The sequence below is a fragment of the Mercenaria mercenaria genome, unplaced genomic scaffold (genome assembly GCF_021730395.1).
Source record: "Mercenaria mercenaria strain notata unplaced genomic scaffold, MADL_Memer_1 contig_2030, whole genome shotgun sequence".
Classification (NCBI taxonomy): Eukaryota; Metazoa; Mollusca; class Bivalvia; order Venerida; family Veneridae; genus Mercenaria; species Mercenaria mercenaria.
In genome coordinates, this window is record NW_026460061.1 from 1 (window position 1) to 72,089 (window position 72,089).

At 32.5% G+C, this 72,089-nt stretch overlaps 1 protein-coding gene across 1 annotated transcript; it reads right to left on the reverse strand.

Moving 5' to 3' along the window:
- Positions 1-3,754: 3,754 nt before the first annotated feature.
- Positions 3,755-52,412, reverse strand: LOC128552094 (epidermal growth factor receptor-like; the record flags this gene model as incomplete). The annotated part of the gene is made up of 8 exons (XM_053533101.1): positions 52,298-52,412; positions 47,810-47,929; positions 45,870-45,998; positions 40,249-40,698; positions 14,311-14,394; positions 10,952-11,079; positions 5,118-5,214; positions 3,755-3,862 (listed from the first exon to the last, which is right to left on the reverse strand). Coding segments are annotated over exons 2-8 (1,084 nt in total), but the record flags the coding sequence as incomplete, so codon positions are not given.
- Positions 52,413-72,089: the final 19,677 nt, after the last annotated feature.

Below are 72,089 nucleotides of genomic sequence, written 5' to 3' on the forward strand. Positions count from 1 at the left end.
AGTTGGTTAAGTTTAGAACAAATCCAATAGTTTATCAAAATCTGATTAACCATGTTTAAGTGTACATTTGATTGTGAAGACATAATAATTGCATTATTTTCTACATTTTGAATATGAAAATTCAATATAGGTTGCATGCACTTCATTTTATTGAGCGTGTTGTCCCATTTTTCTCCAAATGTTTGAGAATTTTTTTATATAAATATTTCTGTTAACATGATAAGATGAGAAAAATATATATGTTTAGTAAATTAATGCACTACAAAGAAATTTTACGGAAAGGTTGACTTTGAAATATTTTGTAACAATGTCTATATTTTCATTAGGATTTGATATATATCAGAAAAATTATGTCCCGAACACATGATAAGGGATAAGGTCAGTAATTCGGTCGAAAATGTGCTTCCGTGGTGTAGTCGAAAGAAGTCCATAATAAATAGATCCTAATTTTCCCATTTTTTGCGCAAATTCGTGTAGAACGAGTGCTTTAATCACCATTTTTCACTACTAGAATACATTCTGCATGAAATGAGACGGTTTTCATGTTCATACACCCCACATGGCAAGTTTTGCATATCGAAACCGGAAGTAGGTGTTTACTGCGCGGACGAGAGCAAATATGTGCCATTTTTAGGGTAGCAGACCACAACTGACTGGCATTTCACTAGGCACTACATAACCCCCTATTTTCTTTTCATTTTTTCGTTAATTTGTGATAGAACTTTCATGAAAAATAGGTGTAGGAAAAAGTGATGTTCTCTAAAGATACGTAAAGACGACCTGAAGTTGTCGCTTTTTATATGAAACAAAGAAGGATTTAAATTACTGACCTTTAACCATAACGAGTGTGACTAAAAAGACCTGGAGCGCCTTTGATAAATTACAGACTACGGTATATACCGGATTCAAGCGGTTTCAATGATAAGTATTTTTAATATATATATATATTGCAACCATGATAATCCTTACCCTAACCTTTAGGCATACAAACACTAAATAGGAAAATGGCGCGAAAACAAATTGTAGTCGCAAAATAGCGGATACAAATAGTCCTCTGTTGTTTTTTTTGCTCTGTAGAGCTGTTTTCCTTATTTTCTTTGCAATTATGTTGCTAAAATCAATGACAGATATATGCTTGACATGTAGGTAGTATTTTCTTAATGAAATAACAACATGGCAGAATTTTTCATGGAAACTTAGATCATACACCACCACTACAATTTTGGGTCTCATTGTTTAGCTTATTTTGCAGTTTGTGTGTTTGACTGAAAATATTTTTCTTGCATCAAACATGACTCCCACTTTTCTTTTGATTTTTATTCAGCACTGACAATATTCTTCAAGAAAATATATGTTACAGACATTTAAAATGGGTTCTGGTGTGTGCTGCGGCCATTGGAAAATGTCAATTTTATATAAAATAAAGAGGAACAGTTATTTAGTGTGTTGTAACCTATACGATCACATTGGTAATAGATGAAATCTGGCCAGATGAGGGTGGAAATGGGCTACTTTGATTAGAATGTGATAGAAAATGACAAATGCATTGCAATTTTGTTGTAAATGAGGATAAAACCAAAAAATATCACATTTGCAATGTTTTTTTGTGTGTATTTTTTCAAAAACTGCATATTTATAGCCTAAAGATTGCTAAATTCTGGAATCAGAGGTAAAAATGAACATATTTAACAGTTTAAATGTGTAATTTGTATGCAGATCAGAGTAAAAAATGACAAAAACAGGGCAAAACAAGGCTAGTTAGGGAAACTGCTTGAAAATTAAGTCGCGACAGCTATTTTTGGCAAAATCTGACGCGTTGTCTTCTATTACTGAAAATGCCATAAAACCCTAGAAACTGTTGATATCAAGCTAAAACCTGTATTTTTTATGCAATTAAGTTGCTTGCAGATTTCAAATGAAACTGACACAATGTCAGAGAAAAAAGTTTGTCTTATAGGCATACAGACACTAAATGGGAAAATGGCGCGAAAAAAATGGCAGTCGCATAATGACGGATACAAATAGTCGTCAGATTTTTTTGCTCTGTAGAGCTATTTTCCTTATTTTCTTTGCATTTTTGTTTGGCTAAAATCACATTACAGATCTATGCTTGACATGTAGGTAGCATTTTCATAATGAAATAACAATATGACAGAATTTTTCATGGAAACTTAGATCATACACCATCACTACAATTTGGAGTCTCATTTTTTAGCTTAGTTTGCAGTTTGTGTGTTTGACTGAATTTTTTTTTCTTGCATCAAACATGACCCCCACTTTTCTTTTTGACTTTTATTCAGCACTGACAAAATTCTTCAAGAAAATATAAGTTACAGACATTTAAAATGGGTCCTGGTGTGTGCTGCGGCCATTGGAAATATGTCAATTTTATATAGAATAAAGAAGAACAGCTATTTAGTGTGTTGTAACATTTAGACATTATTTTAACATATCATACACTAAATGTGCGCGGAAAAATAGCAATATCAACATCATATCTAACATTAAACTAGCTATATTTATCTTTTTTTTTGGTTTCAGTCATACTTTGGCCTTTTCTTCAATCTTTTTTAATACGTGTTATAATTGTTTATTTCGTAAAAGCTGGAACAACTGATACGTATTAGACCTTCCTGGTAAAAGTAATTAATTTTATGTAATAGTTAATTTTTAAGGGAAGGGCCGTTTACTAATGTTGGCAGAACTTGTGGCCCGACCCTACTGCTAAAATTTAATTGATTGTTAATATCTATATGTTGCTGTAATTATATATACACATGTATTATAAACAATAAAATATGTTTAAATTAAATGCGCGCCGACATGCAAAAGTTTGCGTATTTTTGCCGTGCGCTCTGATTGATAATCACTTCTGGACATTCACAGAAGACCGCTCCAGGTCTGCAATGAGCAACATCGAATGATAATAGTGAGAATAAGCGTTAATTTTGAAAGCCATCATTTAATGAATGAAAAATTAAACGAACTTAAATTCTGGGGTATATTTACATTGATTGTATGTGGTGTGCTGATCACCTCGAGGTTATTTGGGCACTAGTACATTGTGTGTTGAAAATTACAGTCAAATAATAATACAAGTTAAAGCATATTAAAAGTTCCTTCTAGGGCACATCTATATAAATATATAATGACCATCTTGTAAAATTTTGGTTGCAATGTCTGTTTTATACTGCCAAAAAATGTCAAGTAGGTATTTACGCTAGTTATTATTTAACATAAATTATTAAATCCAACAACAAATTAAATCTGTTACCACTTTCAGTTGAGTAAATACGGCAATAAGACATTGACCCGGTCAATCAATTACGATTCGATGCATGAATTTGTTGCGCATAATTAGAGGGTCGCAATGGGGTTTGTTTTCACATATTAACCATGCATTTGAAGGTAACGATAATATTTAGTTGTTTACATGTAAATTTGCTGATATATGTCTATCTGTTTGTACATATGTTATGTTCTTCAAGAATGGAGGAAATAAAAGAATCAATCAACCATCCTCGGGTTTAGTAATATGTAATCCACGGACGTGTTCAGTCAGAGAGTCGCCTCAATTAGGAAATAATAGTTTTAACGTCAGAGGTTATTTCTAAGGTCACGGAGTTTGACTGGCCAGCTTGTAATGACAACAGCTTTCGATATCAGTAGCTCAGTCAAGTGTGATTTACCGAATTAAAATGTTCCTTCTCAAGAGAAGGAACAATAATTTCAGAAATGTACTACAAATACATACTTTTAAAACAGGGTCCATTACATTTGCGACACATATTCGTTGTAGTGTTGAAGTATTTGCCCTCCGGACATTGGATCACACAGGCACCATTTTTCTTTTCCATATAATCTGTAGAGTACATTAAATCAACACTATCTATAAATAAGTACAGCTTATTGAGAGGAAAAAAGGAAAACGTTTTATTTCGTTCACCGGCATGTTTCAGTTACACCACTGCAAGCCAGTTTTACAATTTCTTGTTTATGATTTTTTTGTACTGGTATCAATGCGTTTTTGCTGGCTTTTTCAAAACTTTCTACTAAAGAAAACAATAAGCATTAAAACGAAAGGAGAAATCGAATATATTTACTAATCATGACTTCATTCAGCGTGGAACGAAGTACTGACTTTTACACCAAGTGCGCATTAGAGTAGTACTAGGGAACAGTGGACAGGTCTGGGGAACTGGAGTAGATTATTGTTATCGTCATTATTTTGTCGCGAAACTGACTTTAAAGGAGCGGTCATTATTGTTAATTAATACCATTAGAATCATGAGAAATTACCTCCATTCAATTATAAGTATCATAACGCTTTTCGAAAAATCTTATCAAGCAAGATAGATACAATACTAACGTTACACTCTATTGTGAATTTCTTTTAACTGTATATATTTGTGTTTAATAAACAGTTCGGAATCTCTTGACCAGAATTAAAAAAATTCTGGACCACATGACTTAAAATGTACGTTAAGTTAATGTTTGAAAATAATTATACTTCGTTCTATTACCTTATGAAGGACTTATAATGTATTTTTGTTATGAAATATACAGACTGGAGTGAAAACATTTGGTGAAAAAAAAAATTAACTGATCCCATAAAATTACATCGTGCATCTACAAATCGTAAGTATATTTAAGGATTCGATGGATAGTTGACGTTTTTGAAATTTGAACATCAATTAATCATAGAAAGAAAGTGTAATTTTACATGAAAATTAAACAGCTTGTAAAATAGGTATACAATTCTAAAAACCGATTGTTAATTTACTGAATGATGCTTCAATTCCTGGAAAGGGACCACATTAAGGGGCCACAATCCGGGACAGTTCTGCGCCTTTAAATACTAAATATTTTGAAAGAAATGTTACATATTTTCGTTTTGATGCATTTGCAACAATGTCCAAGTGCTGAAGTTTCGAATTACTGAAAATGAAACTGGACGGACTAAGATAGCGTTCGGTATAATAAACCAACAATACGAGGCATAATGTGAATATATAAGTACTGCATAAAAACGCTATTCAACGGGTTTGAGACCCATTTTGCCTGCATTTTTTCGCACTTTGTGAACTTTTAAGCAACAAAATAAGAACATCGCTTACCTGGACAAACCTTAACACACAGAGAGCCAAGTGTATATCTACCATCTGGACAACTTGCACGGCATGTTCCGTCGTCATTGTAGAAATTCCTGCAAGCCTACATAAATAAAATTATAGACACAGCATCTGTAAACACGAAATGAGCAGGCTTGTGTGTACAAATGTTATGAATAGGGTCAAAATAGTAATTATAAAGGGTGTAAAGAAAGTTCGTTCCGGTAATGCAAAAGACCATATTATTTTACTGAGATGTAAAGTAACACAGGAAAGACTCATACCATTATTTGAAAAAGTACCAATGACCATGTTTTAAGTTTACTATTAGATAAGCTGAGATTCATGTATGGTACCAGGTGAAAATGTTTCCCTTACTTACAGTCAAACCAGTGTTAAAGACCAACTCTGAACAGAGACCACATGGCTCTAAAAACCACACGTTTTGTTTCCCATTTTAACATTTACAGTGTATTTTAACTTGTGAATAAAGACCACCTCCCAATAAAGACCACATTCTGGCTCTCCCAAGGGTGGTCTTCATAGACAGGTTTGACTGTATATTTATTTTGTAGACTTTTTTTCACTCAAATTTATGGGAGTAAGTCACTTAATTACTTAATAGTACATATACGTTGCAATATATTTAGAAGTTATTTATTTTGTTTTACAGTATAGTAGTTGAATTTGTATTGTACAAATAATAATACAGATCTGACATAAAATGGTTGTGTTAGAATCAATGAAAGAACAAACGCTGAAGTTTAAAACATAGAACAAAATGTGTTTTTTTTCTCCAATAAGAACATCCATCTGAAATTAACCAGATTTCTATAGCAGCATTATGTTAACATACCAGCATTTAATATGACTGAAAACTTTATGTCTTACTTTTCATGTATGTTTTTTCCATTTGGAACGAACTTTCCTTACATCCTTTATGTACCTATCAATATTGCCAGCAGCAATATCGCCCATGGCGCTACATTAACCAGTGCTGTCACAAATACCACGTGACCATAAAAATACCACGTGACATCATTAAAAAGAAATTCAGACATTATTTTGTTATTTTCGATTTATTTTATTTTTTTAACTTTATCCCTCATATTAGTATTAAAATCTATTAAAATTATATCAACATTTTCAATAGCTGAAATCTAATATCAACGATTTATCAAAATCTTGATAAAATTGTTTAGTTTGTGATGGGAGATGTCTCTGTACTGTAAGAATAGATCACTGCTTAGAAGAATGATTCAGTATAGTTACGTTTTCTCAAACACTTTGCTCAAATTCAAGAGTGTACGTTATCTACACAGGTTTTCCATGAAAAAAACAGTTGGGCCAAGTGTTTGAGAAAAGTACTGAGAACTGATGGCCGCGGCGGTCCGGGTTCGATTCCAGACGCGGTCATCTTTTTTTCTTGATTTGGCATTTTTAAAATAGTTTAGAAACAAAAACTCATATTCTAATGTTCATAATATGACCAAACTTCAATTTGAAAGAAAGATCATATTTTAGCCAAAATCTGGAGGTCAGTGCATTTAAACGCCCCGACCATATTGACTGACACATTTATGGGACCCTTTTATCAAAACGCATCAGGCCTGTCGCTTATTTAATAACGATAACGTAACTGTACCCGAGTACTTTAAGATATTTTATTACAAATTAGTGAAGTCATTTATACTGCGTCACTTTCAAGTAAAAGAACTACATTGTTAGAAAGTCCTTGTTGTTATTTGTATAGCTGCATTATCCGAGTACTAGAGGATACTTACATATAATGTTATTGACTACTAACGCTCGACGTTGAAACTATATTCAAAAAGACTGAAGTTAAAATGACAGTATGATCCGGAAGTTCGGTGCGCATGTCAGTTTTAAGTATGCTTTGAATCACGTGAAAAATAATTGAAATAAAGCTGTTCAAAGCAAGGATTTGAGAAAGGTAGGTCTTTGTCTCTTTTATGTGCAAATAGGTCAAATGACTTTCAATTTCAAATTGCGTGATACAAATAGTTTTCATTAAAACAAATAACAATACGACAAAGTACTAGAATGAGCTGGAGTAAATGGGCATCCATTGATCATCGGGATACTTAAAGTCGAAATTTGCTAATTTCTGTCAATCGAATCTGGAGTAGCAATTGCTTAAGGAAAATGAAATGACTTATTACTCTATAGGGCGGCGTCACATTTCCAAGGAACGTCAAGACGTACAATAAAATGAGTCCTGCTTCTACAGAATGTTTCCTGAGAAAGTAAGTTGAATTCTATCAAGTATTTCATGTAAATAATATAGTGACGGAAAATTCACCTGATGTTTAAAGCTCAACATTGCTTGCTGGATAACTTGAGCTGCAACAGATTTCATTGGAAGTTAGCTAGGACCAAGACTAACAAAAACTCACTCTGTTAACGAAATGTATTGCCCTTATTGCCCACCAGGAATTACAAAAGACAATATCTGTTTCCAATCGTTATCGTTTTTTGTGTGTGCAATAGTGTGCTGCCTCAGGTATGGCAACATTCACATTGTATCACCGCAGGAGAAAACAGTTGATAAATGTAAAATACGTATATTCTCGAAACAACATACAATATTGTACACTACTGTAGAGAAAGTGAGTACTTTGGGTTGCTCAAATCATTCGGGAAAAACTTGGCGATCTATGAAAGGTCATTCATATCTATTAGTGGTTCTTCTTCGAAATGAACCTCTGGTATGCAAAAAGTGTGAAATGTTGGACTCCGGTTACTTCTACCCCTTTCCCACATTCTCAAGTTTTGAAATCGCTCCTACGCGAATATAATGTTATATACATATTGATCAATTAATCAGATTTGCGTGAGAACGTAGTTATGTTTAGAAATTGAATGGCAGTATTATATATATTACAAATGACCTCCTTCATTACGGTTCCGTTATCATAAGTGACATTTAACCCCTTAAAAATATGATTAGTGTTTTACAGTTCCATACTACCCCGTTGGATTGAGACATACCGTAGGTTTGGTGGTAAACCTCTTTACGTTGGACGCTACGTGTTCATTTTGGCAGGGATTAAACTGTTTCTAATAATTATGTCCTGTAGAAATTCACCTGGCGGCCATTACTTTAACAGGTTTAAAATTCCCCAGTCGGGTTTTTGCAGTTGACTGTTGTATGTGACGCCAAACTGTATTCTTTAAATTGCTTATTTTAGTCTAGTTTTCTGTTTATTCATTTTTGTGTATATATTAAAATGTACACATCATTACATAAACTGCTTTGGAGTTTCGATTTGGGAGTACTGCGCTTAAACTTTTCATTTTAATCCTTGTTTCTTTATCTAATAGCATTCTGCTTTTTTAACAAAATAATAAAATCATAATCCTCGCCATGCTTTATTCACTTTAACAGTATATGTTTTGCTAAATAGATAGGTAGTGAGCAAGGTATATAATTCATAAAAGTAAGATAAATACATACAAAAATGTGTCATATTTCCAGCTTCTAATCTAGGACTTCTATAGAACGAGATCTTCCAACCGATATTTTATTGAATTCTTTGCATATCGGTGAGATGTTTATTTCTTCGTATGTATACTTAAATTAACGTAACGGTTTCATATTTTATTGCAAGATATATGTTTGCATATTTAAAGAACCACAGAAAATTAGGATTCAGGTGTTTTAGGCAGCCCTTGTCAGCGTATAGATCGCAAATTCCTGATAATGTCGAGTCGTATTATGTGAGACAATTGAAAGAACAACATCACTCAATCTTATTCGTACCAATGGTAAGGACGAAGAATGATGTTTTCGGAAAATTAACCAGTTTAGGCTTCCCAGTGTGTCCTTTGTGTGATTAGGGTGTTATATTGATCATTTTATTTTACTTTGACGTTGTTTTTGTGTATACGGCTATCGTTTCACATATAATGTACATGCATACACTGCTGTGCACAGAGCTTGGTTTTTAGAGACTGCGTCCTTGGAACGTAGTAACCAGTCTTCGTCCTTATTTTTACAATGACTAATTCAACAGCTGATAAGATCAATATCAGAAACACATACCGTTTTGACTTTGTTCAATAGGACGCTTTATTTTGTGTTTAAAAACCTATGGTGTTTGCATTGCTGTGCAACATATGTAAAATCGTAGATGCAACACGCTTTCACACACACACACACACACACACACATGCACGCACACGTTGAAAGTATAATTATAGCCTCCAAAGGGTAAATTTTTTATAGGTTGAAGTGCTTGAATGACAAACATGTTTTTATTTCGATTCAAATTTTATTGCAGATGACACAGAGAAATAATGTATACATCTTTTTTATACAAGCATAGCTTTATTCGAAAATCATACGTAAGTATTGAGATCATCTGCGCAAGTCGAATACGGTGTTGAAAAGGGAATGGTTTAGCGTTTAGCAAATTGTACACACGGCTATCATAACATATACCTTGCAAATCACATATTATTATTATCGATAACTATATTAATCCCACTTTGTTTACGTGTTAATGTCAGCTTTTTAAAAAATGCATTTTGCCCTTTTATTTAATGCAACAGTTAAAGGGAATTCCTATAGTTTTTTATGCGCATCTTTCTGCGCAGCCGACACTTTCTATGGAAAACTGAACTGAAGTCAACATTTGTTGAAACATGTTACAGACAATCTTAAATATGAGGAATTTTGAATGAAATAACATTTTTCATAAGTTATATCAGTAATCAAATGTTGATACTGGTTTATGTTGTATTGACAAGTATCATGCCTGACAGGTATCTTGCTATTTTTGTGGTTGTGTTTTCACATCGCATTTTAGTACAAAGACAGTGTTGTTCATATAATGTAAGATAATTGACTTAGTACTGATAAGACAATATCACCTTTCAGATTATTTAGTATTCAATTATAGAAAGAATTAAGAATTTTTAAAACTTTTTTTTAACTTTTAGCAGACATACAAGTAATCAATTTGGCCAGGTTCGCGCCATTTCCGTCCGAACAGGTGTTGTATTCTAGCGGTCTTAACATAAAATTTAGCCTGGTGACCCATACATTTTTAGCCATTTTTATGCTCACAATACAATTATCTATACACAAGAAGAAAAAGAAAAAATTCTATGAAAGAGTTTTTTTTAAATTAAAAAAAATATTCTTCACTATGGGTATTTTTCATTGAAAATTTTTCACAAAAGTAAATATGAAACAATATTTTTTTTTCATTTGTACCCATTATTGTAAGGATAGAGTATTACAAATATGACTATGATATCAAATAAGTATATAATAAAATCTGTAAAAAGAAAAAACCGTATTGTGCTGCCTGGATGTATATTTTGGTTGGTATTTATAAAAAAGCAGAAAATTATGAAAATGTTGAAAAATCGCTGGCAGTTTCAGCAACAGTGGGTGTGTTCAAAACAATTTTTCACAAAAACAAGCCTGGTGACCTATTGTTTTTATTTGTTCATTGTTTTCAGCACAAATTTTCCTATCATATATGTGAATTTAAAAAAATTCTATGAAAGGAAAAAAACTATAGGAATTCTCTTTAAATGTAACATTAATACAATATATTTACATTGATTTCTATGAATATATTTAGCCTTTGATAATCCATTGGTGAATAAATATTTTTTGAGAGAAAATGGACCGCTGCAGTATTGGACGCCATCTTGAAAAAAAAATCGATAAAGTGTAATAATCAAAGGTTTCTCGAAATATAGGGTTTGGGCTATCTAAACAGTCCTTTTTTTGTATTATCTTCTGGGAAAAAGAAATTCAAATTTGTATAGATAAGAATACTGACTTAGCGTGATATACAAACCAGACAGTCTGTGTTCAAAGGACCAGTACAACCCGCCGCACATTCAGCATGACAACATATGTTCTTGTCACTTTCAAAACATCGACGTCCCCCACATTCTTCAACACATACTTCCTTAATATAGTTCACTGTAAATTTGTAATATAATATAAAAGTACGAATTGCAATTAACTAAACATTTTGATAATATTCATCTATTTATTTATAGACTGAAACTAATGTAAAATAATGTTTAATTTTCAAGCTAAGACATATTATAATGCGCATTTTATTTATTTTTATTTTTGTTTTTTTTTTAAATATTTTCAAGGCTGTTGTTTCCTTTCGCCATTGTCGCTTTGGTTTCAATGAAACGGTGTCCATGCGAAACTCTTTTTGCAAGTTTATTATTTCCGACCCAAACTTGAAAGGATTCGTAATTACTGAGCAATTTTCATTTCCGAAATATAGTTGAAGAAAATCATTGTCGTTATTAGCTGAAAATATAAGCTAAAACAAATTTCCAGTCGTCTAAACGTACTTACTAACTACTTAAATAGTAAAATAATACCATATCTTTAAACATTCTCTGTCCACAAATCTTATTCCTTCCGAACGTACTTCATTGTAAGCAAATACAGGTAACAAAAACGGTAATGCGTTTTAATATCTATAAATTCATGCGAAAGAAATATTTCAAAACATGCACGCTTTCTCAAAATTTTGTGTTTTCAGCAATATTCAGTGACATGTTTTGAACAAAATAATAATTCTGTTTCAAAAAGATAGTACAGAAGATAAGCACTCTGGTAGCAAACAATGTGTAATTTGCTTCAATTATCAAAAATTTGATTTTTTTTTTCAAAATAGAGTAGGCCATATAAGGCTTAAGTGAACCTTGTCCATTAATGAATCACCGTATATACCTAGCATATTCTAAATGCCTTCTAAACATATTGTATTGGCCGGGAGCGGGTATGATGCCTTCTTAACATGTTGTATGGGCCGGGAGCGGGTATGATGCCTTCTAAACATGTTGTATGGTCCGGGAGCGGGTATGATGTTGTATGGGCTGGGCGCTGGTATGATGCCTTCTAAACATGTTGTTTGGGCTGGGAGCGGGTATGATGCCTTCTAAACATGATGTATGGGCTGGGAGCGGGTATGATGCCTTCTAAATATGTTGTATGGTCCGGGAGCAGGTATGATGCCTTCTAAACATGATGTATGGTCCGGGAGCGTGTATGATGCCTTCTAAACATGTTGTATGGGCTGGGAGCGGGTATGATGCCTTCTAAACATGTTGTATGGTCCGGGAGCGGGTATGATGCCTTCTAAACATGTTGTATGGGCTGGGAGCGGGTATGATGCCTTCTAAACATGTTGTATGGGCTGGGAGCGGGTATGATGCCTTCTAAACATGTTGTATGGTCAGGGAGCGGGTATGATGCCGTCTAAACATGTTGTATGGGCTGGGAGCGGGTATGATGCCTTCTTAACATGTTGTATGGGCTGGGAGCGGGTATGATGCCTTCTAAACATGACGTATGGGCTGGGAGCGTGTATGATGCCTTCTAAACATGTTGTATGGTCCGGAAGCAGGTATGATACCTTCTAAACATGATGTATTGTCTGGGAGCGGGTATGATGCCTACTAAACATCATGTATGGTCCGGGAGCGGGTATGATGCCTTCTAAACATGTTGTATGGTCCGGGAAACTGTATGATGCCTTCTAAACATGTTGTATGGTCTGGGAGCGGGTATGATGCCTTCTAAACATGTTGTATGGTCCGGGAGCGGATATGGTGCCTTCTAAATATGTTGTATGGTCCGGGAGCGTGTATGATGCCTTCTAAACATGTTGTATGGGCTGGGAGCGGGTATGATGCCTTCTAAACATGTTGTATGGTCCGGGAGTGGGTATGATGCCTTCTTAACATGTTGTATGGGCTGGGAGCGGGTATGATGCCTTCTAAACATGTTGTATGGTCCGGGAGCGGGTATGATGCCTTCTAAACATGTTGTATGGGCTGGGAGCGGGTATGATACCTTCTAAACATGATGTATGGGCTGGGAGCGTGTATGATGCCTTCTAAACATGTTGTATGGTCCGGGAGTGGGTATGATACCTTCTAAACATGATGTATTGGCTGGGAGCGGGTATGATGCCTTCTAAACATGTTGTATGGTCCGGGAGCGGGTATGATACCTTCTAAACATGATGTATGGGCTGGGAGCGGGTATGATGCCTTCGTAACATGATGTATGGGCTGGGAGCGAGTATGATGCCTTCTATACATGATGTATTGGCTGGTAGCGGGTATGCTGCTCCTTGTACAACAAAATACTGCTCAAACATTATTTTTGTAGTAGGAAAAAGATCAGTAATTTGGTCGAAAATGTGCTACCGTAGCGTGGTGTATCGATAGAAGTCCAAGTAAATAGATCCTTAATTTCCCATTCGTGTAGAACGAGTGCTTTAATCACACATTTTCACTGCTAGGATATATTCTGCATGAAATGAGACGGTTTCCATGTTAATACTCTAGCGATGGCGTGTTTTGCATGTCGAAACCGAAATAATAGGGCTTTTTTGTGCGGACAAGAGCAAATATGCGCCATTTTAGGGTAGTAGACCACCACTGACTGGCATTTCACTAAGAAATATTCAATCCACTATTTTCTTTTTAGCTCACCTGAGCCAAAGGCTCATGGTGAGCTTTTGTGACCGCTCAATGTCCGTCGTCCGTCGTCAGTCGTGCGTCGTGTGTCGTGTGTCCGTCAACATTTTCTAAAAAATCTTCTTCTTGAAAATCACACGGCAGTATTACACCAAACTTCACTGGAATGATTCTTGGGTGGCCCCCTTTCAAATTTATTTAAAGAATTGAATTCCATGCAGAACTCTGGTTGCCATGGCAACAGAAGAGAAAAACTTTAAAAATCTTCTTGTCCAAAACCACAGGGCCTAGGGCTTTGATATCTGGTGTGTAGCATCATCTAGTGGTCCTCTTTCAGGATTGTTCAAATTATCCCCCTAGGGTCAAATATGGCCCCGCCCGGGGGTCACATGGTTTATATAGACATATATAGGAAAGCTTTGAAAATCTTCTTGTACAAAACCACACGGCCTAGGGCTTTTATATTTGGTATGTAGCATCATCTAGAAAAATTATTTAGATTTAAGCATTACAGCTTATCATCTGTCCAATCGAATTGTTTAAACTGATAAATATTTGAATAATTATATTAATCAAGCATTTTTAGGGTTTCTGCTCGCTCTGCCATAAATTTTCCTAAAGAATATGCAACGAACTATAGATCAATTCGTTGCGTCCTAAAAGGGAATATTTTAATAAATAGAAAAAAAGAACTTACAATTCTGACACATATCTGGTGAACTCCCCCAACATTGACCAGATTGTGTTGCATTTTTGTAACAGTTTTCTTGGCATGGTGGACCTGTAATTATAAACCCTGTTCAATAATACTTTCTCACCGTCTTAATGGGTCTTGTAAAATAACTGTATTATAATTATAATATGTATTACTCTTGTTATTATTGTAGATTTAATGAGTTCCGGACAGTATCCTTTCCAGGATTGCCTTATACTGCTAACCTTTAAAACTGTACAGCCTTAAGGCTATATTATAATATGTACATTCATATTGAAATATTTAGAATATGGAAATATCCGTTCATTCAAATGATATAACCCTACAGCACTGGTGCTATGGAATCAATATTGAGCACAAATGTATGGTTCGTTACTCTTACGACCACCTTTGTAACTTTCACCGCTCAAAAAAGGAGAACAAAATGATGTTAAGAGATATCTTAATGTGTTCACAAGAAAATGAAATGTGGTTTCTAATGTGTCAACAAAATGGTAAAATATAGTCTTTAATGTGTTAACAAAATAGTGAAGTATGGCAATTTTGTGTGTTATTTTTTCAAGTGCCATGGATATATATAGTTTTATTAAAAGACATCGTGCCAAATATAATACTTGTATGAGATCTTATGAACGGGTACATTCGATGCAAGGTTCATTATGTGAAACCTGGCAATTATCACAACTATAAAGGCATTACGTTTGGGGTTATTTGAGCAATGTGGCCATGTTGCCTATAATGTGTATGCAACGTGAAATATGTTAATTTTTACAAATTTGAAGGTTATAATTTTGGCCATTATAAATGTTTTCCAATATTGTATAGTTATATATACTTTAAGTAAATTTCATAAATATAGAGGTTCAGCTGTTTTACAGTACACCTGTTGACGAACGGATGAGGATCAAACGATGACAGGAAGAAGGGGATAACAATAGCTCGACCTTGAACACTTTGGAGTCTGTAAAATATGTAGAAACGGTAGCTGTTAAAAATCTCAGATAGTATAAATTGATTAAAGTATTATTAGGATTAGAAAGACTAATTCAGAAAATGTTAAATAAATATTTATAGTAAAGGAATCCCTCGGCAGAAATTTCAGAAAATGTAAAGATACATTTAATATAAAGGAATCCTTCGCTGAAATTTCAGAAAATGTAAAAATACACTTAATGTAAAGGAATCCCTCCGCTGAAATTTCAGAAAATGTAAAAATACACTTAACGCAAAGGAATCCCTCCGCTGAAATTTCAGAAAATGTAAAAATACACCTAACGTAAAGGAATCTCTCCGCTGAAATTTCAGAAAATGTAAAAATGCATTTAAAGTAAAGGAATTCCACCGCTTAAATTTCAAACTTATGATCCCATAGATGTTCTATTCGATAGAGACGTCAAAGCTTACAGAAACATGATTCTCTTAGTTTATACATAATTTATGTTAGGTCGATTGTGAAGCAAGTTCTACAACTTATATTAATCACTCTCGACACCTCATTTCGCCACCAGGGTACGAGAGAAGAGGCCAGTTTCCCTTTTAATGCTGAGCACCAAGCAAGGGAGCTACTGGTATCATTTTTCACGTCTTTGGTAAGACGCGGCCGGTGATCGAACCCACGACCTCCCGCACTCGAAGCGGACGCTCTACCACTAGACTATTGAGTGCATGATTCTCTTGCTCAAGAACTGCAGTACACAATCTTACTATCATCAATACTTTGTTCTAATCTCTTACCAGAAAAAAATTCCATGGATTGATCATCACTCTTATGTTCATTAAAGACGGAAAGATAGAAACAATATCACGGTCCAAAACATTGTCTAGCTTGAATAGATTTGGTAGGGCGTGACTAGCAACTGCTACATAAAACATAGCTTACACGAAAGCCTTATACATCTGAGATGTTTAAAAATAGTTCCTTATTGAACTCTGTCTAAAACTCTGGCCCATATGGCGCTCTGAAATGAAACCAAAGGTAGGTAGGTTTAATAAACAAAGTAGAGGACCACAAGCCAGTGCAATCTTGTGACTATGCCTGTAACGTTTTGGAATATAAAAATGTCTTATGTAACGTTTGTTTTAAACACTGAACTGAGCTTGAATAAGATAGCAAGTGCTAAAGGATGCGTGTCTTGTACATTGTAAGCCTTTAAATATTAGAGGAGAGGTTATTTTAGGCAAAACTTTAAAAAAAAGCCGATCTTTTCAGCGGTGCCTGCCTGCCCAAGATACTTTGTTGGAAAATATTTTAAGGAGTCCAAACTGCAGATGAAATTTACAATAAAATTTTTAAGTGGGAAACGGGCCATAACTACGTCAAATAATTGGTGGTTTGTAGCCAAAGTTGAACCTGGCCTGTATTTTATGATGTTACACCTGTGTACCAAAATTTATTTAAATCTGCCAGACCTTTCATGAGTTATTGTCCGAAAACTATGAGTTTGGCAAATTTTAAGTTGGAAAGGGGCCATAACTATGTCAAAAATTGGTGGTTTGTAGCCAAAGTCGAACTTGACCATATTTACTGATGAGTAGTATAGAAAATACCGAAACTGGCACTTTGACCTCATTTTGACCTCTTACCCTTAAACCAAACTGACCACTGCTGAACCAGTATCCTTGGTACTGTGAAAACGTCTGGTTTAACCAAATGAAAAACTCTGGTTTAACCGCAGGTTTTAACAAAGTGAAGAAAACATATATTTTATTTAAAATATATTTTATTAAAAACCCGGAAGAAAACTTTAAACTCCACACTGAAAAACAATTTACAATAGTTTTGTCCTTATTGATTATAATAATTCATAATTGTTTGTTCATTTTTTCTTTGATTATGAATATTTAGTATTTTGTACAGTAAATCATACAACGGTACTTTGTCTTGTAACATTTTAATGAAAAATAAACAATAGTAACCACATAATACACTTGTTTTGTCTTGATATTGTATGTTATTGTATTTTACATCCGGGATGTAATTAATTACTTCTTTTGGTGAGGAAGTCCAAATGGGTCAAAGTATATTTTATTTATATAATAAACCCAATGTGTTCCAGACCCAACAGAGTCGTCCAAATTTATAATTCCACACTTGTTTGTTATTGATGTTTTGGTATATTATTTCTACTAAATATACCCCTAAAGTTTTCAATTTTAAATTGTTTTACCCATTGTTCAATGTCAAAGTTAGAAATTGTTTTGTTTATAAATTTTATTTGTTTTTACAATAGGAATTCGTCTGTAAGGACTTCGTTGAGAATCAATCTGTATACCTTTTCCACTTAACAAGGATGTAATCAAAGGTATTCCAAGACTAGCAGCCAACATACCTAAGAACCCACCGTCTTGTTTTTGTTTTTGAGTTAGCTTTATTACTCCAGTTCTCACTAATTGTTTTCTTTGGTGTAAGATATGGTGATATCATGTTTCTCTTATCTTATTATTAGCTACCGAAATCATACCATTTCCAAGTATTTTACTAACACCAGTACTGGCAAGTGCAGACAAAGCTCCAACGCCTAACGGTCCTAATATTTTGGAGCTATTTTTGCAGCTATTTTTGCAGTACTGTTCGACCTAACAGACCAGCCAAAGCTCCCAAAAATCCTCCATTTTGACCTTGACTGGACATTTGTTTTTTTTGAAATTGTAATTTCTAATCCCTTCTTATTCCTAATAGACTTTTCAATTTGATTAATCTGTGTTTTTGTTAAAAGTAAAGGAAATTTTCCACGCAATTGTTCATATTTTAATCTAAAAGTGTGTGAAATTTTGTTGTTGTAAGCTCTTGCCAATTTTTTTTTTCTGTCTATCTGTTAAATCTACTTTATATTCAATATAATTTGATGTCATTATATATTTTATATATATTTTATTTACACAATAACAAGTTCATTTCCAATAGTATTTATTTCAACTGTTTCTTCATACAAAACAATTGTGTAAACACGGATATTAGCTGCTGGCCGAACATTTAATTTAGCTGTTAATGTAATATGCTTAGGACCTTCTGTAATTCCTTCCTTTTTAAATTCTCAGTTAAAATGAACAAATCCAAACAAACTTTGAAAACTGAATGTATTTAAGAGACTTCAAGTGGTTTTATTAATTTGTTTATGAAAATAATTAAGAAAATCATCATAAATTCTTGATATACTTGTATATTCCGTTTCGGGATAAAAAACACCATAACCAACTTTAAGACGGCAAGATTCCAGCCTGGAATTATTATTTGCTGCATTAGCTTTAAATGTATCTAATAAATGTGGGTTATGTTCTTGCGAATTACTTTTATCAAGTCGTTGTAAATAAACAAACACATGTTCGTTTTTTTTTTACACCAGCTGTTATTCTAAAAATTATGTTAGTCTGTTGTGTATCTGTTGCTTGTGTTATCATTTCCCGGAGGTATTTCCAACTTGTTGCTTTCATATTTCTTTCAGAAATTAAATTAAGTCCATATGGATTAAAAATTAAACGTGGAACCCACAAAATTAATTTAGTTACAATTACCCTACCTGCATTAGCAGCATTAACTCTGTAAATTAATTCATCATCATTTGTCAGTTGAATCGTTATTCGGATTTGACTTGGGGTAACATTTTTTGTTCCAAACCCTGAAAAAATGAATAATTATTTAACGGAATTTTAGCATTTACCTCATTACCACCCTGGATTAATACCTTTCTAGAAGCAAAACCACTATGATATGTAGCTAAATAAATAAATTCGTTTGTTCCAGTTGATTCTGCATAATCCTTAGATAGTTTAACTAATTTTTTTACATTTATTACCTTGTATAAATTATTACAATCATAGACAATTTTTCCATTTTGTTTAATTATTAGCTGATCAATTATTGAAGCTGCATTATTAATTAAAGCAATTTGATCATCATTACCATAATTATTACCATCAGCAAGTTTATTAACTTTAGAACTTACTTCAAAATAACCATTAAACCAATCAAAATATGAACTTCTATCATTAATTGTAAAGTGTAACATTATTTCCCAAGACAGATATTAAAGGTGTACCTAACTGAATAGGAGTTAGTTCGTATCTTCCACAATACCGTTTTGTTCTAAACATGTATATTATATATTATTTTATTTTTTATAAATTAATCTGTTAATATGTTTATGTCTTCCAGATCCTGACAATATTTTATTTATTCTTATATCAATATCCTCCTCATTATTTTTTACTATTATTTGTTTTTTGTTTTTTTGTAATTCCTTAGCAATTAAATTACCAACAGCAGATGTTACAGGCTTTTTAAAACTTTTTCATTTTTCTGTAATTTTATTAGCAGCTAAATTCCCGACTAAATTCCAATCTTTTTCGTTCCACTTTCAAGGGCAGTTTTTCCTGCAGTTTCCAGGGCTTTTTTCCAGCAATACCAATTGAAGATGCAACAGAAGATGAAAACAATTTTGTTAAAGTGTCAAAGATACCTGAACCTTGTATAATTTCTTCTCCGGTTTGAGCATCAACATAAATAAATATTCCTTTATTTTTATCATAAACGTTTTTGTACATTATATATTTATATTTTCTTTTAAAATTAGTGTAAAACTTGTTTCAACTTCATTAAGATTGGTTATTCTACCAAACACATCTGTAATATGTATTCTAATTGAATTTATAATATTTTTATTAATTTCAGAATATCCAACTCTTTGTGGTGCTTTTGTAAATGGATAAGCTCTTGTTAAATCTGCAGTACTTAAAGCATAGATAATATCACTAAAATTACCATCAACAAGTGAATTATCAATAAGATCACAATGAATGTAAATTGTATCTACAGAGTTAGTTATATTTGGTGTTGTAGTTCCCCATTCGATATTGTCTAAAAAAAATTCTCAAATCCAAGCAATGTATGAAAATTTGACATTCTTAAATCCAACTTAAAAATATCATGAATTGAAATTAGGATTTTAAAACTACTTACACTCCAAACTTATTGGAGCAATGTTTGTTTTATCAAATTCTTCAAAATCACAATTGCTTATTAGTGTTTTCCTGATATAATTATTAATGTCCGTATAACTGTAAGAACCATTTGTAAATATGATATCTTTCCAATCTTCTTTACCATTATTATAACGAATTTTATTATCGTATTCATCACTAATATTATGCCAAGAGTAAGTCATAGTGTTAATACAAATTAAGGAAAGGCTGAATCTGACTGTAAAATCGTTTGGAGTATTTTTATTATAGTTTTTAACTGCTTCAGAACTTAACACTATTTTTTGTTCCATTTATATATTCAAGAAAAATATTTTTTTATATAACATTTCATGTTGTTCTGGTAACAATTTATTTATTTTTAATAGTTCATCAATTATGCTAATACCTTCATTTGTTAGTTCTTTATTGTTATTTCCAGCATCAATTGAACCACAAATAAGCTCTAAGCCCGCCCGCTTAGCTCAGTAGGTAAGAGCGTTGGTCTACGGACCGCGGGGTCGCGAGTTCGATCCTCGGGCGGGGCGTATGTTCTCCGTGACTATTTGATAAACGACATTGTGTCTGAAATCATTAGTCCTTCACCTCTGATAATTCATGTGGGGAAGTTGGCAGTTACTTGCGGAGAACAGGTTTGTACTGGTACAGAATCCAGGAACACTGGTTAGGTTAACTGCCCGCCGTTACATGACTGAAATACTGTTGAAAAACGGCGTTAAACCCAAAACAAACAAACAAACAAACAAACAAATAAGCTCTAAGTCATTAACCAGTTCTTTTGGATTGCATGGACAAACGTCATAACCTTGACCCCTAATTACTTTTTTAAATTTCATAGATCTTTTATTGATAGGTAATCCTGATTTTTCTGTTAATTCTTTAAATATTTTCCTAGAAAGTATTGAATGTTTTTTATTATTGTTATATCTTTTATTAATCAAATCAATTAAATCATTATCTACCTTAACGTTAATAACTTCTTTTCCAGTGTTTTTATTTTAGCAATCAATTTGTTTTGACCATAAAGTTTATTTAAGTCAACAATTAAATTACCATATTGCCCATTTGGTGAAACTTTATATGGATTAGGATGTTTTATTCCTTGTCCATATGTAGGAGCCAAATTAAGATTATTTATCACCCGATTTTTGTACTCTATTAATTTTTTTTGTTCATATCTTAATTCTTCAGCTTCGTTTTGTATATTTGGATCTTTCGATTTTGATTTGCTAACTATTTTACCATTTAAACTTGAGATATCCTTATTAACATTGCCTAATATATCCTTGATTTGGTTTATATATAATTTATTAGGGTCGTCAGATTTATCTGCAACAAAAAATTTAAGTATTTTAGACGGTTTATAATATCGATATTTTTTTATAACATCAGTATCCAAAGTAACATCTTCATTTACTGTAAGTCGTCATATGAGCGCAAAAACTGGATAACTGACATTTTTTTCAAAAATCACTTTTTTGCATATTTTAGTCCAAAATGATGTCATACATCTGCCCACCATTTATTTTTTCAAGTTTTTATTTAAAAAACCCTTTTTTTCAGAAGTTTGCAAAAACCTGCTATCTGCAAACCAAGTTTTGATGAGAGCAAAAACAGGACAAGTGCACTTGGCTTGTTTTTGCACTCATAAAATATCATATAAATGCATATATTTTAAATGCAAAAACAAGCTAAGTGCACTTAACTTGTTTTTGCATCAATAATTTGTTTAAAGACAATATAACAGGTAGGCAAACAAAATAACAAATTTGCATTTTATTATGATTGCAACATTAAGTGAGTTTGAACACCAATCTGTACTGCTTACTGATCATAATTTGTTTTTTTTAGCTCAAAATATTTTTGTTATATAAATGTTATTCAAAGCTAACAAACATGATAAAGACATACATTCTGTATATTGAGTAATTTGCCTAAGTACAAATAAAATAGCTAAATGCAAGTCTCTTTGATTAAAGCATAGTAGTAAACTTCTCTGAGCAAAAATGATAAAAAAATGTTTTTCAGTTTATTTGAATAATAATTGCCTTTCTAATACAAGGCACTAGCAGTCTAATAGGTAGAGAAAGGGTGAAGAAGCAAAATATCTTGTATAAACTAGAGGACAGTAGGTCTGTTTTCTTCACTCTCCTGGACTTCAGCATAATTTAATATTACTGATACCAGATTTGCGAGCGTAACCAGCAGAATTTTCTAAAGAATTGCTCTGGGATCTGAATTCTATGCTTTAAAACATGTATTCTTGCAGTTTTTAGGAACAATGATGCATTGGGGGCATCCCTGACTCAAATGGTGTATACACAAGTAATATAATTATATGTATGTATGTATACTAAGGTGTAGCAGGGTGGGGGAAACTTCTCGTGGGGGACCCCATCCTGCAATATTTTTGTATTTTAAACACAAAATATTCTGCTGAGTTTTTAAGAGAAACATTTCTGTCATTTATAGAAGTTTCATAGAATTATTGTTTCACTTGAGAAAAGTTTGTATTTTAATGAAATTTTTATCATTAAACAAAGAAAAAATCAAAATGTAGGGTGCTGGTGATGTTGGAGTGCTAAAGGTATTAGACCCGTAATAGAGTACCTCCTTTTTGAAGTCAAGAGTATTCAATTCCTACCATATTGACAGCAAGTTTTTTTGTTTTTTTTGGGTGGGGGGGGGGGGGGGGGGTAGGTTCAAGCCAAAGGGGTACATCACATAAAGGTTTTGGGGTGGTCTGGAGTATAGTAACCACTATTCACATAAAGGTTTTGGGGTGGTCTATTATAGTCTATAAATAAGGGTTACTATACCCCAGACCACCCCAAAACCTTTAAAATTATATGATGTAGTAGTCCCCTTTGGTTCAAGCCCCACAGGGAGCAAATATTTTTTTCCTTATTTTCATTTTTTTTCTTGTAAGTTTTTACTTCTTTCAAGACGTATTATTGATTAATTGTACAAATTAATATTTATTGTACTCTGAAATAGAAAGGGTAGAGTTAGACATCTTTAAAAATACTGAGTTAAAAGGGGTAAAAGTTCTCTATTTTACATTCACTCTTTAGATTACATATTGTGGAAGAAATGTTGGTATATAGTTTTACTTCTGCCCCAAGGTTATTTTTGAATGTAGTGAGCAAAATTCAAAACAGACTTGCAGGATTCGACTTTAATTTTTCAATGTTGGAGTTAGAATTCTGTCTCATTAACTCCGTTTACTTAAGGCACCCTAGAAAAAAGATACGTTGTCAGTTTTATGTAGTGTTTTATAATTCTTAACCAATAGTTTGATGTTTCTTTTCTTTTATCAAAATTAATGGTAAAATGAATTCTCTGCGAACATTTTGGATAGTGGCCATCATTTTGAAATTTGACTCTACTTGAGCTTGAGGAAAAATCATGAATTATATATATAAGTTGTTTAAAAATTTCAACACAGTGCAAAACACGGTCAACTTTAAGAATATACCAAGCAAATGCCATTCTTTCAACAATCAACATTACTATTAGGGGTCCAATACCTTAACGTCTTGAGTTCTGTTTTGTTCAACAGTGAGAGATGTTTTCAGCTACTGCCAGTTCTTGATGACACAACGTCAGTTAAGATTATTTTTCAACTTATTTCCAATGACAACAAATGACAGATGCTGTAGTTCATAATTTACAGTTCTATAGCTAATGAAATTTTACACAGAGTTTATAATCAGTTCATCACAGTCTGAGATGAACTATGTTGAAATTATAAATACTGTTATTCACATTATTTAGTCTGTGTTTGAGGGCTATTCTTAACAAAAGCTGTCCTTGCAAAAGCTCGACTATTCGAATTGTGGAATATTACCATGAATGTTAAAATATCTATATAGATTCAATCCAGTATCTGCATTAGTTAACTTGAATGCAAAACTTTAGCTAGGATTTTCTTTATGTCCAAAAGGCTTGGGACTTGTGCTTTCACCTTGATTTATTAGCCTGAAGCCACAAGTGAGGCTTCAATTCAATATATACATTAGTTTTGGAGATAGGAACTTGCATGCCAAATTTTAACTAGGTTTTTCTAAGTCCAAAAGGGGGCATAGTTTGGTCAAAATGCATCTCAGGTTTATGGGTCTTGATGCTATTACCTAGTTTAATAACCCTGAAGACAAAAGTGAAGTTTCAAATCAATATTATGCATTAGTTTTGGAGTTACTTGTACCCAAACTTTATAACAGTAACCAGGATTTATTTTCAAAGTCAAGAAGAGGGCATAATTGGCAAAATGCATGTCAGAGTTATGGGAGTTGATACGGTGGGGTTGATATTTTGACATACAAAAAGGAAAAATAAGTTTCAAAGCTATATGCCTTTAGATAATAGCTATATGTACTTGCATAAGGCACATTACATCTTATATTACATTTTATTTTGAGAAAATGTTGTATTATTTCTGTATAGGGGGTGGGGCGTAAAATTTTGCAATTTGCTAAATCCTGAATTCTAAGGAGATTTCAACACTGATTATGGTTGTCGATTACTTTTGTTTAAGTTATGTATTGTCATCAAATCTTGGAAAAAAATGTATACTGGGCATCATTGAAAAGTTACGTCTTAATATATACCTCTTTACTTTTTTATACAATATCCACGTCACTTTTTCATGGTCTGTGCGTGGTTCATTACTCATAGACCCTGTCTGATCATGTCTCCTAACCAATTTCATGACTGTCAGATGAGAAAAGCACATACGACGTGCAATTTCACGACATGAAAGTTCGGCGTCAACCATGCCAATGGCCTGATGGTGTTGATCGTGCCTTAAACGTGGCATTCTTAGCAAGGATATTCTATTTTTTTAACGTATTCCTTTTAGTCTGTCGACTAACATTCAAGTGCGATAAATGATTTGCGATAGAATTTTCGTACATGTCGACATTGCTGGAAAAAGTCATTTTGCACATGCAGCCCATGGCTCAAATGTAGTTAATCGAACTTGACAAATCTTTTCACCAGTGACGTCTCAGTTGCATCAAAAATGTAGTCGTATTATGCTTTTAACACAGTCCAATGCATTTTTAAAATATAAGGCCCATTAGGGTAGTAACTTTTCAGTAAAGCTGAGTATATTTTATGTAGAAATCTTTATTGGGGTACAAGATCTTTGTTGGAAGTATTACTGCAGATGGTTCTGAATATTTCAACAGCCAACTGCTGAATTCTAGTGAGCTTTTAGGATGCAATCATCAGTATGGTCTTATAAATAAGAAGAAAATATACCGGTATATATACTCAAAAAATGGTACTCCCCTCATCCCCCCCCCCCCCCCCCCCACCACGACTCCCTGCACATATGCATAAGTTTGCAGTATAGGGTAATGTTCATATACTGAAATTATCAGTACAACATATTGCAGTCACAATTACACTACACAGAATAAATCTCATCTTTAGCAGTGTCCAATGTTTAAATGAAATGATGCCAAGAAAAGTGTTGTGCTATGAAATTATATAATAATTATACTAACCTTATTATGTAATTATAAATTATTAAATCTAATGGCATTGCAGTTGGCATCGTACTTGCGACCACCTCTATTAAGCGATTTTTTTTTATTAAACGACAAGTCAAAATCCCTACGGAACGTTTTCGGTACATAAATACATTCCATTAAACAGCATTTTTATTAAGCGACTATCAACCACATTTATTTAACTGTAGTCCTGACAGGTAAAATAAAACATTTGCATGTTGATTATGAATAATTTAGAAAATGACAATTACCATCATTCTATTTAACAACTTTTCTGTTGGAGACTGTATTTGTGCTATACTTTAAATTATTGGAGGAATAAAATTATCTGTCTATATTATGTTGCAAAGGGGTCCAGCACATGAGTTTTGTGACTAATTTTTGTGTCCTAGAGCACTGAGCCATAATAATATTCTAGGGAGTAGTCATATTAGTATGTTTTTTTATACCCTCTAGGACACAAAAATAAGTCACATATCTCAATCCACTCATGTGCCGGACCCCTTTGTTATGTTGCATTAGACTGTTAATTAAGATTATAATATTGAGATTAATAAGTAATCAATTTCAGTCACTGGCTTGCACTAGGTTTCTACATTTTAAAGTCATTAACATAAATAGTTATAATAAATACCCGTAACACCAAGTGTAACTGAATGTAGTAAAGTTAACATATCCCGCAATACAATATAGTATCTTTAATCATGCAGATGCTCTTTAAACATACTAGTCATGAGTGTGAGTCAACTTTGAAATCTATTCTTCTTATTATCTAAGCATATACAAAGCTTTATTTTGAAGCTGGTTGTGCAAATATACATTAGAAAGTGCACATAGCTACTTTTTGCACACACAAAAATGATGCAAAAGCCAGTTATGAGCATTTAACCTGTTTTTGCACAAAACAATTTCGGAACAAAATCAAGCTATATGCATATTTAACAAAAAACTCTTTTAAAGTAATGATTTTATAAAAAATACATCTAAGGTATAAATTCATGTATTTTCAACTGTTGGAAAGTTATACACATATAAAAGGAGCTCAAATTAAAATAGGAGTCATTAGTTTTTTGGCTCTCCTGAAAAATTATGAAAATGTCAGTTATCCAGTTTTTGCGCTCACATGACGAAGTTTATCCTTTTTTTCAGTTTTGCCCCCAATTCTTCAGGAAATTCTTTAGCCTCTTCATCCGCATCCCAATCCTTATGTTAAAATTCTTTAATTCTTTTTTTAGATAAGAATCTAATAGATCCGTCTTTTGTTAGTGTTGGCGTATAGTTTTCTTCAAATTCTTTAATCTCTTCTTTTGATAATTTACTAATCTCTTCTTTCGTCATTATTATTTCTGGTGGTAACAGTTTTTTGATTCCCATCTTTTCTCTTCCATAATCTTCTAAATCTTTAAATTCATCTCCCCAATTTATTGGTATATATTCTTGTATTTTAGATTTTTCAGCATCTTGTATTTTGGATTTTTCTGCTTCTTGCATTCCTTTAGTTAATTCAGTAATACCTTGTACTAAATCTTCTGAAATACTTTTTGGAATTAATGCTAATTGCTCTTTAATTCCAGGTAATGCTTTTAACTGACTTGACAATTCTTCTTTTTGACTTTCTATTCCTTCTGTAATTGGTTTATAAATTTCAGTATACATTTCTCGACCAGTAGCTTTTCTGAATCCTTCTCTTCTTATTTCGTCTCTAAGAGCTCCTACTTTTTGTTCAACTAGGTTGTTTATTTCTCTCATTTCTTTAGGTTTGCTAGCATTTATATAATAATGTAAGATAATGTAAGATATTGTAACATAATGTAAGATAATGTAATATTATTATATAATGAATATTCCTAATTATGATACAAAAAGTGATATATCTAATAACTTTAAGCAAATTGAGCAATATCCTTTTATGCCAGATTCATGTTTTAGAATGTTAATATGTGGATCTTCCGGATCAGGAAAAACAAATACACTAATGCATATGCTTCGAGAACCTCTTATATATTATGATAAATTATACCTGTATGCTAAAAAACCTAGAACAATCTAAATATCAGGATTTAATAGACCACTTAAATGAAATTGCAAAAAGAATTAAAGTAGATCCAAATAAAATACTTGAATATTCTAATAATGAAATAATTGAAGTTAATGATCTTAAATCAGAAAAACAAAAAGTAGTCATATTTGATGATTTTGTATGTGAAGAAAAAAAAAGGTTCAAAATGAAATAACAAAATACTTTATTCAAGGACATCACAAAAACTGTTCTTTTATTTATTTAAACCAGTCACTTTAAAACACCAAGAAATATCCGAATTAACTGTTCTCATTATATTTAGTTTGAAAGTCCAGAAAAAAGGGAAAGTGATATGATTTGTAATGAACAAAATATAGATCGTGATTCTTTTGCTAATGCAATAAAACAAAAATATGATTTCTTATATGCTGACAAACCAAGGAAGTTTTTAAGAAAATTTAATGCTTTACAGAAATTATATAGATGGGAGTTTTTAATGATGTAAAACAAATAAGTGAACCCGACAGTATAAGCAAAGTTAAATTTGATATTGATTTAAGTGATTATGCCACTAGAAAACAATTCTAAACGCTTAAAAAGGACATGGACTCGTATCTTCATAAAAATAAGGAACTTTATAACAAAAGAACAAACCATTAGATATGGGAGGTAATGAAATAATCAACCTAGGAAATCCAGATAAACCCGCTGATGCAGTCCCAAGACGGTTTTTTTATAAAAAAATTCAAAGGGTAATAAAAGACTCTAAACTTGAAGATATCAAACGTATAAAACAAACATTAGAAACAGAAGTAAAAAATATTGAAGAATTAACAAAAAACTTTAAAAAAAAAACAATGAAACATTAATGGTTGAGTTACAAGATAAAATTGAAAAAGAAATGAAAGCTATGTCTGATGCAATGGAAGAACTTGAAAAGAAATCTGATTTAACAGATAGTCAGATTAAAGAAGTATTCCGGGTTAATTAAAAAAATTTACATGAGCAAACTCAGGAATTAATAGATAGTATGATTAAACTTGAAGAACTAAAAGACAAGATTACTGAAGCCGAGAAAAAGTTACAAAATATGTATCAGTTAGAAATCAGAACAAAAATAAATAAAATAGATATTAACTTTTCAAAAAAATTTGCAGAATATAAATCTGAACTTGAAAAGGCAGCTTCACAAAGATACAACATTAGACAACCTTAGAAAAGAGTTTAATTCTAACTTAGAAAAATTTAAGAAACAATTTCGGAACTTGGTTAGTATTGTTGACACACGTCACAATTTAAAGTACGCGGAATTAATTAAACTTACAGGTCTGTTACAAAAAGATATTAACAAATTTAATGATAAAATTGAAAAAAAAAAAAAAAAAAATGAACTGGACTTTGTAGTTGAAAAATCAGTTAAACAAGGAGAATCAATTTCCTCTAATGCTGAAGCAATTACCTCTAATGCCGAAGAAATTACAAAAGTAAAAAATGTTTGTTTTTTTAAAACAAGAAACACGATTAGCTAGAACAAAAAGTGCTGTTGACAATTTGTCTGCTTCTTAAGTTGCTACAACAAAACGAGTTGATGATTTAGCTGAAGTAATTCTTGAACATAAAAGTACATATAAGGCTTTGGAAGATGAACTAGAAAAAGTAAGACGTGAAGTGTTTCTTTTTGAATACTTCACTAGCAGACAACTACATGTAAAACAACATTTTAGTGGAAAAAGATATGATATTGAAGATAAACAGTTACAACAAAAGGTATTAGAGACGGAAGATTTTTTTTGCATTATTTGGAATACGAGCTAATAAGATTATAGATTATAGATTATAAAAGTTTTATTAAAATGAATCATAAATATATATTTTTTCATGGAGTGGAAAAGAGTGTATTTCTAGTCCAACAAGATGGAGATTACATAATTGAAGTAAACATTATCATAGACTTCGTAAACACTCGTCCTGGAGGATTTAGATTTAATTTTATTTTTGACTGGCGGGGTGATCAGACAAATGGAAAAGAGTATATATCACCTGAGGTTAAACAAAATGGTTTTCAATATACATATGTTTTCAAGAAAAAAAATTAATTTAAGCAAAGAAATGTATTTTAAAATTTATCATGAAGATATTCCATTAATTATGTTGCCTCGAAGTGCCCAATATACTATCGAACCAGGAAGTTATGTTAGATTCTATCTAGTTAATTGATTTCTTTCCATTTATTTCCATTTTATATAACGGGAATATTCAATAATATAAATGAAAAAGTAAGTAAAATAGAAAGGCAAATAGTAAAAAAAACTCCATTCTTTTTAACATCCGCAACAGAAGATGCTGTTGGGTTATTTAAATGGAATGTTGTAAATGCTAGTCCTGGTTTAGTTCAAAATGGTAATAATGTAACAATTAAACAAAATTGCATTTTAATTATTCCTTTAGATGCAATTAAATTAGATAAAGGAGATGTTATTTTGGAATTAAAAAGCAAAGAAAATAAAATTCTTCAAAGTTACAATGCAAAAAATAACAGAAAAAAATGAATCTATTTCTATTAATTATGCTGATCAATTTAAAACAAATGATGTTATTTATATATATGGTTTAAACGTTAAAAATATTCAATTAACAATTTATGGTTCTGTGTAACAGTTTATATAACCGTAAGCTAATGTATTAATACCATTATCAAGAATATATCTTTTATCGTCATAACATGATAAAGATGTTTTATTAATAGCATAACTGAAAAGATTGTGCTTATCAGAACGAATAACTTTAAAGGTATGGTTAATTTGGGTTGAATTAAACAAAGTATCTTTGTAATTTTCATGAACTATTGTTTTCTTAACAACATGTTTTTTATATTTCTTTACATTTTTTAATGTTAACTTCATTTTCTAATAGATATGAATACATTTTACTTCTTAATCCAACAAATTCAACAATGGAAATTCCGGCAGCTTCATCTTGAATTTTCCAATTACTTTTTTATTATTATCAAAATAATCACTATTATCAAATAAATCTTTGTCCTTATAAAAATCCTCATATGCATCTTCGGTATTTATTTCATAACATAATGAATCAGTGTCTGTGAATAGTAATTTACAATTACCTTTAAACTTTTCCTTAATGTAATTATAATGAAAATCATACATTAAATATTTTGATAAATCAAGAATGCACATTCCAACATAACAAGGTCTGTTTAATAATAAACTTTTTTTTATTCTATGAATACCAAATAAATTCTTATTAAACATTGTTGAACTAACAAATGAAGGTTTCGCTATATACTTCAATAAAATATTTTCATCGTGTGTTAATTTAATATTGATTCTTTTGCGTAAATTCTCTATGGTCTTACCGAATACAGAGTTGTTCATGAGTTTAAAAAAGTCTTTTTTAAAAGAATTTTTTGCTTAGATCTTTTTTGAGTATTAAAATCAATATATCCCTTTAACCAAGGACTTTCATCAAAAGTTAATATTCTATGTATTTTTGTTACTTTTAATCCTAATTGTGCATATAGTTCAAGATTTTTAAAATGGACAACATAGTTTTGTTTTTTTATTAAAGTTGGAACTAATTTTTTACATTACATTTTCCTATTTCAAATTCTTTTTTAATATTTTTACTATAATTTGAAAGCCACTCGTCTGGTATCTTAATTGTTTTAGGAGCTAAAGGATAATCATTGCGAATACCATGTATTCTTATGGATATTCAAGATCACATTCAATTATAAAGTTAGTTTCACCTTTTGCAATTAATTTCTTATATTGTTTTAAAGTAACCCATTTAAAATTTCCAGAGGGTAAAGGTCGGCACATGACCCAACCGTAGAGGTTATTGGCGTCGAGGTACATAATGTATTTAGATTAAAATTTAGGATTATAGTTTTTCATATATTTATTGTTTGCTTTGCTGTAACGATTAGCTATATAACTTATTCCTCCTCTTAGTCCCTTTTCAATAAAAAGATACATATCAATATCAGTTATTAAATCCAAATTTATTCCAGTCATTTTTAACATTGCATCCCAAGCTAAACCAGGACTACTAAAGTAATGGCAAGGTATATAGTTATAGGTATCAAGTTTATAATAATCCAAACACAGTTTTCTAAAACATCAGCTAAAAATAATACGTCAGTTTTTAAATATTGATCATGATATTCTCCCATTGTTTTTATTTCAAATTTATTCCAAACATTTTAGCATGCTCATATTCGTTGTCAGATATGTGTGTTTCGTTTAAAATTGAATAAAACTCTTTTTTAGGAGATACTTTTTTTTCTTTTTCATTTTTAAATTCTTGAGAAGTGTACTTAAATTCTGGAATATTTTTTACTAAGTTATCCAATGGTTGAGACATAAATTGAAAACTATCTAAAAAATCAAATCACTTACCATAAATGCCATATATCTTTCCATATTATTAAGAATAACATCGATTTCTTTTTTAAATTTTCCTATTTGTTGCATAATAAAATGACCATCATAACCTCTTAAATTATGAAAAATAACAGGAATTTTGTCTGTTAGTCTAAAATTAATATTACATTCTGAATGAGCACTTCCCCTAAATTTTCCTGTTATATGACAATGATCTCGTACAGGATTTTCATTTTCCTTATATTCTTTTCCACAAATATGACAAAAGGTTTGTTTTTTAAATAAAGCTTCATCTTTTTTGAGACATTTTCAAATCTTTGTTAAAGTTTTCATTAAATATTTCCTTACAATATTCCTCTTCCTCAAGCATTTTTTCAATAAACTTATAAACTGCATTAGGACCTCTGTAAACTTGTGTTGGTTTAGTATATTTAAAGTCATAACAACAAACAACTTTATAACCGTAACCACAATCTATATGGTTTTGATATGGTTCAGTAAATGAAAATTTAGGTGACGGCAAAACAGTAGATATTTTTCTAGTTATTGATTCAAAATCAGCATAAATTACAAAAGGTACGGCTAAGCCTTTATGATAATTTTTAAAATGTATTTTACTTCCCTCTTTTGGCATTTTTACAGCTTGAATACCATTAATAGCTAAACAATTGGGAATATGTTCATTTAATATTCTTTCTTGAGAAAAAGTTTGAAAACATGATTTGCAAACATGTTTTTTATGTTGATCTTTGGTTTTGTTACACATTTACCTATTAAAATCTTTTATCCAAACATAATGTGTTATCTTATCTTTATTATTTAACAACATGTCACAGTGTTCTTCATACTGATATTTTGAAATGTACAATGGATAAACATTATTATCTTCATAACCAAATATATTAAATGAAATATCATTCTGAGTTTCTTTTTTAGGTATTTGATTTAATGTTACAGGAAATTTTATTCCTTTATAATGAGTTTTTCTATATGCTTTTTTGTAATTTGAAACTCTTTGAGGGTTTTTTTCAACAGGAAATTTGTAAGCTAAATGGCACCATCTAAAACATTCATTATCATCATTCTTTATATTTATTAATCCTTTCATTGGATGTTGTAATGGTTTGGGTAATTCTAAATAACTTGAAGCAGCCAGCGGTGTATATTTATATCTATTTATATAATGAACATCAACTGACTCTATTCTCCAGCCACTTCCTTCTGAAATCCAGTTACCAATTCTATTTATTATTTCATCAAAGGCTTGGCGTAAAGTGCTTTTATTATTTCGTTTGTATAAATAATTAAAGCTTTTGATTGAAAATAAACTGATTTATATATTGTATCTGTTTTACTATTTTTTGCAAAAGTTATTTTTAAAACAACATTTATTTTTATACCTTTTAAAGTTTTAAGTTCAGATTTAAGAATATCAAATGAGTCTTCTATAGTTAAATAAGTTAAATATAATTGATTTTTTGGATCATTTGTATATTCAATTTTAATTTCAAATTTCTTAATATATAGATTTGAAGACCTCTCAATTTCTCTGACAACCATCTATATATCATATTTAGAAAAAAATCATTTAGCAAAAAAAAAAAAAAAAAAAAAAAAAAAATATATATATATATATATATAAAGTTTAAGAAGAAATAAAACATTTAATTTTATACTTTCTCCCATTTGTTTTAGATTTTTCACTTTTTACTCAGTTTTTCCCTTCACAGCGCATTTTTATTAACCAAGAATTAATATCAAGGTCTTTAGATGTTGCGTAAGTGCTTCTTTATATTTTTTCTTCATTAGTGTCACAATCGGTTGCAATAACCCTTTTAGAATTATTTCGATGGTTATTTGGTCTAGAGCAATCACATAACCTTACATTATTTTCGTCTTCATGTAAAGATACCGCCGGAAGCTCAGGTAATAAACAATAACAATCCCATTCAAATAAATCTATATTCTTTTCTAAAAGATAAGGAAATATATCATTTTGTAATTTATCAATCACATGTCTTTTATATTCATCGCTAACTATTTGATCAAGTTTTGATTTAATAACGTTTCTTCTTTTTAGTACTTTTTTATATGAATTTCTATCTTCATTCATTATTTCTCCTAAAGTGCAAGATAATTTTGGCATAATCATTCTATCTACCTTTCTATTTACCGTTTATCTAATATACTTATACAAAAAAAAAATCTTTAAAAAATGCACGTAAAAAATAAACTCAGCAATCTAAATTAAATACAACTCTTCTTCTTTTTTATTTCTATATCCGTTAAGTTTAAATTCCTTCATATACATTCATGAGGCATTGAATAGTATTTTTCTTCCTGCATTTCTAACAGTATTGTAAAAATATCTTCAATAACTTTTTTCTCTTCTTTTTTATTTACTTTTCCAATTCGTGCTTTTGTTATTAGTTGTTTTATTTTGTGGTGATGTAATTTTAAAATATTTTTCTTGTCTTCAACTTTCAGTCTATTAATAAATATAGTAATTACTGATGGAACAGCGCCAGCAACTGCTACAAATATAGGAATAGCTGGAACAAGTGCTAATGCAGCCGAGCAACCAAAGATACCTGCTGTAATTTGTAATCCTGTATTTACTCTTCCACAAAACTTATAACTTTTTCTGTAAGCAACAGCAAGTTTAGCCAAGTGAATAATTAATTGATCTATTGTTTCTATTCCATTAGAAATTAGATTTTTATTACTCATTTATATAATATATTTTTTAAATTTAAATTTCTTCCAATTCACTAAACGGAATCCAACTATTAAATTTTTCACTATAACCTTTCCACTTTACTAAAGCTTGTTTTTTCTTATAGTCTCGTCTTATAACTTTTTTTATTCTAAAAACCTCTTGTTTAGTAGGTAAAAGTTCTTGCTCATAAAATGAACCCTGAATTATTTCATTATTCAAATCTTTTATAGTGTATGTTCTGGGATTTGTATTATTAATTCCATAAATTATAAATATTTCCTCTGTCCAGTTTGGTGTATATCCTTTTTCAAAATGTCGTTTAAGTTTGCTTAAGCAAACTCGATCACCAATTTTAAACTTTGGTTTACTCTTTGGTATCTTTAGATTACCATATAAATTAAAGTAAACAGTACCTTTATTTAAGTTTTTACTGGCTTCAGTCGGTGTCATTTTTATACTAGAATGTTTTCTTTTGTTATATTTATCAACAATTTCCTGCAAATTATCTAAATAAGTGTAAGTATTATTTGCTGTAAAATATTTCCACATTATTCTTTTTAAACTTCTATTAAATCTTTCAGTTACTACAGTTTTTCCTTCATTAAATGTATGATACATGTTAATCTTATTTTTATTCAAAAATGATTCAAATTTTTTATCATAAAACTCTTTTCCTTCATCTACCCATAAATTTGTAGGTGTTCTACCTTCCAAAATTATTTTATCAAATGCTTCAGTAACAGATTCTCCAGTTTTATTCTTTAATGAAATAACCCAAACATATTTGCTAAACACGTCAATAACGGTTAATAAGTACTTCACACCTTTATTATATTTTGAAAAAGCTTGCATATCGACTAAATCAGCAGACCAAGTATCATCAATATCACTAACTATCACTCTTCGTTTCATAAATTTTCGTTTAATTGGTTTATGTAATTCTTCTGCTAATTAATCACTCCATGTTATTTCGGGGGTCTTTTTGAGTGAGCTTTTAGCTCCCAAGGACTTACGTTCAAGTAAATACTCTACCCCTTTTTCCCATTTTTTGATTTTTGTTTTTGCCCGAGTCCAAGTTTATATTTCATATTAATTGCAGGTTTTCCAACTAAATGTTTTGCAATCTTTTCTCCAAATGTTTTTGATTTAGTGTTCTTAAAATTAGATAACATTTTTTTTTGTCGCATTCACTTTTATTTGTACTAGTATCATAGCAAAAATCATGGGCCATGCATACTGCGTCCAGTTCATTGACAGTCCATTATCTAAAGGATTTCCTGGCCCGCAATAGTTGAATCCTCGGAGTGTTAAACCTTTCTTAGGTAATAAAGGTAATATTGCTTTATGAATATCTAAATTACCTCCTGTTGTACTTTTAACAAACATAGATTTCTTTCTGCCACAAGAAGAACCAACTGCCTTAAGCAAAATTCTCCCGTTTTTTGTTTAAATTTGATAAAACACTTATATTAAATTTCTGCCAAATTTCTGCCACGAAGGCAGCAATGTGTCAGTTTCTGCCACTTTGGCAAACTTTTTGGCAAAACTTTGGCAGGTTATTTATACTGTAAAGCGTAAAGTGTAAACGTATCGGATTTAAATCAAACAAAACAGGGTAGTTTAAATGGGAATGGTATTTACTATTTCATTCATAAAGTTAACCGATATGTTTACATTTGTAAACACACCGTGCGTCATCAAATTGATATTAGGCTAAAGCTATTGTAAATTGTTTTTCAGTGTGGAGTGTAAAGTTTTCTTCCGGGTTTTTAATAAAATATATTTTAAATAAAATATATGTTTTCTTCACTTTGTTAAAACCTGCGGTTAAACCAGAGGTTTTCATTTGTTTAAACCAGAGGTTTTCACAGTACCAAGGGTACTGGGTCAGCAGTGGTCGATTTGAGTTAAGGATAAGAGGTCAATATGAGGTCAAAGTGCCAATTTCGGTATTTTCTATACTACTATGGTGTTACACTTTTGTACCAAAATTTATTCAAGTCTGTAAATCCTTTCATGAGTTATTGTCCGGAAACCACGAAAACCAACGGACAGACCGGCTGACCGACCGACCGACAAGCTCACTCCTATGAGCTTTTAGTATAGGTGAATGGTCAGGCGTCTGGCGTCCATCGTCCTTCATCTATCGTCCTGCATCAGCATTTTTACTTAGACATCTTTTCCTCTGAACTTACTGGTCAGAATTACTCTAAACTTAATCAGTAGCATCCTGGCATGATTCTCTATCAACTGGTTCACCTTGGCCCCTAAAAAAGAAAGACCTTTAAACGAGTTCTTCTCCTGAACCGCCAGATGGATCTTTAACAAACTTGGTTGGTAGCATCATTATATTTGTTGGGTTTAACGTTGCACCGACATAATTTTAAGTCATATGGCGACTTTTCAGCTTTGATGGTGGAGGAAGACCCCAGGTGCTCCTCCGTGCATTATTTCATCCCGAGCGGGCACCTTGGTAGAACCACCGACCTTCCGTAAGCCAGCTGGATGGCTTCCTCACATAAAGAATTCAACGCCCCGAGTGAGGCTCGAACCCACATCGATGTGGGGCAAGTGATTTGAAGTCAGCGGCCTTAACAACTCGGCCACGGAGGCCCTAGCATCGTTATAAGTTCCTGTCCAAAAATTATTCAAATGGAGGCACTTGGCCTCTTTATGGGGGCACTAGAGCTGAAAATAGAAATACCTTTAAATATTTACATTCGTCCTATTCTTTTCCATTGAAAATTATGACATTATATTTACATTCGCCCTACTCTTTTCCATTGAACTTTATGACGTTCATTTCGTATTAACAGCAAAAGTAAAGGCGTGAAAGTAACGTCATCGCTGCTTAGTGATAACCGACCCTATTTTGACGACGTCCGCATATAGTCAGGGAGAACGTTGTTCCGTCTGGTGAACAGAATGGCCGGGAAACTGATTTTAATGTTGAATGCCACAAAATATGTGCAATTTATAATATTATCTTGTTTACAAGAGGGCCAAGATGGCCCTAGGTCGCTCACCTGATAAACACACCATAACAGTGTAAACATGTTTGACATAGTGATTTCATGGAAACAAATATTCTGACCAATTTTCATTAAGATTGGATCAAAAATGTGGTCTCTTAAGTGTAAACAAACATTTTCTTCAATTTGACCTAGTGACCTAGTTTTTGAGCTAAGATGACCTACATTCGAATCTGATCTAGATTTGATCAAGGCAATCATTCTGACTAAATTTCATCAACCTCGATAAAAAAATACAGCCTCTATCGCATACAAAACATTTTTCTTTGATATATCCTAGCGACCTAGTTTTTGACCCCAGGTGACCCATATTCAAACTTGACTTTTATTTCATCAAGGCAATCATTCTGACATAAATTCATGAAGATCAATTGAAAAATACAGCCTCTTTCGCATACACAAGGTTTTTCTTTGATTTGACCTCGTGACCTAGTTTTTGACCCCAGATGACCCATTTTCGAAATTGGCCTAGATTTCATCAAGATTATCATTCCGACAAAATTTCATGAAGATCAGTTGAAAAATACAGCCTCTATCGCATACACAATGTTTTTCTTTGATTTGACCTAGTGACCTACTTTTTAACCCCAGATAACCCATTTTCCTATTCGGCCTAGATTTTATCAAGGTAATCATTCTGACCAAAATGCATGAAGATAAGATGAAAAATACAGCCTCTATCGCATACACAAGGTTTTTCCTTGATTTGACCTAGTGACCTAGTTTTTGATCCCGGGTGACCCATTTTCGAATTTGGCCTAGATTTCATTAAGGTAATCATTCTGACTAAATTTCATGAAGATCAATTGAAAAATACAGCCTCTATCGCATACACAAGGTTTTTCCTTGATTTGACCTAGTGACCTAGTTTTTGACCCCAGATGACCCATTTTCGAACTCCCCTAGATTTCATCAAGGTTATCATTCTGACCAAAATTCATGAAGATAAAACGAAAAATACAGCCTCTATCGCATACACAAGGTTTTTCCTTGATTTGACCTAGTGACCTAGTTTTTGATCCTGGGTGACCCATTTTCGAACTTGGCCTAGATTTCATCAAGATAATCATTCTGACAAAATTTCATGAAGATCAATTGAAAAATACAGCCTCTATCGCATACACAAGGTTTTTACTTGATTTGAACTAGTGACCTAGTTTTTGATCCCAGATGACCCATTTTCGAACTCGGCCTAGATTTCATCAAGGCAATCATTCTGACCAAAATTCATGAAGATCAGTTGAAAAATACAGCCTCTATCGCATACACAAGCTAAATGTTGACGGACGACAGACAGACGACAGACGACGGACGCCGGACATCGAGCGATCAGAAAAACTCACTCACTCAACTAATAAATGGAAAGGAAATATAATGTAAATATAAGAAATGAAACTATTTTTTTCGGTGTTCATGCGAAATGAACGACAGAATAGGATCGGCAAATTCAACATGAATCGCTAGCGCACCGAAAAAATCATTTCATTTCTTAAATGCATTTCATATGAACAGTAATAGGGCAGGCGCGAAAGTTACGTTAACGATGCTTAGTGATTACTGGCCGCTGTTTTGACGACGTCCGGGAGAACGTTTCATACATGACGCCGCAGTTACTCCGTCTGGTGAACGGAATGGTCGGGAAGCTGATATTAAACAAAAAAAAAATAATTTCTTAAATGACATCTTCCCACAGATCATCGTCGCACTTGGTCTGTAGCATAATTATAAGGTTCTTTGCCAATTTATTTCAAATTGGGGGTAGGGGAACTTGGTCCTTTTTAGAGGCCGTCTATTATTTATGGTCATCTTCACATGAAGATCCTTCATCTGTGAAACATTCAAACATATCCTTTCAATAGTGTTTTCGGAGTTGGACGCAAAAGATTTTTCTCCAAACTCTTTAAAGCAAAACTATCAAAGGGCCATAACTGCAGAAATAATAATCACAGAAAAAAGTCCTTTCGTTTTGGTCATCTGCACATCAAGCTCGTTCATCTGTGAAAGATTGAAGCAAATCCGCTAATAGTGTGGGAGGAGTTGGACACACAAGATTTCGGTACGTACGTACGGACAGCAGCAACGCTATATGCCACCCCCCCCCCCCCACCCCTCACACCACACATAAATGTGCGGGTGCATAAAAACCTTTAAATACCTTTTATTTTAATGAACTGTTCACCAAATTTGATAAAAATGCAAAGTCAGATGGTCTTGCTTACTCCTTTTACCTATTTATATATCTACTTACACTGTAGTACGTTGTTCTGACAGGTATCCAAAAAAGAATTTGGAGCAGTGTCTTTCCAGTTTATGGTGTCAACAAAACACAACAAGTCGTTTCTCCAGAACCACACGTTGCCCTTGGTAATTTCCGTCAAACGTTTAAACTGAAGTTCCAACAACTTACTTCTAGAGATTAGAATACTGAAATGGGTACCCATCATTTCGTACATTTCATTTCCTCGTACGATTCTCATTTTGGTAAGGTTTAGGTAGCTCGAGTTCACATTTGAAACATACAAATATCCGTAAATCTCTTCGATATCTTTTAGAAATCCGAGGTTAAAAGAGCCGTCTAAATCAGTTATCTTAAGGTTTCCGTTAACATATGAACAATTTGTGAACAGCTCTTTATACACGACATAATGGTAGTCGTAACCTCTGTTTTCAGCTAAACCCTCTGGCGTTCCTTTGCACACTGGTAAATAGACATATTACGAAATTGATCAACTGGTGACTAAAGATATATGTGAACAAATATGTACATGTATACAAAAACATTATGTTATGGGTATGAACAACTGACTGCGACAATATTTCAATATTTAGATAGTCTGCGATATAAACATTTTACGCTACAGACATTGATGCTGTAAAAATTTAAATTCTTTGACAATAGGAGAGAGAATCATAAAAGTTTGAACCTATCATTTTTCTATATTTATAGGTTCAATACAGAGTGACTACCAGAGAAATTCATTGTATTAAACAATTTACATAAACAGAGTTATAGTCGTGTGTTTATTGATTAAAAAATTTACGGTTAGTTACGCAACGTTATTTTATTTACTAATCCTGTCACTGTGATACATACATTTACTATCAAGAAATGGAAATTGATTTAAGAAACACGTGAGTTTACTCTATTTGTAACTATCTTTAAAATTATTCAATACGATACTTTACAAAGTACCCTAGCTTTCCCCTGGTTCCCGATAAAAAAATCTTTAAAATGAACAATATTCCGTCTTTGGTACAATTGCTTTGGGTTAGGTTTTGGGTTTTTTATTGGAGAAGAAGGGGCATTCTGGTAAGTTGGGCATTTCTCCGCCACGGCTGTTAAGGTGGCATAACCGACACTTGCGCACTTCATCTTGGACAAATGACTGGGCATAGTGGCAACCTATGGTTACCGTTTCAAAAATAACTCGGGCATAATTAATAAGCTAGTTAAGGAAATAGGTAAGATATTTCTCTTGGTCATTTGAGTCTGTATAACAAGAGTATATTTTGTTATCAGTAAACGTGGATTTGATCCCTTTATGGATATATTTGACCGTATACTTTTCTAGGTTTGCTTGAGATATGATGTACTCGTTTCATCTAAAATAATTTTTATCAAATAAGTCCAATTATTAATATTGTCAGACTTGTAAAATTTATATCTATAACATGCATTTGATACCTTTGATTCATTACTAATAGATAAAATTAACTTAATCTAGAAATTTAATCATCCGAGACTTGATAGTGGTATCTATTGGGTAACGGCCTAGATTTGCATATAACATATATCAGAGAACACAACTTCTCGTTTTGACATTTTTACGTACTCTCTATTATAAGTAAGAAACGTGAACTTGCTTCTTATGGCCACAATTTTTGTCTCAATTGTTACATTATGATCAATAAGCTTATTTTACAAAGAACACTCAGAAGCAGACAAAATTCTTAATATCTGTATTTTTAAATTACTACTAAAATTTGACAATGTATGCTAAAGTGGCTTTATCGCCCGAGTAAATCAATATAAGAAATTTTAGAAAACGGACGGCGAAATTTTCCGGCATTTTGACCTAGGATTATGAATCATTATTATAATAGAAATATTATTCAGCGTGTAAAGATGTACACCTGCGGTTTTGTTTGAAATTTAACTCAGCCAGAACAGAATTATGGCCCTTAGCTTACTTAAAATATGCATAGAAGTTTGTGTTGCGTCTTAAAACTTATCTGACGTAGGGTCATGAACCGTAATAGAAATATTAAACAGCATGTGAAGTTGTGCACCTAGATTTTTGTGTGGGACTTCTGTCGCTATATGAGGAAAGCTGCAACAACCCTCCTTGTTTTTCAATGAAACGGAACGATTCACAGGAAAGGTGTCCACAATATCATAGTTTTTCCCCCTGCGACATCGCCGTGACTGAAAACACGAGCGTTTAGATGTTTAATTGGTGCGGCGCGGAGCGAGCACACGATAATTGTTTTATCATGTAATTTTGCCCTGCAAGTAGCACATATTATATACACCTAATTAAATCAACTGTTTTTAACTATAATGCACAAACATTTCATGAGTGCTAACTACACGCCTGGTAAACTACAGAGCTACCTCTTTAAGAGGTATACGGTAAACTGCTCTGTCGCAACTTCCGAGGTAGTGCACGTCACTAAAAGAACATCAACAAAGGTGAGTGTCATCATACTTTTTGCATTTTTACAAGCAGTGTATCGAATATCAAACATCGGGGAATGGTAGGCGATGTAGATATGATTTAACTTTACAGAGAACTTTAAGTTTGCTAATTCATTCTTAATTTGTGGTCGTGGTGATGTTTACCAACAAGCTGATTTTGCAGTAAATTTGACCGAGTAGGCGTGAGATAGCTGTAAAATATACAATGCATCTGGAAATAAAATATGTACAGAAAATGGTTCGGGAGTAAAATTATTCACTTTTTATTGAGAGAGATAGCTCTGTCGTGAAGGAGATAGTCATGTCGCTAAGGAGATAGCTCTGTTTGCATTAACAGTTTGAGCAGTGTTGAATGTATCCGGATAGTAGTTATGCCCACTTGCGAGATACAATCCAATTATCTCATTTTTATATTTATACATCATTTGTATAATACATATTGCTTATATTTTCTTATATTTATTTTGCTTGTTTTGTATTTAGTGCCGTTTTAACAAGTACATCTGGATCCAGCACCAGCACTAACTTGTTCTCAGCAACTAACTGTCAAGTCCTCCTACAGACACATTGTAAAATAGTAAGGGGGTTCAAACTCAAAGCCCATGATCAATAGATCTGCACTTTCACTATTGATCTAAGCGAGCGGACTATATTTTCTTAGAATCGGCATGTGCTACTTTTTCTACAAAAAAGAGATAAATTCAGTTAGAGAATAATTAATGCGTGAAATTATCTTGTGAAAAGCAAGGGTTGTCTGTAACTTTAGTGGAAGTGGCTCTGATACTTGTTTACACTACCTATTGTGTGTGTGTATGTGTGTGTGTGTGTGTGTGTGTGTGTGTGTGTGTGTGTGTGTGTGTTTGTGTGTGTGTCTCTGTGTGTGTGTGTGTGTGTGTGTGTGTGTGTTCGGGTTTAACGTCTTTTTCAACAATTTTTCAGTCAAATAAACGACGGGGTCTACTTGTAGCAGCGAGCACAATGCCCAACTTTATAGTGCTGCCTCACTGGAATATCACGCTGTAGACACGTGGCATGATACCCGACCCAGGCACATTATACTGACACCGGGCTGACCAGTCCTAGCACTATCCCCTTAATGCACTATATTACATTCAGATATGACTTTACAATTGCTTTTCGTTGAGGACACGACCAGTTTGTTTGTACGTACCGGTAAATAAAATATACGTTGTAAAAATATCAGAGTCGCTGTGAATTCATCAATGTACGAGCACGTTCAAATGCACTAATGAATCTAAAATCTGAAAGTTTTAAACAGTCATGCTGATTTACGAGCTAGATAAACTTTATAGGACAACTTTACGTGGAGGCTAATCATAATGCATTTAGTGTTTTAACAATATACGCATTTAATTAGCAACCTCAATTAAATATACAATTACTGACAAAATTACTGCAGTGATCGAATTCTAAATTTAAAAACTTTCTTTATAATTGAAATTCTAATATTCTCGGCTATTTTCATTTCTATCAATTTATCTTTTATCTGAACCAATCAGACGCGTTTGCTGAAAGGGTCGTGACTTCAGATTTTGAGTAAAATGATCTTTCTTTAGAATTTGAATTTTGTCATATCATGACTTAAGAGCATTAGCATCTTTTAATTGCGAAATTATGAAAAACATGCCCGAGCCGGTAATCGCATTTCCTTATTCATGTACTGTGAAATCATGAAATGACGCGAAAACGGCAAAAAGGCAGTTTCGCGCGGGCTTTAATTCGCGCATTTTCAATTTAATTTTTTTTCAGCATCGCATTTGTTCGGTATAAAATACAGTTCCAATTGCAAACACATTCTTTTTTCTTTTACTTTTCCTAGTGGTCTAGTTCTTGATCCAAGATATCCCGTATTAAAAGTTGACGTAGATTTCATCAAGGCAATCAGTCTGACCAAATTTCATGAAAATAAATTGAAAAACTTCAGCCTCTATCACGTATTTAAAGCTTTCCTTTGATTTGACCAGATGACCTAGTTTTTTATTCCAGTTAACCCATATTCGAAATTATCCTACATTTTATTCAGACAAACATTCTCATCAAATTTCATAAAGATAGAGTGTAAAATGCAGTTCCTATTGCATAGATAAGGTATTTCTTTAATTTGACCTAGTGACCTAGTTTTTGACCCCAGCTAATACATTTTCTTACTTGACCTAGATTTAAACAAGACAATCATTTTGACTAAATTTCATGAAGATTAATTGAAAAATACAGCTTATATTGCATACACAAGCTAAATGTTGACAGAGAGACAGACAGACGACTGACGACAAACATCGAGTGATCACAATAACTCACCTGAGCAAAAAAGTAAACAGAAGGTACAACTATTCAAAATTTACAATTATAACCCCATGAAAAACCTTTATTAAAACAATATTTGGAAAATTCATACATTTGTATATCAAAGGGAACAGTAACTTTATATTATTTCAAATGAGGAAAACCCAAAGTAAATATTAAAACGTTTAAGTTATGAACACAGAGCTCTGTTCATGCAACACAGAGCTATCTCTTTAGCGACATGACTATCTCCTTCACAACAGAGCTATCTCTCACAACAAAAAAGTGAATAATTTCACCCCCGAACCATTTTCGGTACATATTTTATTTCCAAATGCATTGTATATTTTACAGCTATCGCACGCCTACTCGATTTGCTTCTTAATATAATTAAGTTAAAATGTAAATATTTGACAAAGAAAGTGCTTTCATGACGAAATGGCCAAATTTACTGCAAAGTCAGCTTGTTGGTAAACATCACCACGACCACAAATTAAGAATGAATTAGCAAACTTAAAGTTCTCTGTAAAGTTAAATAATATCTACATCGCCTACCATTCCCCGATTTTTAATATTCGATACACTGCTTGTAAAAATGCAAAAAATATTATGACACTCACCTTTGTTGATGTTCTTTTATTGCGACGTGCACTACCTCGGAAGTTGCGACAGAGCAGTTTACCGTATACCTCTTAAAGAGGTAGCTCTGTAGATTACCAGGCGTGAACTACTAAATCATCATTGTTATGACAATAAGTAAAAACATATCTTACGGCTGTTGTAACACAAAGAAAATACTTCGACATGAACACGCCGAATCATCTTATGCTTAGAAATTTAGAATTATATGGAAGGCATGGACTTACCTTTCTTGCATCTTAATTCTTTTTTGTCATAGAAATAAGAATAATCACAGGTACACTCCTCTTGCAGACAAACGAGCCCCGACCCCACCTGACAGTCGCTATTCACAGTACATGATGAATTATATGTACCTGAATTATACAATAAAAAGCTATTTTTAGAATAAGTGAAAAAGAATTCACGTATTTTGTGTTTTGATAAGTTTATACAATACGTGTGGTACAGACACACAAATGACACTCACTGATTACATCACATACTTGACAATACGCACATACAACAAACAGTAACATGTTAAATGACCTGAACTAGTGCAGACAAGACAGACCCTAACTGATGACACTTTTCATTGTACTTGCTGAAACATATAGTTGTAGGATGAGTAACATACTGCAGTACATGTTATTTATAAGCTCAACATTTCGAGAAACTGTCTTGAAATTTTGAGCTCCTGAAACGATATTTCGAGATAGGAAACTCGAATATTGAGTAACTTAGTCAAAAGTTCGAGTTACGTTCCTCGAAAATTCGAGTTATGTATCTCTTACCATAGTTAACGTAGATGTATATAGGTCCTGGTCGAGATGAGGTACCTTTTGTAGCCCTCGGGTAGCCCTAGTTGGTCATATTAGGCAGCATTCCTTCTTACAGTATCACTATGATAACAATGTTTTAGTTTGGAAGGTTTTCGACCGTGTTTGAGCCCATATGAGAAGGAAATATAAACAAAAATAGATCTACATAAACGTGTAGTTATGCGTTTGACCAAAATAGGGTACCTGGGTAGCTCTAGATATTTGGGAGATGTCAGAGAAGGTGAACGGATCGTTTTTAGAACTTAAAATATTTCACTATTTTAACCATATCTTGAAGTTTTTCGACCTAATTCGAGCTCCTACCAAAGGAACATACGGTACATGTAAATGTTTGTAAAATTCTAGGATACAGTTTGAAATCTGTAGTTGCTCTAAAGGCTGGGATAGGTCATATATTGATGAATAATAGTATATGTTAAAGTCCCTACATATTAGATACAATACATGAATGTGTAGATAGATGTATCCATTTTCATAGGTTTACTATATAAGTCAATATCAACTTTGGCCTTTGACAGACGGTCAGACGTTCTAATTTTGTGAATATAAAAGCCATTTACAAAGTCAAAATTTCGAATTAGTAACTCGAAGTTATTAAAGGCAATTAACAAAGTCAAAATTTCGAATTAGTAACTCGAAGTTTTTAAATTTCGTCTTAGTATCTTATAATTTCGTGTTACTTATCTCAAAATTTTGTGGAGGAAAAGAAAGTAGTAAGTGCCTCTGCTCACTTACCGTTTATCTTGTGTAGTGAATAGGCATTTTATTATAGCGGCCATGGTGCATTTTGCACTACATAAGAACAAAGTCAACCAGAAACAAAACATCAAGAATTCTACGTCCCAAGCGAGATCAATCTCAGCTAGCAAAATATATCGGACCCATAAAGACCCCTTATTGTTTTCTATATGGGGCCCACATGGGATTTGCAAACGGGATTAGCATGGGTCCCAAATGGGGCTTCAAAATAAATACATTCTTTGGTGTATCACATCCATGAGACATTATATATAGGTCCAATATGGGTCTGATGTGGGCAAATATTTATAATATGGGTCCCATATGGGACCCGTATGGTAGATTTGCCCAGATATAGCCCATATGGGCCCCATATAGGCTTGCGTGCTGGAATGATGGGAAAGTGATTCAAAGTCAGCGACATTAGCCTCTCGGCCTCGGAGGCCTTTTCGTGGTCAGTCGCTGTGTGTACTTGTTACAGTTACAATTACCGATATCTCCATGTGAAGTGCTGTACTGGCGGCTGCGTTATTTGAATATGACTTTTTCCGTTGGACTTTGACCTTGTATTTTTTTCTTAAAAATAACCATTACAGAGTAGTACATACCGTTTTGCGCGTCAGCTAAACTGCAATGTACGGCTACAAGACACACCACTGTAACGATCCAAAAACATCTACACATCCACCGAGCCATGTTTCAAACATACTTAAATTGTCTTAGTGTACCTGAAAATGTAATGAAACATGAAATTAAATTTGAAATCATGGCTAAAGAAATAAAGGGGATGTACTAAAAAAAAGATAATAATAATAATAATAATAATAATAATAATAATAATAATAATAATAATAATAATGATATTAAAAAGTGCATGATGCTCTTGTTCCAAACATTTCTACATGGTAAGTGGCGCATGTCAACATTTTCTTATGCTGCGATGTTTCTTATGCTGCGCCTTTACTTCCGCTTTGAATTATCAAATGTGCAGAAGTACCTTAAAAAGATTGTGATATATGCGCAGTCACCGGTTTTCGATGCTTTAGGTTACATAGTACTAATTTAGTTCCTTCTTTATTTCATATAAATATACAAAATTTGAGACATTATTTTCAGAAATTTAGAGCATTTAAGTGATACGAAACCATATATTAATATATCCAATAAATAAAGCTAAAACCTGGAAATTCAGAATGAAAGACGTCTATACTTCTTGTTGACTAGTGAAATCATTCCGAATAGTGGCATCATAAAATTGCAAAGAAGTTTGCGGATCTCTGTAAACATAGGCAAATAACTGCAGTACATAACTATGCTTTTTATGTCACCATATGACAGAAAAGTTAATATACAAATTTAAGAAGTCTTAATAGATTTTTTTTTCTACACAAGAAAATGTCATCAATATTGTGATTTTGCTATCAGGAAAACTTTACTGAAGAATAAAAGTAAAAAAACGTACTTTTATCAAATTATAAATTGTAGAAAATGTTGATCGGAACAGGCGGAACTACCTTTTATCGTACACGTATTAATAGTCTATTTCCTATGCGTTTACAATTTCCGTTTGATAATTTATTAAGTCATTTGTCATAGCTTTACTTCCGTAATCAATGAGCAGTTATCGCTTATTTTAAGTATTTAATATCACAATAAAATGTATGAGCTCTATATCAAGGTTAAGAATTTAAACTAGAAATCGTTCATTGCTGATTCGGTGCCGTCTGTTTTAAATAATAGAAAACATGTTATCTGTTTCCCCTTAATGAAAACTAGTCTACTAATTCTGTTTTAACAATCTAAACGTTTGATTTTAACGCTTTGTTCTGTAAAAGAGTACTAATGAATTGCGATTCAATAAGCAAAGAAAATGCTATTATGATATTAAACTTTTAAACAGGTATGTTAGTGTTAGAATCGATGAAATCAAAAAGCCTCCTCTTGCTACAGCTAGCCCCACTGGAATATTTTACTTTTTTAATTTCACCAGTTTTATTATTTCTTTATGAATTTAACATGAATTTTGCTAAAAAAAGTAAAAATAAATCATTTGTGCGAAAACTTAAAAAGGTTTTGTTTTGATGTCAGATTCAAACGTACTTTCCTGTATAGTAGTCTGAGTACATCAAACAATAAAAATATAAAGTCCAAATTAACAGGCGTGGAAATTTTTAAAAACACATAGTGCTCCTCCCTCCTTTCACATATATTGCATCCATAAATCTTAGAAAACATTGACCAGTATTTTACATCTGAGATAAAATTGTCGGCTATACAATGAGAATTAACATCCAAAAGGTTCCTACTACCACCACTTCTCTCTAGAGATGGAAAATATAAACCTTTAAAACTGCCTAGACTGTTGGTAAATTAATTTTATTCAATAACTTCAGTGTTTCTCTCTGTGTAAAACTCTGATCAGTTACTTTTAGAGAACGTTTTTGTTTAAAATATTTTGTTTTAAATTTAAAACAAAAATGTCCATTTATCACATGTTTGACGTCGCGGGAGTGTAATAAAGCCATTAAATAAAAATGATATAAATACACTAGTGTAATAAAGCTTTGACGTCGACTTCGTTTATAGTGTTGGAAACGTTGGTCAAAGTGACTTGTTTATAAAGTAAAAGAAAGTAGATTTTTTTTATGTTTCGACAGGAAAGGCTTACATTTGATAAAAAGAATATTACATTTGTGACTTTCTACATTGAATTTATTAAACTCGTTGAATAAATTTGAAAAAATGCTCGGCAGGGCCTAGCATTTTTTATTTTATTTAATTCGTTTAATAAATTCAATATGAAAAGAAACTCGTGTAATATCCTTTATGTAAATGGTTATTTGTCAGTCACCAGAGATCTAGCATAGCGGTGATTCTTGACCGAAAATTGGTCCCATTCTTCCTTCTTCCAAAATGAACGTCATTTGCATTTAGAAATTATGGATGATCATTGATACAAATATCATATTGTGATAACAAAACATAAACTTCCTAATACGGATGCGTAATTACAGATATTTGCAGCCATTGCAATAACACCAATTCTTTGAATTTAAAGGGGCACTGACGATTTTTCAAGGAAAGCTGCCTTTAAAGTAGCACCGAATTTGATATTAAGACAAGTAAAAGAGCTAGGTATTTTAAAATATAAAACATTTACTAATACAGACGCTGAGTCACGGGGCAAAAAGGCGCGATCATTTTACTGGAAGTCGCCATATTGGAAGGAAGCTTGAACTTGCATTATCCTAAATTTGCAGTGCAGCGCTGTCGCAAGTTTCGCAGGAACCTCGTTACCGCATAAACAGTTACCCTCGAGGCCGGAAATTCCCATCTACAGCCAGTGAAAGAATCTCATAATATTACGGCTTGCATTTCACAAGTAAATACGAACAGGGAGAAACAAAGCCGTATTGTACCTTCTGTATTGTATGTTGCCGGACTACTTTCATTTAATATGCATAACCTGACACCGTGCTATAAATAACGCACTCAAAAACTACAATCAAATCTTTATATAGATAAAAATTGAAAATTTCAACCAATAACAAACCAATAAACAAAAAGGTAGAGGTGTATAATAAAAAGTCATTAAAACTGATCCGCCGTTACATGACTGAAATACTGTTGAAAAACGGCGTTAAACGCAAAACAAACAAACATTAAAACTGTAGCTAGATCTGAGAATTTTTATGGCGGCTCTCGTGGATTTGACAAAGTCGGATCACACGAAGCGTACAAAATCCACTCGTGCTTAATACACCATCCCAGATCAAGCTACTATTGTGATAACCCTATTTGATGAAGCGACTTTCTTCTTTGGACAAATCTTTTGGAATACTTTGAACATTTGACGGTTTCCCTGCGGTGGTATTTGCAGTAGATCTATATTGCATTTGCAGCATATCTGCGGTATATTTTCAGCACAATTTAAATATATGAAACATACAGTAATGCTGGACAACAGCAGGTTAGCAGTATATGATAAATTTGCAGGATGTATTGCATTCACAGCATGTCTGCAGAACACTTATACATGAAGCATATTCAAATATTTGAAACATGCTACATTCATATTTCCTGCATTGACACTGAATTGTAAAAGTGTGCAGCATGAATGTCTTGTTGCTGCAAATATAAGATGCAGATATACTGCGACAGTACTTGAATAATGGTTATAACGTACATAAAATGATAGATAAAAAATTGTTAAAAAAAAAAATTGTTAAGTTGTTTTTTCGAGGACGGACAAATTTTGTTAATGGATTATACATTTAAGGATATTCAGTGCCGAGTAAAAGTGTAAAAAAAACTTTAAAAGGAATATTATAAATAAACCTCTTTCTTCCGTTTTCTATACTGAAAGGAATTTATCAGTAAGAAATTATAAAACATACTTATTTTAATGTTCCATAATTCCGAGCTGTCAATGAAATACACCCTTTACAGAGAGGAATTAAACCGCACAGATACTAGAATTTACTTTTTATGCAAAGTCCTAGATATCTCATCCTCCACATATGATAAACAAAAAAAAAACAACAACAAAAAAACAACACATCCACATTAAAACTTATTCTCAGACTTGAAATTTAGTTTAAAATGTCGCTTGTTCTGTGTAAAGATACTCGAAAATTCAACAAATGTCTTTCGTCTCTATTGAATAACGACTTTCCAAAAAGTAATTTATTTACAGCATTTGTAAATTGCATACGTCTTAAAAGATAATAGGTAAGCGTAGATTTCTCGGAAGCACAGAACACTAAAAACACAGCCACAGAGCCACGCATTTTCATAGTAGGCCCACAACAAAAAGAAGCTGTAATGGAAATAATATTTCAGACGGGTTGCTTCAAACATCCAACAAGTACATATTAATATATGCTAAATAGAGATGGAGGAGAAGGAAATAGTAAGGGGCAAAATTGGGCCGGGGATGGGGTTGGGTGGAGGAACCCGAAGGGGAAAGTAGAACAAGGCCGAATATACAAAGGGAATGCCACGATTCTTAATAATATTCACACTGCAACGTTACTTAACACCAGTAAAACATGTTAAAGAACAGAAAACGATAAATTTCGCAAACAAAAACTCACTATTTAGGAAATTTATCCAAGTGATCCCTTTTCATGAGCGCATTTATACATTATAAAATCTCCGAATAAAAACAAGTACAATTACAAATTTTGCATTTAAATTGACGGTTTGTCATATCCGTCAAATGAAATATCTAGAAAATAAATCTGACTTCCACTACTTCAGATACGGATGTATTGACTTAATTTGCAGTGTTAATTTACATGTTAATAACTAACAATATTACGTGCAATATTAGATGTAAGAAGCACTATCAGAAAGGGGAGAAGTTCGCGTTTTTTTTCGTTTTTTTTTTTTGTTCGTTTGTTTGTTTGTTTTTTGGGTTTTTTTTCTTTTTTTAACCAAAAGGGCGACCATAAACGGCTACATTAATATTAGAATTTGGGCCTGTTTCTGGAAGTCCTCTAGTTTTTCAATCCCGTAACCCAGAAATTAAACAGAATACATTCGATCTGGGATCCTTTAATACCGGATGTCGCTTCCTACTATATGTCAAACAAAAATTATACTCATTTTAGTAAACTTACTGTATGAAAAATATGTAATTCTCTCTCTTTGAAACACTGTTTCAATACTGACTTACAGATATTAGTGTTGCCAATGTAATTGTTTGAAAGCAATTAAAGACTTTACAGGCTGTAACAATTCTTTTTAAATTTTGACTATTTCTACCGACATTTAGGGTTTAAAATGCCTCACCCACCTAGCTACAGTTTCGCCAGTTTTAATAACTAATAAAGATATCGAAATAAGTGTATTTTTAAAGATATCGAGATAAGTGTATAATTTTCACTTTTAGTGAATAAAGATAAAATGTAACATACGTAACCGTCGCCACTCAAATGTTCCAACTCCGAGAACTAGTAACATTGAAAATACACCACTGATTGCATGTGTACGCTTTTAATTTGAATAAATTATGTTTACTGAACAAACACGCATGACCATTATAACTTTTGTTGTACTTAACCATGTTACTACGAGTACATTACCAAGATTACACAGAATGTTTAGTAATACTAAAGTGTATGGGTTTTGTTGTACTGTGTCGACATCAAGACAGTGGCTTTTGTAGTTTCAATGTGTTTATGTTTTGATATTTAATGGAAGGTAAAATTGTATTTTTTACTGAAATTATCGGTTAATATGTATTATGTGTTCAAAGCTATTAATGTAATTCTTGATGTAAATAAAGACTGAACAGTTTGTTCTTATAGCACAACATACATATACAGGAACAACATGAGCAGTGAAACAAATGTTTACTTTGGGTAAAACATATTTCTTCAAATAGATCCGTTTCTTTGAAAATAGTGATTTGTAAATATCACATATACTGTGGGATGGAATTTTTGATCTGAACAATCACATTTCATAGAGGAGACTCTTTGTTCATACTGTGGCTTTTCTTAACATATTCTTAATAAAATGTAAACACGCGTCATTTCAGAAAGTTAATAGGTAAAAAAACTAATTCATTCATAAGAAAAGATGTATTTCCAATGTTAATACATATATTTTTACTCATGGAATTGTGTTTAAAACATTAAGTCTAGTAACTTTATCTACTTTCGGTAATTTCTGTTTCAGAAAAACTACCCAAGCAGAATCATTATAACATCATTGCACGACATATGGCAGGAATATACTCTAAAACTAATGTATGAGTCACCTTTTTGGGAACAGGATAATTTCATCTCATATGTACAGACTTACAAACTCTGCACCATTTGCTTGGACAACGCTTGTTTATATGACGTATTTGTAAAATAAACACTTTTGTTTTAAGATTTATTCTGTAGTAATATCATGAAGCTATTTTATTGATACTACATCCTATAATAGATTGAAACATACGCTACTTTAAATTTTGTTTACAATAATACCGATTATAACATTACCAATAGTATTACTCATAATACCAAGCAACGTACATGTACAGATATGCGATATGCTTCTTGATTCTAGGACATGCTCAATATTATATATTATATCATTACGTCAAACAATTGTATGACTACAGATGTATTCAAAACAGTCTGTATTTCAGAGGTAAACGCATTGAAAGGGTTTTGTTGAAAGATATAGAAGGGATTTGGCATTTTGAAAATTCATGTCAAACAAAACAGCTAAAACATTCAAGTTCCACCAACAAAGTAAATCGAATATATATGTAGCATAAACTGCTTTGAGAGGTTTGGAACTGTACATGCTAATTTCCGTTTACTTAATCAGATAAGGCTTTGTCCTTTCAAAAGAGATGGTAAAAACTCAATTCGCCTGTGCCACACACATATGAAATTAGCATTTAAACATAAAGTTGATAAATCCTTTTAAGTTTTAATAAAAAGAAAACATAACTATTTGAACAATAATGTTTGAAATGAAAGTGACATTTACTTTATATCTCCATTGCTCGTTATTTTACTCTGTTACACTGTATATGTAACATCTTACAAGCAGCACTCCTGATACAGATAAGCTTTAGTTACATGCAAAACCTTTTGAATGAAAATTAAGAGTAATGTGTTTAGTTTTAACAGAATAAAAGCAGCATTGAAATTATTCAAATGTCTTTTCAGGAATGCAGTTTGAAATGTCACCATCCTAATGAAAACAAAAGAAACAGCTCGTATTGTTAACGTAGTTTTCAATGGAAATTAATCTTACAAAATCAAATGACTTCTAATACAACAATGAATATTTAGACAGCTATATTTTGTCCATATATATGTTTGTGAACTTGTTTCTGGCGGCCATTTTGGAAAGACGGTATCTTGGTTAGATTTATCTGAAATAACCAAATTCTTCATTCCCTTCAAATTTTACTTAAATACATATCGGTTGATTCGTTTTATAATAATAAACATTCGAACAGTTGTAGCTTATCAATATATAACCTCTTTCAGGTGGTCATTTTGTGAGCGATAAAATCTTCTGTAACATTTAAATCAATATCAGGTGATTTCTGTACATGTTTGGTCGAATTTAGGCTATTGGGCTATTGTCGCATTATTGTGTTTACAAATCGCTTATCATGTGTATATGTCACACTATTCATGCGCGCTTGATAATATGTGATATACGAGTCTGAATTACCTCCCTGTAATAGCAAAATACTTTATTTTTGTGTACTGTTATGGTGTACCGTATACTTCGAGTAACTTATATGCCAGTTTTCTTTATACATTGTCAAAGATTTATGAGACTTTCCCTATTATGCATTTTGTTTCTTTTAAAGAAACTGAAATAAGCATTAGAATTAGCAGAAATTAGATATTTTTCCTACTTTTGTGCTTTATATTTTTGACTACGTGAAAATTTATGTGTCAGTTTTCTGGTAGTCTGGCGAAACGTAAACATCTAATGATGACATTGCACTTTAAACATGTTCTGCACTTTATTTTTGCTAAAACAGGTAAGAGAAAGTATCACAAGCAGTCAGATACATACAATTTTTAAAGTCAAATACTCATTTTGACTGTTTCATGGCTTCCATTCTTTTACTGTACATACAAATTGGAATCAAATAGTTTTCTTGATAGTAGGGGAGACCGGGGCACCATGGGACATCAAACGTAACTTTTTTTTTCTGGAAAATAAACTAATCTAACTGAATTACTAAAAATCTTGCCTTTCTCAAGCTGTTTTATACGGAGTTTGAAGGTGGGAGGATTTAAAATAAAACTTCAGTTGAGTTTTTTAGCTCACCTGACCAATGCGTAGGTGAGTTTTTCTGATCACTCGATGTCCGGCGTCCGTCCTCAACATTTAGTTTATGTATGCGATAGAGGCTGTATTTTTCAACTGATCTTCATGAATTTTAGTCAGAATGATAACCTTGATGAAATCTAGGCCGAGTCCGAAAATGGATCCTCTTGGGTCAAAAACTAGGTCACTAGGTCAAATCAAAGAAAAACCTTGTGTATGCGATAGAGGCTGTATTTTTCAATTGATCTTCATGAATTTTTGTCAGAATAATTATCTTGATGAAATCTAGACCGAGTTTGGAAACGGGCCATCTGAGGTCAAAAACTAGGTCACTAGGTCAAATCAAAGAAAAACCTTGTGTATGCGGTAGACGCTGTATGTTTCAATTAATCTTCATGAATTTTGGTCAGAATGATTGCCTTGATGAAATCTAGGTCAGGTTTGAATATGGGTCATCTGAGATCAAAAAGTAGGTCACTAGGTCAAATCAAAAGAAAAGCTTGTATATGCGATAGAGGCTGTATTTTTCAATTGATCTTCCTGAAATTAAGTCAAAATGATAATCTTGATGAAATCTATGCCGAATTTGAAAATGGGTCAACTGGAATCAAAAATTAGGTCACTAGGTCAAATCAAAGAAAAACATTGTTTATGCAATAGAGGCTATATTTTCCAATTGATCTTCCTGAAATTAAGTCAGAATGATTGCCTTGATGAAATCTAGGTCAGTTTTGAATATGGGTCATCTAGGATCAAAAAGAAGGTCACCAGGTCAAATCAAAGAAAAACCTTGTGTATGCGATAGAGGCTGTATTTTTCAATTGATCTTCATGAAATTGGTCAGAATGATTGCCTTAATAAAATCTACGTTAAGTTTGATTATGGGTCATCTTGGATCAAAAAGTAGGTCACTAGGTCAAATCAAAGAAAATCCTTCTGTATGTAATGAAGCTGTATTTTTCAATTGATCTTCATGAAATTTGGTCAGAATGATTACCTTGATGAAATCTAGGTCAAGTTCGAATATGGGTCATCTGGGTCAAAAACTAGGTCACTAGGTCAAATCAAAGAAAAACCTTGTGTATGCGATAGAGGCTAAATTTTTTCAACTGATCTTCATGAAATTTGGTCAGAATGGTTGCCTTGGTTAAGTCTAGGTCAAGTTCGAATATGGCTAGTCTGGGGTCAAAAACTAGGTCACTAGGTCAAATCAAAGAAAAACGTTGTGTATGCGATAGAGGCTAAATTTTTTCAATTGATATTCATGAAATCTAGGTCAAGTTCGAATATGGGTCATCTGGGTCAAAAAGTAGGTCACTAGGTCAAATCAAAGAAAAACCTTGTGTATGCGATAGAGGCTAAGTTTTTTCAATTGATATTCATGAAATTTGGTCAGAATGATAACCTTGATGAAATCTAGGTCAGATTCGAATATGGGTCATCTGGGTTCAAAAACTAGGTCACTAGGTCAAATCAAAGAAAATACTTATTTATACTCAGATTTTTGCTCCAATTTTAATGATAATTGGTCAGAATATTTTTTTCCATGAAATCACTGGGTCAAACATGTTTACACTGTTATGGTGTGTTATGGTGTGTTTCTCAGGTGAGCGACCTAGGGCCATCTTGGCCCTCTTGTCATTTTTTACTACTCTGAGTAAAAAACTTAATTCCAAATATTGTCTCGTAAAGTTCTGCAGTGAACTCTTTGAAATCATTTCTATATCACTGTTTATAAAGCACACATTGATTGACAACTTCACAAAATCTTTAATCCCAGTGAAGCAGATGACCTTCATATTTTTTGAAAATGTAAGGGTGGTGGGGTTTGGGCTCGATGGGACACATGCAATTGGGCACCATGGGACAGTGTTACGTACAGCTGGAAGAAAACCACAAGTTATTAAATTGGTAAATTAATGCATGCAAATTTAGAACAAAAACTGTAAAAAGATCCTTTGGAAGCATAGAATGCAACCAAAAAATGAATAAAAGCAGACTCGGTTTGATTCTGTTCTTGAGAGGTAATAAAATGTGCAACCCAAAGGACCGGAAAATATAACAACACTGACCTCTACCTAACTCACTATTTCTCAGTAAAGGCGTGAAGATTGTTAACATGCCATTACTGGATAAATCAGTTATGAGAAGTCAGTTTATACTTTAAGTTGAAAAGTTAATAAACATAATTATAAATACTGTTGTATTATTTTATACCTAAGGCATAAATGTTGTTTCAGGTTAAAGGTAGGTATGTCATTGTAAGATGTAAATGACATTTGATCTGTCTGTGTCTTGATGTTGATCTTTTAGAATTGTCATTGTAGTTCAAGATGAAGAAATCATCATCGATGTGTTTATATTTAAATCGAGTGTGTCATTTTACACTTTTTGAGCAGTTAATAAACAGATAAGGTTGTTTCAAGGTCTGTCATTGTCATTAAATGGCATCTTAAAGACTCTTTTTCTAAATGTCCTTATCGCCAATACGCAGACCTTATCATCTCCATAGGCCACATACCAGGCATACCAGAATCAGTGTCTTTAAGCAAATGTTATCATTGCAGTTCAGATGAAAAAGAGTTTATAGATTTGTTTATACCTGTCACTGTCCCATGGTTGCCATGATGTGTCCCGTGGTGCCCCGGTTTCGGGGTACAATGGGACATTTTAGTGCTAGTCTTCAACGATGCATATCTCAGAAACGATAGCACAAAACATGACCATTGACTATCCCTCATGTACAAGAAGGATTGTACTTTAAAATAGTATGACAATTACAGAAAGTTAATTCAAGATGTTTTAGAAAAATGAAAAAATATAATTTTTGTCCCAAGGTGCCCCAGTCTCCCTTACCATTCGTTTAGTTTTACACTGAACATTGCATTCTAATATTGTCTGATAAGCACATAAAGTCCAATTTTTGATAGTGGGCTGGAAAAGAAATAAGCCCAACGTCGACAGAAATATCAGCATATTAAAAAAAATGTAGAATCTAGGCAATCTTAAGAACTGGACATTTATCAGTACGCATTTCGGATTTGAATCCTCTGGGTGAAACAATACGAGTATGCCGACTGATATATCCCGTTTTTCTTGATTTAGTGGAGCACGTCTTTATTTTAGTGGTCCCTATAATAGATCTAATAGTACTTTTAAAAATGTCTCAAAAATTAAGTCATAAGTGCCGGGTAACTTTATTTTTAGGTGAGTATGTTTGGGGGCAGGCAGGATGTGACACAATTATTACGGCATAGCGTTAGATGTCAAAGCGGCGCGCTGGAAAAGCAACCAACAGAAACATGTAAGGTTTTCATTGGAGAACACCAGAATGTGTTGACCTATCTGTTACTTATTAAAGTCACGTAAACATCTACTTTATATACTCTGAATGAAATTTAAAGGTTATTTTTTAATGCCTGCTAGAAATCTATTCTCCACACTCCATAACGTTAAAGTGGAATTATGCGCATTTTTCAAGTAAAATTCCAGCTGAAATAGATGTGTTAAAAAACGGTGGCGGAAATTACAGCTTTTAACCCAATATATCAAACTTTTCCTGTTACCAGTACGAAATAATAACTTTCCAATTTATGACTTTTCTTATTTTGACTGGGGCAGTCTTTTTAAGAAAAGTCAAACTGTACGCAAGAGTTGCTTTCCTTCAACTTCAGAAATCTCTACCTATATGTAAAGGAGATCACTGCGTAGAAGATTGTAAGAATGTAGGAAGAGGTCTGGTTTCACACAGGTCACATTTCCCCCCAATTTTTATTGAATAGATATAAAACACTGTTTATAATCAGAAAATTATGCTACTTTAGGTTAAGTCCATATTTTTCTGTTTGTCTTTTCCTTGACATTTGCTTTTCTTTCTTGTATAGATGTAGATCTATATTATGGTTCAGCACAGCAACATAAAAGTAAATTTTACCCAAAAAATGCTATTTATTCGTACAGAATAATCTCATAAAGATATTTTTAGTTACTTTTAATGAAAACATTTTTTTTTCCAGAGTATTTAGATAGAATTAAAAAATACCTGACTTGAAATAACTCTCTAAAATTCACAAAAGGGTGAATACTTATATGTGAGGGATATTGGCCTTTGTATATAAGAAATATTTATTTTGACTTTCAGTTACAAAATGTTGTGGATTTTTTGCTATCACTTGTATATTTTTGTAAAATTATTTTTTGTATACACCTTGAGAAATAATAGATAACCATAAAACATAAACATGTTTTCTCTAAATTTCCCATGCTTAAGAATTCAGGCATTTTTCTCATCATTTTGGGAATGTTTCAAGTTTCAAGTTTATTCAAGCAAATGTTAAGTCCCACTTATGTGGGCAGCATTAACAGCATATAATATATACAAATACATACATTTAACAAACAGTGACACATTGGAAAACGGCCATTGTTATTGTCTTCCATAATTTTTATAACTCTAATTCGATAATACATGTATAATGAGTAATAAATGAAAATTTTAAACTACATGTATAACAGTTACTGGAGAACAGTAGCAATGAAAATTACTGTTCAGTATGATTAAAGGAAACATGTTCGCGGCTGGAGAACAGTAGCAATGAAAAGTACTGTTCAGTATGAATTTAAAGGAAACATGTTACTGGAGAACAGTAGCAATGAAAATTACTGTAATAAGTATGATTAAAGAAAACATGTTGCAAGAGAACAGTATTAGTGAAAATTACTTTTATAAATATGATTAAAGGAAACATCAGATGAGTTTTTATATCAGTTTGTGTTTTTAGCTCACCTGTCACATAGTGACAAGGTGAGCTTTTGTGATCACCCTTCGTCCGTCGTCCGTCGTCAGTCCGTCCGTCCGTGCGTCCGTGCGTGCGTGCGTCAACAATTTCTTGTCTGCACGATAGTGGTTTCATTATTGATTTTATTTTAACCAAACTTGCACACAACTTGTATCACCATAAGATCTTGGTTCCTTTCTTGAACTGGCCAGATCCCATTATGGGTTCCAGAGTTATGGCCCCTGAAAGGGCCAAAAATAGCTATTTTGACCTTGTCTGCACAATAGCAGCTTCATTTATGATTTGATTTTAACCAAACTTGCACAAAACTTGTGTCACCATAAGATCTTGGTTCCTTTCTTGAACTAGCCAGATCCCGTTATGGGTTTCAGAGTTATGGCCCCTGAAAGGGCCAGAATTAGCTATTTTGACCTTGTCTGCACAATAGCAGCTTCATTTATGATTTTATTTTAACCAAACTTGCACCCAACTTGTATCACCATAAGATCTTGGTTCCTTTCTTGAACTGGCGAGACTCCATTATGGGTTCCAGAGTTATGGCCCCTGAAAGGGCCAGAATTAGCTATTTTGACCTTGTCTGCACAATAGCAGCTTCATTTATGATTTGAATTTAATCAAACTTGCACAAAACTTGTGTCACCATAAGATCTTGATTCTTTTCTTGAACCGGCCAGATCCCATAAAGGGGTCCAGAGTTATGGCCCCTGAAAGGGCCAAAATTAGCTATTTTGACCTTGTCTGTACAATAGCAGCTTCATTTATGATTTGATTTTAACCAAACTTGCACACAACTTGTATCACCACAAGATCTTGCTTCCTTTGTTGAACTGGCCAGATTCCATCTTGGGTTCAAGAGTTATGGCCCCTTAAAGGTCCAAAATCGGCTATTTTGGCTTTTGCAGCCATATAGAGACTTCATGTATGGTTTTATTTGATACAAACTTCCAAAATATCTTCAGCAACAATAAATCTTGGATTCCATGACATATCAGATCCAGTTGTAGGTTCCAGAGTTATTTTATTATCAGATTACCTCCCCTGATTGTAATCAAAATGGATTTATATCAGTAAGTACTTACAGGAATTATTTGAAATTTCATTATTGTTATTAGTTGAAGTGAGACAATCAGGGTAGATAACTATGGACTGATTTTATGTCAGATTACCTCCCTTTATTTCAAATTAAAATGGGTATATCTCCGTAACTAATGAAGATACTGATCTGAAATTTCATTTATGCCAACATATTTATTTGGCAGATCCTTCTTTTGTTCACTTACAATATTCTTTTTTTTTAAATTACTTCCCTTTTACCTTACTATAAATAGCTTATTTTTAGTAACTTCTTTATTATTGGCCATAGGGAAAAACCGAGACCACTTTTCTGTGGTACAACATGGATGGTACCTCCAATTTTTAGGTGTTTTTTGACATATCTATACCTTGTAAGAATTTTTTTCTTCTTTTTGGTTAAATTTCTTCCCTTTGTTGTTCCTGTCCTTTGGATTTAGATATTTTTTTTGAGGACCTTCTTGTCTCAAGTGCAATGATAACAGGTGAGCGATATAGGGCCATCATGGCCCTCTTGTTTCACAATACTGATTAATGATTAGAAACTGTAGTTTTAAATATGGAATATATTGCGAACTTTTAATGGGGAGAGATATCATTTATTTAACACCTTAATAAAAAGGCAAGCCTAATACCGAAAGCGAAAATGAAATTAGACCTGCAAAAGGCGTCAAATTTAAGTGTGCTCTATATACAAAATTTACAGATTTATATGGTTATGTACAAAAACAATATACTACACATTACAAATACATGTATATATGAATATACATGTCAAAAGTTTTAAACAAACACAGATAACAAACAAACACAGAAAAAAAGACAAAAAAAAAAACAAAAAAAAAACAACAGACAAACAAAACAAGATAAACTATCAATAATAGAAATTGAGGCGTATCATTTTTTTCAAATATATCAAATGATCTATATTTGCATTCGGACACTTAAAAAGTTTACTTTCATCAGTCTTTAGTAACTATATATGTACACTTTTAAGCTGTAGTAATTGGGACATATATAACTTGACGTATTTTAAATGACATGAATACTTAGATTGGCACTTAGTGAAATTATGGACCTAAATAGAGTCAGTAGTATAAAGTAATTACTGTTAAGTTGGTTGCATACATTGATTAGCTAATTAGCCTTTTTGAAATGCTTTATAATAATGTTGCAAAATAAACTAGCTTTTTTAAGTTTTATGGAGTTATGCGACGTAAGTAGTTCTATAAATTTTTTCATGTTAGGTCTGGTATAAATATTTTTATCTATTAACTGTTTTCTTTCTGTTTTAAATAATGGACATACAAGGAAGAAATGATATTCATCACCTAAATCATTGCAAACTGTACATTTTCTATCATTTGAGGGTATATTACTCCAACGACCTGTTTCAATTGGTAAATTGTGGTTTCGAGTCATAAATGCCATTATTCGTTGTCCTAAATGTGTGGGAAGCTTGTTAATATATGCACTCTGTTTAAATTCTGTTTTTAAGTATTTATAAATATTAGATGCAGAAGTATTATTTATATCTGACATCCATTTTTGTATGAACGTGTCTCAACTTTTGACCAGTGGACTTAATTAGCCACCTGCTATTTATAAAGCTTTGGCTATACCAAATACCGGAGAATCCTAGGTGACATAAGTATTGCTTAATGTTTTCTAGCCATTGTGATTTTAAATAATTATCTGAATGAAGTGTATAGACCATGGAATATATTTTTGATGCTAATTTAGTAGTTTTATCACTATCAATGTTTTCGATTACACGTGACCAGTAAGCAATGACTCTGTTTTTTATGTCAACTTCTAATGGTGTTATTCCTAGTTCCCCATAAATCATGTAAGAGGGCGTTGACTTTTTTAAGTTAAAAATATATTTATAAAATTTAAGTTGTACTCTTTCTAATATTTCCATGTTGCCAAATCCCCAAATTTCACTTCCATAAAGTAATACCGGTTTAACTGTTTTTTCAAAAAGCTCAATTTGCAAGTCATATGGTAATGATAGGGTTTTAATTTTTCTTAACAATGCAAACATTGCCTTATTACCTTGTTCTGCTATTTATTGCTTTGTTTTGTAAAAACTTCCCGATTTAAAAAAGTAGAGCGCAAGGTATTTGTATTCTGAGACAACCTCCAAGTCACTATTACCGATTTTGAATTTAATGTTATGTTTTGTTCTGCCTTTACTAAAAACCATAATTTTTGTTTTATTTATATTTATATTTAACTTCCATTGATCACAATATTCTTTAAATATATCTAATGTGTGTTGTAAGTCCTGTTCACTATCACTAAGTATAATTGTGTCGTCTGCATAGAGGAGTAAAAACACTTTTAAAAACATACGTGCACCATCAACAAAATAATGTTTTGAAACTCCTTTAACATTTTTTTTTCATCTAAAAATAGCTCTAGATCGTTAAGAAAAATAGAAAATAAAAAAGGCGATAAATTTTCACCTTGTCGTACCCCAACGAGGCAATTGAAATATGGAGATGATCCTTCCGAAGTTATCACTTTTGATTTTATATTTTGGTACAAATTGTAAATTAAGTTAAAACATTTTCCATTTATGTTTTCGTTTTTCAGTTTCATCCACAAACCAGTGCGCCATACAGAATCAAAGGCCTGCTTAAAATCTATGAAACAACAGTATAATTTTTTCTTATCAGATTGTACAATATCAATTAAACTTTTTAATATAAATATGTTATCCACGGTGGAAATTTTTTTTCTGAACCCAGCCTGAGTTTCTGATATCAAGTTTCTACTTTCTGCATATTTATTTAATCTATTATTTATAATACAGGTAAAAAGTTTTCCAAGACAGCTAAGTAATGAAATCGGACGATAGTTTTCTGGTAACTTTGGGTCTCCTTTACTTTTATAGATGGTTTTATTGATCCTATTGTCCAACTTTCGGTATTATACCACTATCAAAAATAATATAAATAATTTTGTATAGATGGGCATCATTAGAGTAAGAGACTTCTTTATTTGCTCATTTACTACTGAGTCAATACCAGGTGATTTATTATTTTTTAAGCTTCTAATAGCAGTGGTTATTTCTGAAACTGTTATTGGAACGTTTAACTCCTCGTTATGAACTTCATTGTCTAACGGTCTTTGCAAAGGATCTGAGTCATTACAGTCTGGTATAGTATTATTAATATTTTTAAAGAAATCATAAAAATCTTGGAGTGAAGCCATTGTATTTGTCTGCGGTTTATTAGTGTTTATGATGTTCCAATATTGCCTTGGATTGCTAGTTTTCAATTTTCTAAGTTTCTCAACTTTAGTCGTGTTGTGATGTGTGTATGCTTTACGTAATGTTCCTTTATATTGTTTACTTACACTTTTTAAGATATCTTTGTAATATTGTGTTTTATATTTGTTATACATCTTTCTTGTTTTGTGATATACATTTCTCATTTTTTCACAATTTCTATCGAACCAGAATTTGTTTGCATTATTTCTATTATGTTGTTGCACTGCTACATTTCTTTTACCAAAAGAAATTTCCGAACATGTATTAAATAGTAATGCAATATCGGATACAACGTCGTCTATTCTAACTTGTGATATATCGTGTTCGTCCATCATTCTATCGATTTTAGTTTCTATCTCAGAAATCTTTACAATATCTAAATTTTCAAGAAATTTGTGATCTGTTTTCTGGTCCCAGAGTATAGTTTGGCATTGTTTAGCAGAGGTTTTAGATACTAGTTTCTGCTCGCATAATTTAGTTTTCAGAGTAACATATACAGGACAGTGAACATCCGAGTATAAATTACAAAAACTTTCAACTTGAAAATCGATAATATTTTCAAAAACAAAAGATGTTGACAAAAAATAGTCAACAGTACTTGAATTTTTACAAGTTAACATAGGATTACAATAGTCATTTCCGATTCTACCGTTCAATATAAACATATCGTTATTTTTACATAGTTCTATCAAATTATTACCATAATAATTTACAGTCTGGTCATTATTTTGTCTATATAGCGGTACATCATACAGTTCAAAGTTCATAAACACATTTGTTTCTTCATTATGTATAGTTTCTAGATCAAACATGTCTAAAATATGTTCATCTATACGTATGTAATCAGTCAAATTGCCACATCGTGCATTGCAATCTCCAAACAAAAGTATATGCTTGCTACCAGTGCAATACCTAAGAATTTCTTGTTGTATCTCAAAAAAAGGGTCTACATGAGAATATCTCGACCCAACAGGTGGAACATATAAAATGCCACATTTTAAATCTTCACTATAATTGCCATTAACATTTCCATATATTGCATGCGATATGGTAAAAAATTTGATTAAATTACTCTGGCTGTTATTATCAATCTTAATGTACGGTGAAAGATGATCTTTAACCAACAAAATCATTCCTCCCGAACGGTAGCGAGACATTTTTTCTCTATTGAACATGTGCACAGAATACCCTGGAATACAAATAATATCTGTGTCATCAACACCAGTAGGGAAAAAAACCTATGTAATACCGTGTTCACACTAGCAGATCGGTTTTATTTTTATCAGGCGCTAATTGGCTATAATTGGTATTTGACATTTAAAAACCCATCAAAATATAATCTAGTTTGCTTCCACACTAGGCAAAGAAATGTGGTTAAAATATATACCTGCAATGTTACAAGTAAACAAATATTTTGCAATAAGCAAAAAAGGTTACAAAGAAGGAGGCTGACAGAAACAAGAAGGAGTCATCAATGTTTAAACTTCTGTGTTCATCTAAAAATTTCTGTCCATCCATCTATAGTCCATTTTGAGCATCAGCATGACTCCATATCGCAACTGAATGTTTTTGTTTAATCAACACTCCAATTACTTTTGCCAGCCATAGCATCAATTGTTTGATACAAAAGAGAAACACATGGTATACTTCTGCCAAAAGGTAAAATCTGGGAATTTAGGATTGTAAAACCAGTTATAACTCCCATTTGCGTTCACACTTGTAAAATAATGTAGTATTACTTTTTAATATGGTATTAAAACCACCTCCCGAGGTAGTTTTATACCGTGTTCACACTAGCAGATCGGTTTTATTTTTATCAGGCACTAATTGGCTATAATTGGTATTTGACATTTAAAACCCATCAAAATATAATCTAGTTTGCATCCACACTAGGCAAAGAAATGTGGTTTAAATATATACATGCAATGTTGGAAGTTAACAAATAGTTTGCAATAAGCAAAAAAGGTAACAAAGAAGGAGGCTAACAGAAACAAAAAGGAGTCATCAATGCTTAAACTTCTGTGTTCATCTAAGAATTTCTGTTCATTCCATCTATAGTCCATTTTGAGCATCAGCATGACCCCATATCGCAATTTAATGTTTTTGTTTCATCAACACTCCAATTACTTTTACCAGCCATAGCATCAATTGTTTGTTTCAAAAGAGAAACACATGGTATTCTTCTGCCAAAAGGTAAGACCTGTGGATTTGGGATTGTAAAACCAGTTATATCTCACATTTGCGTTCACACTTGTAAAATAATATAGTATTACTTTTTAATATAGTATTAAAACCACCTCCCGAGTTTAAACAAGTTTAAAAAATAAACCCAAGTTAATATAGGATTAAAAACGTAGTCTGAACACGGTATTAATGCTATATTACAGAAACCACTTGACCTTTACATAATTCACATATAGTGTGGACGCAAACAAGTTTAAAAATTAAACCCAAGTTAATATAGGATTAAAAACGTAGTCTGAACACGGTATAAGTTGTCTTAATTGGGAATAATGGAAACTTAACGAAATATACTTGATTTCTTTTTAATAGCATTTTTAAATGTGTGATGGTATATTGATAACTGTTTTCTGAATTTAATAAGTAAAAGTTTACAAAATAACAAAACTATTGTTGAAAAGCAAAAAAAAAAAAAAAACACAAAAAAAAAAAACCACAAAAAAAAAACAAACAAACAAAAGCAAACTAGGAAGTAACTATGGTTTGGGAATTTTAAGTTCAACATTGAGAAAAAACATTTTTTTTTGTATTTGGATTGCCTCCTTTTACGGGTGGTAGCTTTATAGGGGGAAAAAGCCCTTAACTACAATATAATGGTGCTATTAATAATCTGTTGGTATAAAAGGGACAATGTGAAAGAGCAATATGCTTAAGAAATAATTTATAGCAAAAGAGTGCTTTAACACTGTTTATGCACGATGGGTGGTTATACGTCGGGCGTAATTATTTCACGTTATTTGAACGACGCATCACCACCCGAGTGTATAAAAGGTGGCAGGGGAGCGGTTTCGTAGTTTGGCCCCGGTCGATTTTCTGTATAAACAGGACAGGGTAGATATAAAGGCATATCTATCTTACTGGTTATTTATCATTATTAATTCTTTAATATATCTGGGGAATGAGGAACGGTTAATGATTCTACATGGCGGGTGTTTTAAAATTCCTAGCTCCGTACTTCCGGTTGAGGCTAAAACATAAACATCAGAACAAAAAGTCATCCATCCACTTTTTTTCAAGTGAAAATTAGGGAAATAAAGTGGTGGTTGGGAGACACATTCCACACCACCTGGGTATGCATCTATGTTCGCACTATACATATATGCTACGAAATTGGATTTAAAAATACAAAATGGATGAATGGCAGAGTTGAAAGTGAGGCCCAGTTAGGCTAATTTTGGTCTATAAAATTTGGGTGATTTGGCCAATTTTCACTACATCTGGCATGGAAAGCGACAGGTGCATAGGACCGGAGAGTCGTCTTTATGTAGTCTATAGTATCTGCAATAGTCCATAGTAGTTTCAAAGAAAAATAAGCAAAAACGAGATTTCTATGGATATTTCAACACTGGTACCCACACGTCAATGTGGAATTCGCAAATCTGCACTCCCCTGCCACCAAATAGTGTTAAAACACGCTTGTGCTATAAATTATTTCGATTCAAATATGCCCTTAATCTAAAACAGTGGATAAAATATAGAAGCGCTCTTTCTTGGTCGCAACAAGCAAATTCGATGAATTGGTATCCCCCGCCGAAAGGGTTTGTGGTGAGGACTGGCAAAAAAATATATCCGGCAAAAAGTTAAGGATGTTAATAAGAAGCAAATAATTTCATTGGTGAAAATCAATTTAACAGAAAACAAATGTTTAATTAAAGAGTACATAATAAATGTATGATACTTTGATCCTGACTAAAGAATTTTTGAATGGGATATGCTTACTGTAATAAGCTTAGCTTTTAAAATTAAATGCAGTTAATTGAAATGTGAGCTTGATTTATTTTTTTTTTTTTTTGGGGGGGGGGGGGGGGGGGAAGGGGTGTGATCAAGGTTAAGGGGTGACCAGGTGTGGGTGCACAACTTCACATGTTTACAATAAATGTTCACTGAAAAGAATGAAAAAAATTTAATGACATTCTACCAAATGGTAAGTTTGTTATGTACAAATATGTGGATTTTTATACAATTAAAGGGCAATAACTCTTAATTTACAAAATAAATCCAAACCAAATTGTGTGTACACGACCACATTATGGTGATCTAAGTTCTGTTTAAGTTTCACAGTTCTAGGTCAAATATATCAAAAGTTATGATGCAGAAATTGACTTATTGTTAGTACCCTATATAATTAACACTACAAACTTCTAAGGGCCATAACTCTGGTGTTACTAGGGCAATCTGACTGAAACTTGACGGGCCGCAAAAACTCATAGTGATGAACATGTATATGAAGTTATATATAAATATTCCCAACCATTTCCTAGATATGGCTCCGGACGGACGGACGGACGGAAAGAGGGACGGGCAACGCCAAAACTATATCCCTCCGACTTTCGTCGGGGGATAACAAAAACGTTTTAACAGAGGCAAGCATATTAGAATTGTACATAATACATTCAATGAACATACGGCTACAAACTGTAACATCCAGTTACCTGATCCAATCATGGGAAGCCATTTTGATGGGAACCATTATAGGACAGGAACCAGATTAGTATTATTCCTTCATTCAAACAAAATTGTTTAAAAAATATTGCATGTAAAACATTTACTTAATATGTAGATCTATTTATCTTGAAAACAATTCTGATCATTTTGTTACATTATTTATTTCAGGAGAGGGTCGGAAAAACTTTTGCTTTTTCTTTAAATCAGCTTCATCATATGTGTGTTTATTTTAATGTGTTATATGTACAATGTATTGCATGTTCTATGTTTTTATTAGCAATAAAATATGATTAAATCAAACAAAATTGTAATGCAGATGAAATCAAAATAGTTTAGTTTCATCTATACTGACAAATTACATTCGAAATGTTTTCTTTACAGTTACTAATAAACTTTGATAATGTGGCAGTTGAGTCCAATAAGTCCAGGGGTGTTCAAAGATAATCCGTCATAAATCTATTGTAAAGCAAATATTGGATTTACCTGTATTGGAAAATAAACAGTGTCGATTGTATTGAGGTCAACTGTCACATTATCAAAGTTTATTAGTATAACCAATTCTAACACGATCCAATTTGTTTTCCTATTAAGGTATTGGACCCCTAATAGTAATGTTTAAAAAATGGCATTTGCTTGGCATATTCTTAAAGTTGACCATGTTTCACAGTGTTGAAAATTTTAAACAACTTTTACCGTGCCGTTTTTTTGTAAATTTTGTATAACCCCAAAGTCAGTAGGGGTCGTGGAATCAATAAGTACTATCAGCATGTGAAGTTTGAAGGTCCTGGGTGCAGTGGTTCGCGAGTAAAGTGCCTTCATGCAAAAAGTTAACGTTGTGACGAACGAACGAACTAACGAACTAACGAACGAACGGACGGACAGTTGAAAACTAATATGCCTCCCTTCGGGGGCATAAAAAACGCACCACTGCATTCTGCAATTCTCGAAGAGCGCCTAGCATAGGATTCCCAACCACATAAAACTGGTCATCATTAAAAATGCTTCATTGAAATCATTGTTAGGTAGATTACTGGTAGAATAGTAGGTAGGATCATGGACCAGTCTAGGACTACCGACGATTTGATGTTTTTTACCTATTCTTCTTATCCGTTTTTCTCTGTATTTATCCGGACAGTGGTTCGGTTGTTTTAAATTAACAGTAAATACACATGGTGAAAAAAACGCTCATAACTGATTATAAACTATAAAACCAAGAGTGCATACTAAAGAAATGACTCGAGAAAATCACGTGTATGTTTCCTTACAAAATAAAGTCGTTACATGACTGTGCAGAATGAACATTAATTGTTGCAAAAGTAAGAAGACCAACTTAAACGTGCGACCTCCAAGAAACTGATCGAAAGACAGTCATACATACGACCTCTCTAACGTGTATCTTATTACGATATCAAATGTCGTTTCATATATGTGTATACACCGAACCGAGATGAAACACAATTTCTAAGCAAGGGTCTTTCTAAAGTAAACATAAATCGCTAGCATTTCATGAATTTGTCAATCTTATTCTGCCATTCACCCTGCGTTTACTCAGGGAATAATTATATTTATCACTTAGATATTCTCACTGTTCCTTCGAACATTGACGTGATGTACAATGTTGTTTGCATTGCAAAATAACACGTGCTAAATGCTAATGCGGCTAGGTGTTCATGTGTCGGGGACCATTTTACGTCAAGTTCATTTAGCAATAGCTGTGTATCGGAAAATTCATGATGTGAAATTCTGAGTTTTCATTAAATATTCTTGCCAGTGTTTATAACCCTGTCGTATGTGAGTTTTTATGAACAATTACTTTAAATTAAATGCAATTCCGTCCTTTAACCATGAATGGTATCAAATTCAAAAAACGTTCTTTTAACAAATAACCACTAAAACACATTGTAAACCTAATTTATCTGTCATTTGTGAGCAAATGGGAATGTTTCAGACAAACTGACCAAAATGAGTACCATTAAGGAAAAAATGTATTTTTATTCCTATGATGCAGAAGTTATTAGACGATGGAGATGTAAACAATCGGTAAGCGGCGCTACAAACGAAATGTCACAACATTTCAATTTAAACGGGTTTGTTGGAACCACTGGTATGACGGAATTCAGCTGTATAATATTTTAAAGATATACTTTTTTACATTTGGCTCCAAAATTTGTAAGTTGAAGTAAGTCAAATATCTTCGAACAATTTTAGAATTTATCCACACTATGCATTTCCTTCTAGACTGCA